At 35.9% G+C, this 72089-nt stretch overlaps 2 protein-coding genes, 1 long non-coding RNA gene and 2 other non-coding genes across 5 annotated transcripts; all 5 read right to left on the reverse strand.

The window, feature by feature from the left end:
* Positions 1–14160: 14160 nt before the first annotated feature.
* Positions 14161–17236, reverse strand: LOC127804261 (type I inositol polyphosphate 5-phosphatase 5). Its single transcript, XM_052341088.1, has 7 exons — positions 17125–17236; positions 16930–17034; positions 15913–16408; positions 15614–15807; positions 15373–15481; positions 14839–14987; positions 14161–14582 (listed from the first exon to the last, which is right to left on the reverse strand). The coding sequence occupies exons 1-7, from the start codon at positions 17157–17159 to the stop codon at positions 14402–14404; spliced, it is 1269 nt and encodes a 422-aa protein (XP_052197048.1). The 5' UTR covers positions 17160–17236; the 3' UTR covers positions 14161–14401.
* A 13969-nt stretch (positions 17237–31205) lies between these two features.
* LOC127804238 (uncharacterized) lies at positions 31206–35225 on the reverse strand. The gene is made up of 2 exons (XR_008023673.1): positions 34719–35225; positions 31206–31474 (listed from the first exon to the last, which is right to left on the reverse strand). It is a non-coding gene; the product is annotated as an uncharacterized LOC127804238 (long non-coding RNA).
* Positions 35226–36863: 1638 nt separating this feature from the next.
* Positions 36864–39218, reverse strand: LOC127803144 (protein DOWNSTREAM OF FLC-like). Its single transcript, XM_052339185.1, has 2 exons — positions 38817–39218; positions 36864–37307 (listed from the first exon to the last, which is right to left on the reverse strand). Exons 1-2 carry the CDS (start codon positions 38992–38994, stop codon positions 36982–36984), a joined length of 504 nt encoding a protein of 167 aa, XP_052195145.1. The 5' UTR covers positions 38995–39218; the 3' UTR covers positions 36864–36981.
* An 11023-nt stretch (positions 39219–50241) lies between these two features.
* LOC127805344 (U2 spliceosomal RNA) lies at positions 50242–50437 on the reverse strand. The gene has a single exon (XR_008024082.1). It is a non-coding gene; the product is annotated as a U2 spliceosomal RNA (small nuclear RNA).
* Positions 50438–65080: 14643 nt separating this feature from the next.
* Positions 65081–65276, reverse strand: LOC127805348 (U2 spliceosomal RNA). The gene has a single exon (XR_008024085.1). It is a non-coding gene; the product is annotated as a U2 spliceosomal RNA (small nuclear RNA).
* Positions 65277–72089: the final 6813 nt, after the last annotated feature.

Here is a 72089-nt window from a genome sequence, read left to right on the forward strand (position 1 = left end):
TAAATGTATAGTATATGTAAGTATGTATGTATGTATGTATGTATGTATGTAAGTACAAAATTCGTATATGATATAAATATATATAGATATTTATGTAATAAAAAAAATTCAAAAAATTCGGATTTTGCAGAGCAGGGCGTGGCCAGAGCATGGCCGCGCCTGCGATCGGATTTCAGAGGGGGAAAGGGGGCATTAATGGCCGAGTGACCGGTGGTATGGCTTTCCCGGCCACGTAGGGTTTTGATTTGATGTTTTCGGCGGGGTTTTTGGCTATAAATAGCCAAGTTCGAACAAGCCAATGCATCCAAAAACTTGAAGCTTAGATCAAGTGTTTGGGGAAGGGTTTGAGGGATTTGTGAGTGGGTTCTTGGTCTTTGAGTTGTGGGCATCATTTCTGGTCATTTTGGTGGCCAACGGAGCAGAGGAAAAGGCGAATCAAGCTTCGCCGGAAAACACACAGCCCGTCGGAGCCGAGGCTTCGACCGACAAATTGAGGTATGTCCGGTCATTTTTTCAAAAATTTGATGCTATATTTGGGTTCGGGAGGTCGAAATGAAGAGAAAGGGAAGCTTCGTTTGAAGCTTTGAAGCCCGGAGGGGCCGCCGGCGGCCAAAGGGCCACCGGAGAAGAAACTAGCTCGGGCGCGTGGGCTGCACGTGTAATACCCTAAGTTTTATAAATCAATTTAATTAAGTTATGATTAAATGATTTATTAGGTGCATGTAATTAATTAAGTTAATTTTACCTAAAGTGTGCTTATGAAAAATATAAATATATATATACAAATATGATTTAAGATTAAAAAAAAAGAAAAAAAAAAGAATTAAATGAAATCATAATATGATATAAAATTTCAATTTTTCTTTCCTACGTATGTCATGTATATATGTAAATATGTATATATGTATTAAAAAAAAAAAAATCCGAAAATCGGATTTTGTAGAGCAGTGCGCGGCCAGAGCATGGCCGCGCCTGCAAATTGTTTCTTGAGGGCAAAGAAGGGGATTTAAATGCTAATATGACCAAGGAATGGCATCTGGGACGCGTGGCCGTCGATAGGGAAGCAAAGCACGTCGAAAATGGGCTATAAATAGCCAAGATCGCGCTGCCCAACCCATCCCAAAATTTCGAGGCTTAAATCAGTCGATTGGGAGTGATTTTGTGAGTTTGGAGAGTGAGGTTCTGATCTTCAAGTCGTGGGCGTCGTTTCTGGAGAAGTTGGAGGCCAACGGAGCAAAGGAAAAGGCGAATCAAAGCTTCGTCGGAAAGCACGCGACTCGCCGGAGTCGAGGGATATTCGGCCGATTCGAGGTAAGTTCGGTCCTAATTTTTTGTAATTTTTGTATCAATGTGTTCGTAATGTCGAGATCTAGAGATTAGGAGTAGAAAAACCGAGTTTAGAGGTTAAATGGCCGGCCGGCGGCGAAGCTCTCGCCGGAGAAGAAGAACCAGTCGGGCGCGTGAGCTGCACGCGCCCGCGAGTGGGAAGAAGGCGCGTGCGGCTCACGCGCCCGTCAAGAAATTAAAAAAAAAAAAAAAAGAGTAAAATTTTGAAATTTTTTTAAAAATTTGAAATGTTGTTTCTGGTTTATTGGTAAAACAATTTTCTGAAATTATGGTATATTGGTAAAGCAATTTTCTGAAAATGCCAAAATTATTAATTATTTAAGTGAATTTTTCTATTATAGAAATAAAGAAAAATAGAATTTTGATTCTGAAAATTTCAAGAAAAATTTCAGAATGTTATAAGTGATATTTAAGAAATATTAGTGAAAAGAAATTGAATAAAATGAAATATTAGATAATTATTATGTAATTTTAGTAGATTTTCTATTATAGAAATAAAGAAAAATAGAATTTTGATTCTGAAAATTTCAAGAAAAATTTCAGAATGTTATAAGTGATATTTAAGAAATATTAGTAAAAATAAATTGAATAAAATGAAATATTAGGTAATTATTATGTAATTTTAGTAGATTTTTCTATTATGAAAATAAAGAAAAATAGAATTTTAATTCTGAAAATTCCAAGAAAATTCCAGAATGCTAAGAATATATTTAAGGAAAAATAAATCTATGTTGTAGGTGTCCTTGTGAGAAAGGAGATTAAGGGATAGCCACTTGGCATGTAGTTCGAGACAAATTAGCAGTAAGTATGCTGCCTGAATCTAATACAGTAAATGCTTTATCATATTGGCATGCTATGATATGAAACCACCATGTAGACTGCATCCATAGCATGACTATGAAATGCATACATGCACAATGATACTGTTGATCACATGCATATGAGGCCGTAGGGAGTACGAACTGACACCGCTGGCCTATCAAGGGTGCACCCATACACCCCGGCTTCGAAGAGGTGGCCGCTAAAATGATAGGCAGCATGAGGGGTGTAGTTGACACCTACGATGAAAGACATTGCATACACTCATAGCATTACATTTGGTATTCTTACTTAGATGATTCATCATCTAACATGGGTTCGCCTCTGGAACATTCAACGTTCCAGCCAGGACTTGCAGAGATGATTCAGAGAGTGGTGATGTGTAGTGACCCGAGACATCAAGATGCGAGTGAATGTACCATATTATAATGTGATTAGTTTAAGATTTATGTATATTGTTCCATCATCAAACGCTTTATGTATTAACTTGAATTAAATGCCATGTACGATTATTAAATTATGCATGAGCAGGTTCGATTCAGCTTCCGCTTTACATTTATTTCTAGTCTAGATATCTCATCTGGCACTAGATACGGTCTTAGGGAATTTTAAAATAATGTTCAAAAAAAAATTTTAACCAAATTTCCTAAGGCTTAACATGCCTAAGAAGGCGGGCTGTTACAGCACACGCCCGCGAGTAGGAAGACGGTGCGTGCAGCCCACGCGCCCGTCAGCAAATAGAAAAAAGAAAAAAAAAAGAAAAGAAATAAAATAAAAAGAAAAAATAAATAAATAAAAGAAATAAAATTTTGAAAAAATTTTATTAAATCTGAAATGTTGTTTATGATTTATTTAGTGTAGAATTTTCTTGAAATACTAAATTTATTAATTAATTAAGTAGATTTTTCTATTATGGAAATAAAGAAAAAATAGGATTTTAATTCAAAAAATTTCAAGAAAACTTTAGAGTGTTAGAAGTATTATTTAAGAAATATTAGTAAAAATAAATTGAATAAAATGAAAGATTAGGTAATTATTATGTAATAATTATATATTTAGCTATTAGGAAATAAGGGAAAAATAGGAATTTAAGTTGGAAAATTCCATGAAAATTGCAGAATACTAGAAATATGGTTTGAGGAATATTAGTAAAGAGAAATTAGATTTTTGAAAGTTTAGATAATTTTTATGCAATTTTTGAGAAAATAGGATTTAGAAATAAAAGAAAAAAAATTGGAAGAAATTATGAATGATATTCTAAAAATAAGTTTAATATTTTAGGAATTCTCAAGGATGAGAAGATTAAGAAATAGCCGCCGACATGCCTTTCGAGACAATTTAGCTGTAAGTTTATCGCTTAAACTTAGTACAGTCATAAATTTTATTAATGCTTTATCATATTGGCATGCAATGATATGAAATCATCACGTAGAGTGCATCAATGTCATGATTATGAAATACATAATTACACCTTGATATTGTTGATCACACGCATATGAGGCCATAGGGAGTACGAACTAGCATCGCTGCCTTATCAAGGGTGCACCCATACACCACGGCTTCGAAAGAGGTGACCTCTAAAATGATAGGCAGCATGAGGGGTGCAGTTGACACCTACGATGAAAGAAATTGCATACACTCATGACATTGCATTTGGTACCCTTATTTAGATGGTTCATCATCTAACCTAGGTTCGCCCTTAGAACATTCAATGCTCTAGTCGGGACTTGCAGAGATGATACCGAGGTTGGAGATGTGTAGTGACACGAGACGTTAGGAAACAAGAAAATGTGCCATGATATTAAATAGTTTAAGCATTATGTACATTTGTTGTATTTTAGTAACTTATGTAATAATTTTGTAATAAATGCTATGTCCAGTTATACATGTATGTTTTGTCATGAGCAGGTTCGATTCAGCTTCCGCTTTGCATTTAATTTCTAGTGTACACATCTTGTCTAACACTAGATAAGGTCTTAGGGAGTTTCAGAAATAATATTAAAAAAAAAATGGACCAAATTTCCTAAGGCATAACACGCCCGAGAAGGCGGGCTGTTACAGTTGGTATCAGAGCCTAAACCAAGTAGAATACCAGGAAGGAAAACTTAGTACCAATATGAGGATAGTTAGGGATACTAACGGGAGTTGTGGTGATAGGATGGTTGGAAATTTTTCAGAGAAAATCTTAGTCGACCATTGGGCACACCGTCTGGAAAATTGGGTCCCGTTGCCGAACGAGGGTATCATGGAGCACTTAGTTCAGATGGAATAAATCTTTGATGATGTACCACCCAGTTATCGATTTTGGCCCGACCTGGTTCAACTTCAGATCGACATGATGGTTGGTGTTTTGGAGGGAGATCTGCAAGATTTCGCAGATTGGGTGCGGCAAGGAGAGCAATTTCCTGAGTTCCGACTTTATTACGCACGGATTCGCGAGCTTCTAGTAGAATTATATGATCCAGTGCTAGCAGATGAGCCCGACAAAGAGATGGAGGACCCGCTCGAAGAAGAAGAGGCCGCAGATATAGAAAACCTATCGAGCTTGAAGAGGTGGCAGATCCAATTGAAGCAGAGGAAGAAGAAGACATACCCATATTCTAGGCTGAAGATGACCTTTTCGAGCTCGAAGATACCGATTCTGAAGACGATGAAGAGACAGAAGTGATGATGAACGACCCCGAGGCACCTCCATACGAATTTGAGGATGAGAAAAACGGTTGGATTTGGAGGTCATCAGGATCGAAGTAGATTTTACGGAAAATATCCTAACTACCTATGTGACTCGTATAGTGTCTAAGATCTATGTGACCTAAGTAGTATCTATGGCATTTTGCAACTGAATGTGTAATATCTATAGAATTAATGAAGAATCTACCTTATCGGATGGCAAGATCCTGTTATCTAATCCAGAATGTTACTTTCTTTACAGATGGTGAATACACAAAGGAGATTAGCAGTAGGGCCTAGGACGCCCAACCAGCAAGGAAACACAAGTGAACATTTGGAAGGCAACTCCAGCCAGGAGGCCGGGAGTAGTCGGCTGGATCGGATGGAGCGAAATTTGGGAAGTATGGTGGGATTCATGCAAGAAACTCACTCCCGAGACAGACATGCGGTCAGCATGCTCGATCTTTATCGTCGGCAGAACCCTCCCATTTTTCAAGGGAAACTTGGTGCGGACCCCAGTGAAGGGGAATTTTGGATTGAGCAGACAGAGAAGCTACTGGACCACCTGCACTGCAGAGAAGAAGAGAAGGTCAATTGTGCCACCTTCATGCTGTAAGATGAAGCAGATAGGTGGTGGAAGGGAGTCAAGAGGGCAATGACCCCTTGGGCCAGGGCACCCTACATCACTTGGGAGCGATTTAAGGAGCTCTTTAATGAGAAGTACTTTCCCCTGAATTTGAGGATGAAAAAGGAAAGAGCATTCATGGAGTTAAAACAGACCAGAGACATGACTGTCGCACAGTATGAAGATTCTTTTAGCCGCTTGATCCGGTATATGCATATTTATGAAGGAGACGAAAGGATCAAGGCTCAAAAGTTTTTTGGGGGGCTGAATCTGAAACTTCAGAGGGCGTTGAGTAGTATAAATACTCAGTCCTATTCAGAAGTGGTGCTGCAAGCTTTTACCACTGAGGCCAACCTAAGCCGAATCGAAGCTATTCAAGAGGAAAGTCGGCAAGGAAGCAGTCATAAAGCGAGTAAGAAGCTGGAACTTCAGAAGCCAAAATTCAAGCCTGGCATTCCGTGCACTAAATGCCAGAAACAACACCCTGGAAGGCCGTGCCGGCTTGGAACAAAGGGTTGTTACAACTGTGGAGAAATGGGGCACTTCAATCAGAACTGCCCAAAGAAGGGAATCACTTGTTACAACTGCCAACAGACCGGTCATTTTGCAAAGGACTATCCCAAGTCGCGATTGGCAAGCCAACCTCAAGGGACGACCGGAAATGCTAGAGTTCAGCAGGGAAGGGTGTTTCATCTGACACGACAAGATATGGCAGAAGACCCAGCCGTAATTGAAGGTACCATGCTATTATCTGGTAATCCCATGCATGCATTAATAGATTCAGGTGCAAGTCACTCATTCATTTCGCATGCATTTGCTAAAGTATTAGGAGACAAACCAGAAAATTTGAATTGTCGCATGATTGTCGCAACCCCAATGGGGAAGTCTCTAGAAACTTCACCAGGATACAAAAGAAGAAAGATTTAGATAGGAGAGGTTGAGTTCCTAGTGGATTTAATCCTTCTAGAATTTCAAGATTTTGACGTGATCCTAGGAATGGACTTCCTAACCAAGTACAATGCGACATTGGACTGTAAAGCTAAAATAGTCTGTCTCAGGAGCGGAGACTTGAACGTCAAGTTTCAAGGGCAGAAAAGAGCAAGTGATCGGAAGTGGATCTCGACTCTAAAGGCTGAGAAATTATTATGACAAGAAACACAAGGATACTTGTCTTGTATCCAAGAAAAAGGCACGGAACCATTAAAGATCGAGGAGATACGAATCGTCAGAGAGTTCAGGGATGTGTTTCCTAATGAATTGCCTGGATTGCCACCTAAGCGAGAGATCGAGTTTGCAATAGAAATCGTGCCAGGGGCAGGACCGGTTTCGATACCCCCGTATAAAATGGCCCCTGCAGAGTTAAGGGAACTAAAGACCCAATTACAAGAGTTGCTGGACAAAGGATTCATAAGGTCAAGTATGTCGCCATAGGGAGCACCAGTACTCTTTATTAAGAAAAAGGATGGGAGCCTGAGAATGTGTATCGACTATCGACAATTAAACAAGATAACGGTCAAAAATAAGTATCCACTCCCTAGAATCGAGGAGTTGTTTGACCAGTTACAAGGGCAAAAAGTTTTTTCAAAAATCGATTTGAGATCAGGGTATTACCAACTGAGGATCAAGTCAGAAGATGTACCCAAGACAGCTTTTCGTTCCCGATATGGGCACTACGAATTTCTAGTAATGCCATTTGGACTGACCAACGCCCCAGCAGCTTTTATGGATACTATGAATCGAGTCTTCAGGCCATTCTTGGATAAGTTTGTGATCGTGTTTATAGATGACATATTGATATACTCTCACTCAGAGGAAGAGCACGAGATGTACTTAAGAGTGGTCTTACAAACATTGCAGGAACATAAGTTGTATGCCAAATTTTTGAAATGCGAATTTTGGTTGTACTAGGTGGCATTTTTGGGGCATGTTATATCGGCCGAAAGAATATCAGTTGACCAGGCCAAGATAGTATCTGTGACAAATTGGAAGCACCCCCAGTCAGTTACTGAGGTTAAAAGTTTTCTAGGACTGCCAGGGTACTATAGAAAATTCGTGGAAGGGTTTTCAAAAATTGCGTCACCCCTCACCAAGTTAACTTAGAATGGGGTAAAGTTTGACTGGAATGAACGGTGCGAAGAAAGTTTTCAGAAACTTAAGGCTAAGCTGACAACTGCTCCAGTACTGGCTATGCCAAACGGATCAGGAGGTTTTATGGTATACACTGATGCCTCAAGAAATGGGTTGGGGTGTGTGCTAATGCAGCATGGCAGAGTCATTGCTTACGGATCTCGACAACTAAAGAACCATGAAAGAAACTACCCAACTCATGATTTAGAATTGGCGGCAGTAGTATTTGCGTTAAAAATTTGGAGACATTATTTGTATGGTGAGAAGTTCGAGATTTTTACCGATCACAAGAGCTTACAATACGTCTTCTCATAGAAAGAATTAAACATGCGGCAACAGAGATGGATGGAGTTGTTGAAAGATTATGACTGTACTATTCAATATCATCCCGGTAAAGCTAACGTTGTGGCAGATGCTCTAAGTAGGAAAGAAACCGCTTGTGTAGCCGGAATGATGGTGGCAAAATGGAAGCTAGTTGAAGCATTTAGCCTAATGACGGTAGGAGTAATTTTTCAAGGAAACTCAACTTACGCAGCTAGTCTCACGCTACAACCAGAATTAATGGATCAGATATGGCAAGCTTACTCTGAAGACTCTCAAATAAAAATGTGGGTTGATGAGCATGGGCGAGTAAAGAAATCAGAATTTGAGGTAAGAGAAAATATCCTTCGTTTTCAAGGTAGAATATATGTACCTCGTGTGAGGGAATTGCGACAAGTAATTTTGGGAGAAGCCCATCGATCCAAATACTCGATACACCGTGGCGCCACCAAGATGTACCAAGACTTGAAGGCTGTGTATTGGTGGCCAGGAATGAAAAAAAGCGTGGCGGGAGACGTTAGTCAGTGTGACACATGTCAGAGAATTAAGATTGAGCACCAAAAACCCGGTGGGAGTCTGAAGCCATTGGAAGTCCCAGAGTGGAAATGAGAGCACATTACGATGGATTTCGTGACAGGGTTACCAAGAAGTCCTAAGGGAAATGATGCTATCTGGGTGATAGTTGATAGACTAACCAAGTCTGCTCATTTCTTGGCCATGAAGGTAAGCCATCCAATCAGTAAATTAGCTCAATAGTATGTAAACAAGATTGTCAGGTTACATGGAGTGCCAGTAAGCATTGTATCAGACCGTGACCCAAGGTTTACTTCTAGGTTTTGGGGAAGTCTGCAAGAGAGTTTGGGTACTCAGCTTAGGCTAAGTACAGCCTATCATCCCCAGACAGATGGTCAATCAGAAAGGACCGTTCAAACCCTAGAAGATATGCTACGAGCTTGTGCAATTGATTTTTCAGGAAGCTGGGAAGAGCATTTACCCTTAGTAGAGTTCGCTTACAATAACAGCTACCACAATAGCATTGGAATGGCTCCCTATGAAGCCCTGTATGGACGAAAATGTAGGTCCCCGATATGTTGGATAGAGGTAGGTGAACGTCAAATTTTGGGGCCCGAGATAGTTCAGAAAACGACAGAGAAGATAAGAATCATTCAAGAAAGGATTAAGGAAGCTTAGAATTGCCAGAAATCCTACGCAGATACAAGAAGAAGGAAATTGGAGTTCCAAGTAGGCGACAAAGTATACCTGAAGATATCTCCACTAAGAATGGTGACTAGAAGCAACAAGAAAAAGGGTAAGTTAAGCCCCCGGTATATAGGACCATACGATATAGTGGAAAGAATTGGACCAGTCACTTATCGACTCGCTCTACCCTTGGCTCTGTCAAACCTCCACGACGTGTTTCATGTATTGCAAATTTGTAAGCATGAGCCAGACCCCTTTCAAGTAATGCCAGCTGAAGCTATTGAGATTCAAGAAAATCTCTTATACGTGGAGAAATCAGTCAGCATTCTAGATCGTAGGAATCAAGTCCTAAGGAATAAGTCAATTCCCCTGGTGCAAGTTTTGTGGAGAAACCCAGTGAGCGAAGAGATAACTTGGGAACGAGAAGAAGACATGAAGCTCAATTTTCCATACCTATTCGAAGACCCCATAGTTAGTATGAGCGAATGATCAAATTTCGAGGACGAAATTTTGTAAGGAGGGAAGAATGTAATACCCTAAGTCACATTGAATAAGTTAAATTATGTAATAAATTTAGTCTATATGATATGTAGACAATTTATTAAATTAAGTTTATGTAATTAATTTGGTTTAAATTAAATTATGTTTATATGACTAATTTATTTAGCTCAAGTATGTTTATGCTAGAAATTATATAAGTATGTAAAAATAAATAAATATGTAATAAATATGCAATAAGGTATAAATGTATAGTATATGTAAGTATGTATGTATGTAAGTACAAAATCCGTATATGATATACATATATATAGATATTTATGTAATAAAAAAAAATATGAAAAATCCAGATTTTGCAGAGCAGTGCGCGGCCAGAGCATGGCCGTGCCTGCGATCGGATTTCAGAGGGGGAAGGGGGGCATTAATGGTCGAGTGACCGGTGGTATGGCTTCCCCAGCCACGTGGGGTTTTGATTTGACGTTTTCGGCGGGGTTTTTGGCTATAAATAGCCAAGTTCGAACAAGCCAATGCATCCAAATACTTTAAGCTTAGATCAAGCGTTTGGGGGAAGGGTTTGAGGGATTTATGAGTGGGTTCTTGGTCTTTGAGTCGTGGGCATCATTTCTGGTCATTTTGGTGGCCAACGGAGCAAAGGAAGAGGCGAATCAAGCTTCGCCGGAAAACACACAGCCCGCCAGAGCCGAGGCTTCGACCGACAAATCAAGGTATGTTCGGTCATTTTTTCAAAAAATTGATGCTATATTTGGGTTCGGGAGGTCGAAATGAAGAGAAATGGAAGCTTCGTTTGAAGCTTTGAAGCCCGGAGGGGCCGCTGGCGGCCAAAGGGCCGCCGGAGAAGAAACCAGCTAGGGCGCATGGGCTGCACGTGCCCGCGAGTAGGAAGACGGCGCGTGCAGCCCACGTGCCCGAGAAGGCGGGCTGTTACATTCAACCTAGGTTCGTCATCTAACCTAGGTTCGCCCCTAGAACATTCAACGTTCCAGTCGGGACTTGCAGAGATGATACCGAGGTTGGAGATGTGTAGTGACACGAGACGTCAGGAAACAAGGAAATGTGCCATGATATTAAATAGTTTAAGCATTATGTACATTTGTTGTATTTTAGTAACTTATGTAATAATTTTGTAATAAATGTTATGTCCAGTTATACATGTATGTTTTGTCATGAGCAGGGTTCGATTTAGCTCCCGCTTTGCATTTAATTTCTAGTGTACACATCTCGTCTAACACTAGATAAGATCTTAGGGAATTTCAGAAATGATATTAAAAAAAAAAAAATGGACCAAATTTCCTAAGGCATAACATGCCCGAGAAGGCGGGCTGTTACACCTAGCCCTAAGAGTATCACATCATCACTATCCTCGAAATCAACGATACCTCGGTATTAATGCTATTGCTCAAAGGAACCTGGGGTGGTGTCCACTCTCAACCCTGCCACTTGAGCCAACAACCAGGGTGGTGTCCACTCTCAGCCCCGCCACTTGAGTACCGTAGGGTGAAGTCCGTCTCAACCCCGTCCCAAGTGAGTCACCTAGCATTAATCTTTGGTATGCATCCCGAGTGCTGTCACTCAGGGCTACGTCACTGGTTAACAAGCCACGTCCCACATGGACAACACATATTATGCCAATACCGAAAATCATAACATGCATAACTTAAAATCAATATTTCGATGTATGCAATTTACCGTACGAAATTCAATGCATATGTAAATAACCGTTTGGACAAACCATCACAATAAACCAAGCCATAGGGATGAACATTCACAGTAAACCATTCTCATGCTACTATAAGTCTTTTCAGGTAGAACCACTCACCTTGGGCTAAATTCAAGATTCCTCGAAATGCGTGCCCGATCGACCTCAATTCTCGTGCCAGTGCTTTCCAGTTCAACCTCGAGCTTTAATGATACCCTAGACATCATATGCATTCAAAGGAAAATCAATATCTATTTTCCCAATTTTCTCATTATTTTTCTCTAATTTCTTCCTATTTCTCTCTCGATAATTTCAAGTAAATACCTCTTCAAGCATTTTTTCTAAATTTTTCTCCACAAAAATTCATAAAACAATATTTATAAGCCTATGGAATTTTCTGGAAAATTTCTAGAATTTTCTCCTATTTTCTCAAATTTTCATAATTACTTTTCCTTGAGAAAATTTATTTCTCATTGATTTCCTTCGAATCTACTTCAATAAAAATCACCAAAACTCATAAAATAAATTCCTTATCCTTCTGAAAATTTCTCAGAATTTTATAAAAATCCCTCATATTTATTTTCCATTTACCTTTCCCTTTAAAAATCCAAAATAATTATCTTCTCAAGAAATTTTGAGGATAAAAATTCATCAAAATAAACTATTCATTTTCCTTGAATTTTTGGATATTTTTACAGAATTTTATTTCCTTTAATTCTATTTGTTCTCGAATTTTCTATATTTTTAGCATTTAAAAAATATAAAAAAAATACTTCCGGTCATCTTCTCAGGCGACGGCGACCGGCGATCTGCTCTGATGGCTGATCTGACGACAGCACCTTGAAGCCCTCCTCAATCCGATCACAATGGCACCCTCACATGACCGGAAAACTCATTGAAAATAGCCCAATTGGACGATTTAAAGTCCGGCTTCGGCGAAGCTTTGTGTTTTCTGGCGAGCCAAATTGATCTTCAATTCGAACTCCGATTGATACGAAACTTTTCAGATTAGTTACCCATAACCTCGCGACCAAAAGCCCCTTATTAGATCCCTCGATCGATCACTCTACAGCCCGATTTAATACTCACGCAATATGAATATATATATATACGGCCAAATGTATATATATGCGAAAACACTCCTTACACTACTCCAAAACCCCTCAAAATTCCCAGAATTGCTCCTCATAACCTGGGGAACAAAAGCCTCTTATCCCCAACCTCTAATTCGCTCCCAAAAAGTGAGAAATCTGAAGTAAAATCTTTGATGCAAATCCTCACCAAAACTCGGCTATTTATAGCCAAATTCGTCCGTTTTTCCGACCAATCAGAGGCCGTTGCTTCGCCCTTACGTGACCTTGGCCATGCCCTATCGAAGAACAACTCCAAATCTTCGGATTTTCCGGCCACAAATCGCAGCCAAATCTGCCATTTCTGAGCAGATTTTAAAAAATTGTATTTTAGCCCCTTAAAAACTTTCTTTTGCATTTTGGCCCTTATCCTCAAGCTCCTGATCTTTCTAGCACCATCACTAAGACTCTCAAGATTAGTGCTTCTCATTTTTCTCTTGAAACTTTTGAAAAATTACCGTTTTGACCTCCTTCGAGAAATTTTAGGAAATTACACTTAGGCCCGATTGATCGTTTTGACCTCAAATCCACTCGATTCAACCTGAAATCACTTAAGGGTTGTTCTATACATCAAATATTAGTACTAGATACACTCCGTTGATTTTTTTGGATATCGTCTATAACAATTCGATTTTACGACCTAATCAGCAGCTATATTTTTGCTATACCGAAAATTGTTCCCGATCTCATTTCTTTCGATGCCATAATTATTTTCTCGGGACGCTTGTTACTGATGTACCATTTTCTTTAGACCTCTAAGTCCCGGGGTACTCCCTCTGACTAATTCGGTCGTCCAAAGCTGCGTTAGTATACCCTATAGTCTCATTTTTCTGCAAATTCTATTTATGCCTTTCATTAAATACCGTTTATATCCTCAAACCATTCCTGGGTATTACACATTTCATCGATTTTTAAAATTTAAATTTCTCTCTCTCTCTCTGTCTGTATATATAATTTAATACAAATTCCTTTCACCAATTTTTTAAATTATTTTATTTAATTTTATATTTTATTATCTAATATGAAAATATGTTTTGGCAATTTTTAATTTTCTAAGTGGAATTATTGTAATTTTATCAATAATTATTTATACTTTTGAAAATATGTTTTATTATCTAATATGAAAATATGTTTTGGCAATTTTTAATTTTCTAAGTGGAATTATTGTAATTTTATCAATAATTATTTATACTTTTGAGTTTTTTAAGAATCTATTTTTGAACATGAATTTAAAAATAAAACATTATTTTTAATTTTATTTTTTAACAATTCACATTAATCATAAAACACTATTTTAATTGTAAATTTGTTAATGATGTTAATATACAATTTTGAAAGAATTTGATAATAAGGATATTTTAGTAAAAAAATCTTTATCATAGTACTTATCATATGCATTTAACAAACATATGGAAAGAAAAAGTACAATTCTCAATGAATTATAAAAAGATTAACAAATAGTCTAATAGTAATCTTGAAATACTCCTAATCTTATTTTAGTCATTCCATATTTTGATTTGAGAAATATTATAATCTCATCTTAATTCAATGTTATTTTGATCATTTCAACCAACGTTACCTTTGAGAATAAAATATTTAATATATCCTTATATTAATTTTTAATACACATGATTGCATAGGTTACTTCCAAGACCCTTTTGTTAAATTTTGAACTTGGGCATCGCAGCTCATACTTTTTGCTCAAACATCATCTTTTTTTTGTTAAAAAGAGGCATACTCCCGAGACTATCTACTGGTAAAATCAGAGAAGAGTTTATAAACCACCCGAATAATTGTTAATGGACCCACGCATTGTTGTTTGGTTGAAACTTGGCGTCAAATAATTTCTTCCCTTGCTTGCTTCATGCGGGGAAGGGGCCGGCCGGGGCTTCTTGAAATGGATCAACACTCGTAAAAGCTGTCTGTTTGAGTTTGCGAAATGCAACGCTAGCAATCGAGTCGGGTGGTGCAGGAGTAACCTTTCCGAAACCTGGTGATGCTTTTGCTCCTGACCTCCACCTCCGCCGCAAACATTGCGCACACTGGCCGGTGGTCGGAAAGTCTTGATTCGCTACGCACATATGACAATTGTTCGATGCCTTTCCCATGCCACAATATCCTGTCGCACCTGGTGATGAGGTCAAGACAACTATTATCAGTTACATAGCTAGGATGTGTGTATATATATATGCTTAATATATATCTATATATCATATAATCATTAGTTATTTTAATTGTGTATTCTTGCTTACCGCGTGAATATATAAGTTATTATTAAATGAAACCCATGTATAATATATAATATATATAGTAAAATAAGCTTTATATGAATATTAATTTGTTTTCTAAAAAAAGAATTTTGGGTTATAGAGAGAGGGAGAGACCATGCCGGGGTTCGTCGCTTTTTCTTGGATTTGACAGTCTCTCCAGCATATGAATCTGAATTGTGGGAGTACTTGTAAGTTGGGGCAAAGAAGATTCTTCCCTCGTCGAACCCACAAAATACTCTTCCGGCTTCTCTTTCCACGTTTAACTGCACTTTGAAATTACTTAATATATTAATCAAACTCACAAATCATGTTTTTGTTAACTTATAATGCAGATAATATCTCTCACTTGCTGAATAAAATTTTGTATACTCTCCATTAACTTCCAGTTACATTATAGAATTCGAAAATTAAATTCTTAATCATATATATATATATAGAAATATCATATTTATTGACGAAATTCGTGTGCAATTGTCTGTTGTCATGATAGTTACAAAGTTGCTGGCTAGGCAGGGTTGACCACTTGATCTACTTGGTCAATGGCAAACAAATATGTAATTAATTATAAAACATCATCCTATTTTGTATTCACTCTTTTATAATCTTCAAACCATCGAATTAAAGAAAAATGGGCCAAAAGCAACAAACCTGGTCTTTCTCGAGAAGAGAGTCCCAGTCGTTGTCCTCCAACAGCAACCTCGTTTCCTCGTAGCTCAACGAAACCCGATAGTTTAAGTCCCCAAACCAAAATACTCGACTTCATTTAACATACAATACATTCATATTCCAAACCAAATTAGTGAAATAGTTCATACATATAGTTGTTGAAATCAAACGCGGGAGAGGTTACGTATAAGAATCAGTTCTTTGAATTTTAATATTTTCTTACTCATGATCGGTGATTCTCTCCGGAGCTTTCCGGTAAGGATTTTTGCACGTCTTGGGGAACTGCGTGCTCTTCATAATCTCAGCCACATCGGCGTTCCTCTTCAGCTCATCCCCCTCCTTCTCCCCGGAAGCCAAGTGGCTGCACACGAAGCAAAAGCTTGTTTGGTGCAATGACAAGCTTATCGATATACAACCCTGCAGTATATATATATATTTAAATTTGTTCAAATCAATGTAAGAAGATGTTAAACATTTAATTTTTACAGTTAGGCGATCAAACAAGTGCGTACGACTGAACACCTTGTTCCCGAGACAACCCATGATTCCTCTTCCAACGCAGGAGATTCGGAGATGGCCTATGTGCTGGACCAAATCTCTCCGAGCCCAGACCGAGAGGAAGATGCCAACCATTTGCTTGCACGCCACGAGGCAGAATCTCATGGCATTGGGAAAACTCGACAGTTCATCCATCGACAGGAACTCGTCGGCAGTTTCGCTGTGCCGCCTCGGCCTCCTCTTGCCGGCCGGCTGGGAGTCCAAATGGCAGTTGCAGGCCTTGAGGAGGGCGTTGTCTCCCCTGAGATTCCGGCTGAGGACTTTGAGGGACGGCTTGTGGAAGAAGTGGGATCTCGAGTCCTTTGAACCCCTGAGAGACTCTGAAGAAGAGAAAGACGAGTTTCGCCGGCTCTGCGCTCTGTTCAGTGCTTCGTTTATGAGCTCCAGCCATTTCACCGCCGGCTCGTTGTCTTCTATCACAAGAACATTCCCTGCGCTCAACGGAACTATTTCCTGAAACCTTGAAATTATACAAACAAAAAAAGACATCAAGCTAATGTCGTAGCAGGAATTACATTAATTGAAGTTTCATATATCTGCTCATATATATAGATGTTCAAGTGATGAAGTGGCGCCGGAAAATGTTTTGCAAGCCATGTTTGTGTTAAATCTAAGATATCACTGCTTATCACTCATTCAATGTTTGAGACACTCTCTTCCATTTTTGGTATGTTCAATTTAATTAAGTTGAAAACAAAAAGTCAACAAATGACATGCATGAGAGTTAAGTTGTCGGGAAAAGCTTTCGGTGTTTGAGTCAGTCTTGCGGATGGCTTCTTTCTACTCTTAGGAGCTTGATTAGTCAAAGTCGTTAGTCATGGAATTATTTTGAGTTTAACAACGAATAGGTTAACCATATTGCTATTAAAATCTAGCAAGGGTATCATTAATTCCATAAGTAGAACTTCCTAGCTCGGTGAAACCTAACCCTTGCAAGAAATCTCTAGACTTAACCCTTTCAAAAGATTGAGTTGAACATACCCTAGAACATAAATATCAGAAGAGCCCTCGACTTGCAAGAAATCATGGAGGTTGAGTCCGTCGGGAGGAGTTCTTCCTCCCACATTCCAGGTCCCGACAAAAACCCTGAAAGAATACCGGCCGGTCGTTCGTTTGACGAACCTCATTAAGTAATGTAAATAAAAGCTAAGAGAACTTGTGAAAACTTGTGCTAACCGGAAATCTTGAATGATTTTTGTCGTCCGTGCCATCGACTGCTCGAATTTGGACAGGTTTAGGCCTTCAAGCCCGGCACCACTGTGTCTTTCTGAGAAGTAGATATATAGATAATAAATACCATGGCTTCGTTTTTCCATTCCAAAACACTGAGTAAATATACTGTTTTCAATGACAAAGCCCAGAGGTCAGTGTCAACATGGTGAAAAATTTCAACATTTTGCATCAATTCAATGCTTATATCAGAGAACATAATAACCGAAACACACTTTTAGTCTTTAGTTTGGTGAGCTACCAAAGATCATGCCAGCCAAACAGATAATAAGAAAGATGACAGTCTTTTGTCTTCTGGCTACGTGGCATGCACCCGTAATTGCGCAGATTCAATCACAGAGTTGACCTTTAAGTAATTCATATCTTCAACGCCCAGGACACCAAGATACATTTACATACAGATGAATGGGTACAGGGCTGACTTGTATGTATCTATATATATATATTATTATGATAGTGATATATATTTTGGCACATGTACACAATGCAACAAAAATACGAATTCATGCATCAAAGGAGTCCTTTTTATTCAGTTTTCTCCCTTCTTTTCAGATCTCAAAGACGAAGCCTACCTGACAAAGCTTTTCTTCTTGACGGGAAATCTGTCCCCCGAACAGCTGAAAGGAAATCACAAGAACCCTAATTGTTCATGATATGTTATATATATATATATATGTATATATTGACGAGAGAGAGAGAAAGAGAGAGAACCGTGGGCAGATCCATCCGATTGAAGACCATGGGCAGATCCATCCGACTGAAATGCGTCATCTTCTAAGCCTTCTCTACCAATTCGCTTGGACCCGAAAATCTTTGGAATGAGAGACTTTTCACCCCATGAATTATAAACAGGAAAAATTGAAAGTGAGTAAACATTTCATCAAAATTACTGGAAAATACATTTGTTTATCTATAATGAATGAAAATAAATATGAATAAACAAGCTTCCAGAAAACAATTTAATTAAATTGTTAAGGATTGTACCTTCTTTTTCTTTTCGCTCTTGACGGAACCATCGGAGGTGCTGCTAGATGTGGACGTGCTGGTGGTGGCTGCAGCGGCGGCGGCGGCGATAATCGCCGTTTTGATCGTACCGGCATGATCATCCGATTTCGAACACCGTATCAAGGACGACATTCATTCACCGGTGCATTAATGGTTACGTTGTCTGGCCAAGAAATATTGTGATTTTAACTGGGTTCAATATACTTGGAATCGTCTATATGTCAAACCATCTGAATTAAGCTTAAGACATCAGAACCTCCAAAAATGAACAGGAAGAAAGAAAGATGATCAAGATTTGATCATCTGTTCAAGAATGTATTTCCTCTCCTCGTTTATTTTTTCTTTTTGGGTTCTTGAACTGAATGTTAAATTTGTTAATTTTCTATTTTCTTTCCTGATTCGTTTTTCTCTTCTTCTCTTTTTACTTTTATGGATTTTTTTTTTAAAAAAAATCTAATATAGTATTGTTGGGATGAGAAGAGAATTTATCGCCAACTCTTTCGAGAAATATACCATGTATAAAGGGATAAATCATTTGTGTCAGTAGCTAAAAATTAGTTAATAATCTAGGAAAAGAATGGCTAAATTATACTATCTATATTTTGAAATTTGATAAAAAAGAGTGAGGTATTAACTAATTTGAGGTTAGATAAAAAGAAAGAGATACCTGGTATTTGAGAAATGCATAAATTTCTCAAGACTTAACAACTTTACTTTTTCCATTATCGTTACTTTATATATTTTAAAAATTTTAATATGATGAAAATATTCTTATATTTTTTCCTCTTCTCTATCTTTTACTTGTATGGAAAACTAGCCAAAATTTGGCTATTTGTCGATTTGTCTCTTCTCTAAGTCACCACCTATTGCAGAACTAGAGAGATTGAGATCGACAAACTGTTGAATTTTGGATAGTTCGGAAGGATAAAAGGGAGATAGAGACAAAATGAAAGAATAATTTTCTCATATAACAATTTTAATAATGACGGAAAAAATATGTACGTGTAGTTGTAAAAATATGAAAGTTACTATCATTTCTCAAATACAAAGGGTGTCTATTTTTTTACTAAACTTTAATTTTTTTTTTTTGGTAAGTTACTAAACTTTAAAAATTACGAATGTAATTTACCAAAAAAATTAAAAGATATCAGAGCATGTGCCCGACTAACATATAAATAAATAAAATTCTATATTCCATAATTAGCTATCTCATTTTTATTAACTGGGCATACAAGTTTTTAGCCCATAAAATATATAGCTATATGTCATCTTTATCTCTATTCAAAAAGAGGCATGCTAATCTTTTCACTGGTCTACAAATGATGTTTATGCTCTCACTTACGAAAGTAGGGAATATATAGGAATAGAGTTAAATCATATTTTTGTCTATAAAAACAAAATTAATCTCAATTTTTTAAAATAACAAAGACTCAACCTGTTGGGGCTAAGCGTGACAAATTTTATGGCACCCACCAAAGCATTAAAGTTTGTAAATGATTTGAGTTCAAACTGTGCAAATATTCCCTAGGCAACCTAGTGACCTAGTACAAATCAAGGGGTATTGCATAAGGCGAAGGTGAGACCAAGTTTTTAATAGGGTAGATGATCACCCAAGGCAGGCAATGAAGGGCTGAGTCTAAATCGAGAAGATCTTATTCAAGGCGGCCAATTATATGGGTAAAAGATTGAGGCTAGCTAGAACTGGACAAACAATACCCAAGGCGGCCAATGTGATGGTTGAGTTGAAAACGATCGTAGGTGTGATCCAAGGCAGTTAAATATGGTGATGTGATGAGATGAAGACTAAAGATACAAATTCAGGACTCGTAGTGGTTAATCTTGAGTTTTTGGTTATAAATCTAAGAAAATTTCGATGATGAAATTTCTTTAAGAGGGATTGGATGTATTTTTTAAAGAAATCGTGAGAATTTAAGGCTAAGAAAATTTGGAGGACAAAATTTATTTAAGAGGTATTAGTTATAATATTCAAAAAATTTAAAAATTTTGGATATTAATTTTGAATTAATTAAAATTAATTTCCAAATAGGGTTTAGTAGTAATTTGGTGAATTACCAGGCCTAGAGAGGAAACCTAGGAGAGCCAAACACTAATTTTCAAAGAATTGGACTCAAGTGGAATTAATTGAAAAATAATACATACATATGCATATATATAGGCCAATTTCTCATAGTTAAGTAGCTATTTTTAACACAAAATTGGATCAAGACAAATCAAATTAGGCTCAACCCAACATTGGGCATTGTGAATGATGTTATAAAAACTCGTGGGACCCAACTTTGTCAAAATCTTATAAAAGGATTAATAGTTAATAGAATTTGAAGTTGATTGAGAAACATAAAAAGTTAAGATAACTTACTTCGAACTCAAATAAAACTCAAATGAGTTCAGATAGATTGAAACAAAAATGAGAGATGAGTGTCGAAATAGGCATAACCTAGAGCACATGACAATGGAATTTTACTATCGACTTTCGAATTGAAAGTAATTGAACTCAAAATATTCATAAAAAGAGTTGTTCGAGAATGATGAACAACTCAAATAGATTACTTTGAGCTAAGATTTCATACAAATGATTGTGAATTGAATCAAACCATTCTACCATGCCTATGGATGGTGTGGAACAAAACAAATTAATACTTTTGGTAGAATTTTCTAACCACATGTGAGCAAGATATTGAAGTAAAAAATATAAAAAAAATAAAAAAAATCAGATTGAAGAGAATTGATTTAGGGACAATGAAAGTGTAACATGATCGATTGATAAAAGTGATGAAGGGTAAGCAGATGTTAGTTGATGACTAGGGTGAGGGAAGTGATTGGTGACATGATGGATACATTGGATGGCTTATTGAGTGTCACCTATAAATTGGATGATTTTTTTTTTTTTCAATTTGAGGCACAAGCAAGAAAATGTGAGAAAATAAAGGAAAAAATGAGATAAAATGAAGGTTATTTAGGTTATTTTAGAACCGGCTCAAGAAACTAGGTCATGAAGAAGATAAAGAGGCAGCAACTTTTTTACGACATCCTAGCTGTTTTTTGCAACTAAGAGTGGTAGGAGTGATTGATGACAACTCAATGGTGATTGATAATGGGTTTTGGTAATAATGGGGTATTGTTGGCTGTAACGAGTTAAATGGAGAAGAAGAGCGTAGGAGGAATTTCTTCAAAGTTTTCAACTTTTCCAGGTGACATTTCTACGTACCCAAAAAGTTTTTAGTTATTGTACATAGACCCATTATTTTTACTTTATTATGCACATGACCTCCAATTTTGTTTAAATTGCACTAGAACCTTGTAATTTATATTTATTACATATGAGACCTATTTATTTGGCATAAATTGCAGTACATCCTCGAAAATTATGCAAATGTGAAGTTTATATTTATTACATTAAATCCCAAATTTTTTTCAACGTAAATGCATATATGGCTATATAATTGCCTATTATGACTTGATAGATAAATATGGACATATATTTTTATCAAATGGCAATTGACATTTCACTTTAACCAAACAACTTGGGTTCATTTGATAAACAATAAACGACATTATCATCCCATTTGTCATAATTGGACGCAAGTAATGAATGCATATCATATATATATATATATTAAATTATATATATAAAAACTATTTTGAGGTGTCACTATGTAGCTCATTACCTAAGAAGACATATTCAAATGTGCTAACAGGTGATCTAAGTGATTCAAAGGAAAAAGAGAAGATGGATAATGTTACACGCTATTCCCGCATTACTCCTTATGGGCTAAGCTCAGTCTAATGGGCCGGCTCAATCGCCTGGAACCCAGAATAGCGCAGGCGACCTCGTTAAAGAAAACCCATAAACCACCAAAATCTGAAGCTCATAAAGCAAGCATTCCGCGACCTCCCGGTGAAGCCGCCATCCAGCTCTCAACGATCGTCTGACGAGCTCTCAACAAAACCCTCAGTTCGCTGGACCGCCCAGGTCGCTGGCTTAAAACCGCCAACTCGCATAAGTGGTAAAATTGCTGAGAAGTCAGAGGTAAGGACTATTCATTTTATTTGCAACAACCTATGCTCCTCGTAATGAGGATCCCACTCCCGATTTTGTGTAGACGATAAAAACTGTTTGTCCCTTATTATGTAATCATTAATTGTATTTCTATATGTTATCTAAATTGTAAAGGCCCCTCAGTATAAATAAGAATCAGAGATATCATTAGGGGCAGAGACAAAGAAAGAGAGAATAATTAGACACCGCCATTTTGAGAAAATAATCAGAGTGCGGTCGTAGAGTAGGCATCGTTCTGGCTGAACCACGTAAAAATCCTAGTATTGACTCACGTCTGAAACCTTTGTATTCTTCTTCTTGGCACTTTAAACTTACTCACCGTGGCCCAAAATGAATCAGGGTCGGCTGAAATTGAACGTCGACAGATAATAAAAGTTTTTTTTTTTTTTTGTTTTATTGATTTCAAATTTTTGAATATTCTTTCATTATAAATTAATTTATTTGAACATTGGAGTACGAGAGATGTAAGGACTTGGATTATTAATTTTGATCTTTAATTTTCAATGTTACATCTCCACAAAGATTGATAATGCGTTTCATTCAAAACTTTGATTAATCGTCTTAACTCTAGTTAATGGACTAAAAAGGAAAATTTATGGAATAATGTGAGTGTAAATGTTAAAAAAAAAAATTATTGAATCTCTAGGATGATAACATGTCTAGAAGAGTAAGGCATTACGTGATGGGTTGGTGTAATTGTAACACCCCGTATCGTCGGGCGTGCCACTATAAGAGAATTCTTGGGATTTTTTTTTCCTGATTGTCACACGCAGTGCAGCAAGTACAACTTTCCACATGTCTGACACATACAACAATCTAACAAACAATCTCACATGCTTACACAGGCCGACACCCGCGGTGGTTCAAGAACAATTTTCACATGCAGATGGAATCCCAGAAGCCCCAGTCTTGCCCATTTAGCTAACAAGATACATAGGCTTAAACTAAACGAGTCATAACATACGCAACGAAAAATAATATCATAACACCAAATATCGTGGCCTACCACAGGGTTCATACATAGCAAGATACATATCACAATGCTACAAAAGGATAATAACGCTATCATGCGCCCGGTCATACATATACTAAAAATAAATACTAACGACCCAAAAAATGGTACATCAGCTATCACTCCAAACTCCATTGACTCTCAACTGGCCATGTCCTTGCCCATGCAACAGTCCCTGGCTAAAAAGTAGAATGTTGCAAGGGCATAACCCAGATTAGATGAAAATAACATGTAAGTGATGGCACGATACAGTCTACTAAATGCATGAATAACACATATGACATACAAGACAAATAACACATGCAACATGTCTAACCTGAGAAATCTCCCTGGTATACTCAACCTCTCCTGGAAAATTCATTCCACACACCATTGGGGTTGACCTTGCCGCAACATACTTAATCCCCGAGTGCCTTACCGTGTCACCCAATCACTGGGATTAACCTTGCCCCATTCTCAAGAAGACCCCACCCCAATAACAATAGCACAAAATCAAAACCTCGATGATATGAGAAAAACGTGTACCATGCACCTTGTAATACCCCATGTTCGTATGAAGTTGCCAAGTAATTTCGATGAGTTTAAGATACCGAAAAATTGGCTTGATAACAATTATAAGTACCGAATCAACTGTAGGGAATGCCTTGGAGTGAAATTGTCTAAAGAAAATAATATAGTCTCGATATGCGTTCCGAGTTAGGATTTATGGTATCAAAAGAAATCGGATTGGGAATAGTTTTCGGTACAGCTAAAATACAGCTGTCATTTAGGCTGTAAAACCGAATCGTGGTAGGAGACTCTCGAAAAATCAACGGAACCCTAGGGGGGCTCCGGTTTTGCGTAATGAATAATCCTTCAGTGGTTTCGGGATGAAATGACAGCCCGGTGAGGACACCGGGATGGAATTGCCAATATCAAGTAATCTTGAATTATTAATTTTGTGTTTTTGGTATTTTAATGCCAAATAATTCAGTGTTTGAGGATATTATCATAATTAGAGAATTATTTTAATAAATGTAGGGTTAAAATTGGGCATTTAAATATATATTCATTTTTTATAATGTAATTTATATGCAATATATATATATATAATATATGTGTACACGCATGGTAGAGGCCATGCCTCTGTAAAACGCAACCCATGCCTTAGATAACTTTAAGTCCATGCCCTGCAACCTTTACATGGACCCTGTTGCAATCAGCCACGCCGCTTGCAAGATTAAAATCATGTCTCTGCATGATTTGGAAGATTTTACACGCAAGGAAGATTTTGCACGCAATAGAGAATGGCCGAGGCAGGCATGAAGGTTGTGGGGTGAGCCTATAAATAGACTAAGAACGGAGAGATTGAGGGAAGCAAATGAAGTAAGAAGTGGCAGTGAGCCATGAGAGATTCGGCCGAGAGAGAGAGTTCGAGCTTGGGTTGAGGGAAGAGAGAAGAAGATCGAGAGCAGGGAGAGATGGAGCAGTAAGGTGCGACCATGGCAGCCGCGAAGCTGCTGTTGCAGCAGCCAGGCGCGGCCATGGCCGCGGGTAGCGGGAGCGGCAGAGGCGGCCGCGATGGCAGGCGGCGCGGAGGCGATCAGAGGCAGCAAGGGCGATCGGAGGTGGCCGGGATGGCTGGTTTCAGCCATGGCAACGCGCAAGTGCTGGTTCGCGCATGTAGAAACAGGGGGAGGAAAGAAAAATGAAGAAGAAGAAGGAGGAGGAATGAAGGGGAAGAAGAAAAGAAGAAAGGAAGAAAGAAAAGAAAAGAAGAAAAAAAAAGAAAAAGAAAGAAAGAAGAAGAGGTTGCACGCAGAGAAGAACGGAAGGAAGAAGAAGATGAATAGTGGAAGAAGAAAGAAAAAAAAAAGGAAATTTAGAAAAAAATAGAGAAAAATGTCAAAAAATTCTCAAAAAAATCCCAGAAAATAGAAAATTATATTTCGGTAATATCCCGGAGAATTTGGGTAAGAAAATAGTTCGGACACGCATTTCGAGGATACGACACGCATATCGAGGAAGTCAGAGATGCTAAGTCAAGGTAAGTAAAATTTTTTAGAAAATTTTAAAAATTCCAGAATATTATTTTATGAATTTTCATAGTGAAATATTTGAGAAAATATTTTTATAAATATTTAATTTGGAATTATTGAGAAAAATAGGAAGAAATATAGAGAAAATTATAGAAAATTTCAGAAATTATGGAAAAATAGGTTTTAATGTTTATTTAAATAATTATGGTGATTATGATGCTTTGAGGAATAAGTTGAAGTGACTTGTCAAATTTTGAGGTTGGCACGCAAATCGAGGCAAGGCACGAATATCGAAGTAGCCCGATAATCTTGAGAAAGTAAGTGATACTCTCCAATTAAAGTTAGTTTTATGGAAAATGCTTGGTTAGTAAGTGGTTTATGTTCCTTGAAAATGTTTTCATCATATTGACATGCCTTAATATGAATCCATCACGTAGACTACATACATGACATGATTATGAAATGCAAAAATACGCGTTGATATCATTGATCACTCACATTTGAGGCCGTAGGGAGTACAAACTGGCACCGCTGCTTTACCAATGGTGCACCCATACACCTCGACTTCGGAAGAGAGTGCCGCAAAAATGGTAGGTAGCATGAAGGGTGCGATTGACACCTATGATGAAAGACATTGCATTCATGCACGAAATATGTTTTCTGTACCCTTACTTAGATGATTCATCATCTAATTTGGGCTTTGCCCCTAGAATATTCAAACGTTCTAGGTGGAGATTGTAGAAGATACGAGGATAAATGAGGCATGAAATGGCACTTAGCAGAGTGCATGAGAAATGAAATGTATGTAACGTAGCCTCTGTATTTAAGTTCTGCTACTTTAGATTTTGAACGTTTTGAGGAATGTTGAAGATGTAAGAATTTATTTATGATTAATGTTAAGATATCAGGTTTCGATCATTACTTCCGCATTTGATGTGTAAGTAATTCTCTTTCGAGATTAATGTATGGGAATTCTGGGACGGATTTGAGGAATGATGTGATTTAGGTTTAGTGCTTGAAAGAAAAAAAATTTATTGTCTCGGAATTGTCCCAAGATATAACTCGCCTGGGAAAGTGGGGCGTTACACACCTACTTTTTCATAAATAAAACAATTGATGTATTATTCCAAATGAATGATATGCATATGATGTCACAAGTACATAAATAAAATACCTATACAATGTATCTCAAGTTCTGGAGGGCATAACCACTCACTTGAACTCACTACACATACATCAAGACACTTTCAAAACAACAGTAGGACTGGATTCGAACCTCTCACCTTAGTTCAGAAAAAGTTAATTTTTGCCTCGAAAAGTGTGTCACACATTGAAAATCGTGTAATCCTTCCTTTTAACAGTCAGTCGTCTCTTGATTACCATTATGACTATAAAAATTAATATTTCTATTTTTTGCATAATTTCCTCAATCTTTCTTTTTTTTTTTTTATTTTTTTCAAACCTTTTTTCCTTCGAAAATCCATAATAAATACCAAACACCTTGTTTCTCCAAATATTTTTACATAAAGATCCCTAAAATTATTTTATAAAAATATTAAAATTAATTTCATAAAAATACCGTGTCTCACGCGCCCTCACGTGCCAAGCGAGTGGGCTGCGACTGAAGCCGCGCATGCTGGTCATGCGCTTCGTCTTCTCCAGTCTCCTTTTTCAGCGACGACGATTTGAAACAGCTTCCAACGGTTTAACAAGCTATATGGTCTTGAAGCTCTTGAGGAGACGATCCTAGGGGTACCCTCTATCGTCGGAAAAAACCATCGGAAAGGCCTCAAACGGCCATTTACAGGGTCAGCTCCGGCAAAACCCGATTTTCCAGCCAAGCCACTGAAACCCCTTAAAACCTACACCAAAACCTCTCAAATTCTCCAGAAAAACTCCCTAGCACTCAAAGAACAAAAGCCCTTTAATCCCAAGGCTCGATTGTTGCTAAAACACGACCAATATACTTCGATTTGTTTTGAAACCGTTGTCCATTCGAACCCTATTTATACCTGATTTCCACCGATTCTTCGACCAATAGGAAGCTTTCCTACCTCATAAGCCTCAAATATGATCATTAGAAGCCTCAAAATCAAACCAAATCGCGATGAAATTGCTTCAAAATTTTTGGCTAGATTCTATTTTTCTTTAAAAATGAATTCCCACCGATATACCATAGATCTCGGCCAATGGCTAGGTTCATTCGAACCATCATGGCCTGGAGATCATTCTGATGCCCTTTGCGAGTTCCGACAACGGTTTCCGCAAAGTTGGCCGATAATTTGCAGGTTTCACACCCAACTTTCGATAATTGCATTTCCACCCCCAAACTTTGATATTTCATGATTTTGCCCCTTTCACTCAAACCCTAGACTTTTCACCTATTCTATTAAACCCCACAAGTTTAGAATATATCAATACACCCTTGAAAGTCTAGAAAAACCCTCGTTTTGACCACATTCCGTCAATTTCTAGATTCTGGCCGACTTTGGCCCAAATGCCCCCAATTGCGTAATTTTGACCCAAAACCTCTGTAAATCCCTTGGTTTTTGACATTCCATGACTCTTTAAACATTTTTTTCCCTCCAAGTTTCATCTTGGTTTGGTAGCTTGCCTTTTCGTGCAAGTTTTGAATATTACACATTGACCTGAAACTTTGATAAATTCTATTTTGACCCAATAACTTCCAGAAATACATTTGATATTAAATACTGGGTATTACAGTAATGCCTTGTATTACACGCTATTACTAAATTATTTATTAAGACACGTTTAAAAAGTGAATTTGGGAATAATATGGACTATCAAGAGTAAAAAGAGATGATTTGAGGGGTCAATGGCTAGGTAAGATAGGAAAGTACCAAATTAGCTGTAAGGATGACTCTGAACCTTCAAAAGTCACATTCAAGAATGGCACAATGCTAATAAACTCGAGACAAGTTTAGTAACACAATTTGATCCCAAAAATACGATGGTGCCTAGATGACTAAATTATTGGTTTTAAAGAACTAAAATGTTATAAGGGACTTTAGGAAAGGTAATTGAACTTGGACTAGGGTTTGTGTTTGTTCAAGGATCAATCCTAAACTGAGTTAGGGTGAAACAAGAAAACCAACTCATCAATGTACTCAACTAAGGCAATTCTTAAAATGATAATGGGTGGACGTTGAAATGAAACCTAAGGCTACTTTAAAAAATGTTGACAGGTTAAGAAAGTTAACAATCAAAAGTTTAAAGTTAAGATGGAAAATCAATAAACCCAAAAGAAATTAATGAATGTTGGGAATTTATGAGGGCATTTTTTGAAAAAAAAAAAAAGGGGAAAATAAAGGAATTAACAAACTTAAGGAGGCTTAAGTTTAATTTCAAGAAAGTATTATATATTTATATATGAAAACTTAGATTTTTCTTTGCTCTTTTGGAGCAATTGGTCAAGAGAAAGAAAGACAAAAAAAAGAAAAAAAAATAGAAAGAAAAATGATGTTGTCGATGATCGATATGAGTGTTTAGTGGAGAAAGGAATGGAAAAGAAGAAGAAAGAGCCACTAATGATGAATAGTGGCTAGGTGATAGCAATAAGCAATGACGAAACCAACTTAGGTAAGTTTGTTTTTTCTTTATTTTTTTTTATAATCAAACTTTTTATTTATTTCTTCTAACTCTTTAAGACTAGCTATTACACTTTTGCATGTGTTAAAGATTGAAAAAGGAATATAAGAACTAGAATTTAAACCCTCAAGATGTTCGATTAGCATATGCGAGAGGTTGAAGAAGCTTGGGTGAGTTCAATTCCTTATTTTTCAAGTTACCAATTGATGTGTATATATGATTGCATGTGAACTGTTTGGGTAGGTATTGTAAAGTTTGGGGTCCTGGCATAATTTTTGAAAAATATTGGATCTAAAGTTTGGGGTCTTGGTATAATATTTTAGTATTGGTCCAAGTATACCCAATATATAAAGTTTTGGGCTTAAACGAGAGTACTTATGGGAAATTATGAAGTCATTATGTAATTCTTGGAAAGTTAGGGCCAATATGCAATTTACAAAAGTTCAAAGGTAAATATGTGATATTTCATATTTTGGGAACCTAGTGTTATTTTGGGTAAATGTTTGGGCTTAATGGAACTTCTAAAAAGAATTAGGGTAAAAACATAATTTTCAAAAGTTTCAAAGGTCAGGGTGTAAATAATCAAAAATAGGGATTATGGATTCATGTGATATTAAAAAGATAAAGAAAACCTTAACCAATCACGTGATACTCGCTAATATGAGAATTCGTATTTTGTTAACAAGAATGTCAAATTCGCATGGAACCATACACAAAAAATGACTAGAAGAAAAAGGCAAAGAGAAGCTAGGGTTGGGCCTAAGCAAGGTGGTGCATGTGATGTACTTTGCATTTTCACTTATATACATTATCTGCATTTTGGTTACATTGTGATCGCATGATTGGGTCTATATATGGACAATTAGGTTTTTGTGGTTTATTGACACACCATTATACATCAGAAAGGATGAAAAAGTTGTGATTTTATAAATGCCTAAACTAAGTTTAGGTTGGTTAACCTATAATAGAGGTTCCTGGTGAAGAGTACTGTGTGCATGAGTCGGCTAGAAACCCGAGTAAGTGTTTACACCTTATATTACACATTTGCACATATTTGACATTTATGTACTTGTAGCTAAACCTTATTTGAGTGACTATTGCTCATGCTTTCTCTACACTATCTTACAGTTGACATATATAGGTTCCATCAGTGGTAAAGAGATAATAACCAAAGGACTCCACGAGGTTAAGACACCTGTGTTATCAATTTAGGCAAAGTTTGTTTATATAATTTTTATTTGACAAACACCTTGGTTTGTAAATATTAGGGGTTGTAATTTCCTAACCTAAGGCTAGATTTCTGATGGATGGTTTAGTTTATGTTGATGTTTGTTTACATTGAGCCAGAGGCTTAGTTACTTTATGTTTAATTATGCTTTTCATAGTAAATTGGATTTTACTGAAATGTCAAACAGTTGATACATGTTATTTTCAATAGGATATCATCTTTGCAAATCCCCATAAGTGTACAATGTAAAAAACTCAAATTTACTTAATTTGTCTGTGAAGAGAATACTCACCATGAAGAGCTTTACGTTTCCACAATTCTCTAGTCTCCGGTGGGTGAGATAATGAGCTTATTTGGTAATAACCTAACCATCCTAAGCTTGTACGTTATAGTTGGGTGTTATCTAAGTAGAAATGTCTGTGCCTTCAATAATGTATTGGGCTGGGATGGGGTGTCATAGTTGGGCTCAACCATGGCTTTCCAATGAGGTAAACACCGAGATGGAAAGAGAGAGAGAAAAGAAAAAAGGTAGTTGTTCATTTCGGCCCAAAAATAGGGTGGTCGGACGTGAGCTCGTAATGACAAGGAATGGACTCTGGGGGGTGACTGGTACCTACAAGCATTCTGACGCTCAAGTAAGTAAGAGAGTAAATTAGCAGAGTGTTGGTAAGCTAGAAGAGAACATACCTTGACTATGAAGATAACTAGTTTATATAGAATGAGGAAAGATCCTCTTACAGGCATGCGTTGTGCGTTTGTAGGGTGACGAGATTGGATATCTGGTGCCTACGAGGCTCCCTGATGGTGGCATGGCCGACGAGACCCTCATTAATGGGGATAAGATCCGCCATTAATGGTGATAGGATCCACCATTAATGAGAATGAAATTTGTCATTAATGAGGATAAGATCTTGAGTGAGAGCATGAATACCTAATATATATGCGGCTGCAATGATGCTATTGTAGGCTGGCGTAAGACCAAGATAAGGTCAAGGTTGGGCTAGGATTGGGCCGAGGGCAGAGATTGTGTAAGGCCCACTTCCGAATACTCGAAAGAAGGTCATTACAGAGATGATATAGAACAAAACTGAACTCAACTCATTTCATTTATAGCAGCGAAAGTTTAAATAAGATTTAATTACATTCTCAACATCTCATAACTCTAGGCTCAAATACCATACAAAATAATAAGAGGCTCAAATGCCCATAACATAACAAATTCTCATTGTTACAAACCTCACCAAATCACTAACTAGGATCTTTAAAGTTAGGACGTGTCTCCGTACACCACTATCCTTTGGCTGCAGTCCTATTGGACTCGCTCCCAATAACCGTCTTTCCTTTACCTAGAATGGCAAAGAAGATCAAGTGAGCCACAAAGCTCAGCAAGTTCGAGGAACAAGGAACAATATATAAGATCCAAGAATACGATGACACCAAAAAGAGTAATCAAGAACTCTACAATTATATACAAGATTCATAATTCGTGAATTTATCAATTCAACTTAATATATCATGTCACCATGTATCACTATGCAATTGTATATAAAATTCCAATATCATTATCAATTCCCACAGGCTCGCAAGCCATCATTCAATACATGCAAGAGTACATCATTTCATTACCAATATCAATTTTCCTAGCTCTCAAGCCATAAATCAATGCATGCGAAAGTGTATAAGTTTCATAAAACCTCACAAATAAATATGGAGCCAACCTGCTGGGCTATGGCCACCTCGTTCTGCGCCAGGTGCTCTAAGGTACCATTTCCCTCCGCGCAAAATAATAGGTGCGTAAAGCTAAGTAATACGAAACATCATAACATGAACATACTAAGTATGTACAAACGTGACATGCATTCATTCCCATGTAAATATCATGAAATTTCAACTCACAACTATTGTTATACTTATATATATTTTTCTGTCTATCTCACACTACTTGATAGTTTTCCACTCACATCAATTATGCACATGAGACACAATGATTTATCCAAGAATTTATTTAATCAATTTCCAAGAAGCTCATAAATTCTTTACAATTTATTTAAATGAGCCCAAGTTATATATATATATATATATTTGATATATGATTTACGTTATTTATGGAATAACAATAACAAAAGGGATAATATATATATATAATATAATTAAGTGGGTAAGGATGGCGTGTACTCAGAAAGGCATGGATGTTTAAAGACTTACGTGTATAAATATATCTATATATAAGTGGGTTGCTTGGAACAGAGCATCCGTGGCTTTGGCTTGAATGTGAATATATATAATATATATATATATATAAATGAATGTAAATAAGTTTGCATCCAGTGACATGTGCTTATATATACATATATATAAATGTAATTGGGTTGCTTGGAGTAGAGCAGCGTGGCCGTGTACACACACACATATATATATACATATATATAAATATAAATGGGTTTCTTGGAGCAAGGCATTAGCTTGGATGTGTATATATATATATATATAATTATAAGTGGGTTTGTGGAGCTGGTGCGTGAATGGGTATACATATATATATTTTTTATTTCCTTGGATTTTAATGCCCTCACTTTCTCTCTCTACTGGCGCGCATATATACATATATATATATATATATAGACAAGTGGTTTGGACAGAGAGAGGGAAGGCTTCCAGTAAACACCTGATACACAGTTGTACTTTCAGCTACACTTTCAACATATAAGATTATATATATGTATGGGTAGAGGCAGAGGGAGAGCTCCCATTCAACTGGCTGCTCTGATGCGTATAACTATATAAGTATATATATGTGGGTGTGGGTAGGCTAGAACAAGGGAGCATTCAGATTTGCTTATGTATATATGTATATATGAATATGTCTGTGGCCGAATAGAAGCAGGGCATTGGAATGGCAAGTGTAACAAAGTGTATACATGTGTATATATATATATAAATGGGTCAAGTGGTTGATTGAAACAGGGGGCATTTTAGTGGAGGTGTGCATGTACGTATACAAATGGTGATCCGCATGAAGCATATATCTATAGGCTATATATCCAAGTAAGAGGCTACTCATCTGGTATGAATATACATATATGTATATGGGTGTATATATATATGTAGACAATTTTTTTGATACAGAGATGAACAAGGCTGCTGTATCGACTGAAACAAAGGTAGTCATTCGTAGAAAGTAAACAGTAAGTGATGCTATATAGCAAGAGGAGGAAGGAGGAGAAGTTAGTAGAGATATAGAATTTTACATTCATCTAGGCAGACAATAACCCAAGAAGAGATCAAATACACAGAATTTACATAATATAACTGAGAAGGTAGGAAGAACTTGCAACAAGGCATCAACAGAGAGATTAGAGAGAAACCTGCCTGAAGAAGATGTTAGCGAGAGAACTCCACCAATGTAATGAAGAGCAGCGCACAATGAATTGAACAGAAACACAAGGAAGAGGTGAAGTATAAGATGATGCTAAGGGGATGAGGAAAGAAATGGAAAAGTGAAGAAAAGAGAGAGATGATATGCATTAAAATTAGAAGATTTGTACACAGAGAAGGCTGCAAATTTCTGTGTACAGATTGCATGCCAATATTGAGGAAATTTTACCAAAATGACATTTTTATCATATAATAGGCAAAAATTGTTAGGGATTTTATTGACAATTGCTAATTTAATTTATTTTCTTCTTTTCTTCTTTTTTTTCTTTTATATATATATATATATTTACATAACACAATTTAAATCCCCTCTACCATTGGGCCCAAGCCCAAGCCCAAACCCAACAATTTATTTAACCTACTTGGTAAACCCATGAACTCATTTAACTATTCAAATGGAGTCCAAAACATTTATTTCCCAAATTTTAAAAATAGGCCCATACCCTTAAATTCATGATTACATGAATCAAGAAAATTTCATATTAATCCATAATCATCTTATACCATCAAAACAATACATCATAAATTGTTAAAATACTTCGACCCACATTTAGAATGCCCTTGAGCTAAAATTAAATATTAAAAAAAATACCTAGACCCAATTTAGGGTCATTACAGTTTGGGCTAGTACAGTCCAATAGCCATGGTTTCAACCATGACTTTCCTATACTAATTAAGGTTGAACAGAAGAAGAATAAGAGTTTAGAATATTTTGCTCATTTTAGTAAGTTTTACAATGGCAAAATAACGTTGGGGTGAAAAGTGAAGCAATTTAATGGAGTCAAAAAGACCCTTATTATTTTCAAAAACACATGGGGTTGTGTTTTTAGCCAAACCTCAAGTGTTCCGAGTAGAATTTACCCCATATTGAAAAAGAAACAAATGATAAAAGTGTGAAAAATCAAAAATATACATACCATTCTTCAAATAAGAATACATCTTGATAGATCCCAAGACAAATTTCCTTAGTAAGCAAGTAGCTAGAAGGCAAAAGAAACTGCTTACAGAACAGCTAAGATGCATGCATGACCCCAATATACAAAGATAGATCCCAACAAGAACATTGCAAATAAAATAGATAAAACCCCAACACAAAAAGTAAAAACTCAACCACCACCAATATATGGGAGTACAAGCCAAAATAAGAACACTAACCTCACTCCATTTACATCACCAATAGATTGGAAAAGGCCTTGAATGCGGTTGCCAACTGCTTGTGGCTTCTTGCGTTACTAGTTTTTGCCAGGGTCCCATGACAGGAATGGCAATGAATACATCTTGATAGATCAAATAAGAACTGTAACACTTCAAAACTTTTCAATTGGTTGAAAGAGATGGTTTAGAACAATTAACTGGAAATGATGAGGGGACAGGGAGAGAGGGGTTGGGAGGGGAGGGGTAATCGAAAGAAAAAAGGGATTAGAGAAATTAAGTAGATAGTCGCCGAAATGACATGCTGGGTGATAGCTAAGGAGATCCTAAAGTATTAAAGATAAGAGTGACAATAAAGAGGGGAAACAAGAAAAGGAACAGAGTAGTAGAGTGGGGGAAACTAAGAAGGGAAGAAAAATGGAAAAAAAGAAATAGATTTGGCATATTGTCGATAAGGTGAAACGAAGCTCGGGTTTCAAGGGCCTCTTGGAAGAGTAAGGGTAGGGACAAAAATCTCTCTACAAAAAAAAGGTAAAGATTTTCATCCAAATATAAATGCAAACAAATTACATCAGATATTATAGAGTTGGTAGAAAATTATTTAATTATATAACTAATCAAGCCACACTATTAGTTAAGTTCACATTCTTATCTAGTGCCTTTTTTGTGAGATTATCTGTTTTGCAATTTTCATCTCTATTAATGTGTGAATGGTTTCTGATTGTGCACTTTAATTTCAAAAGCTAGACATCACGCCTAGTGGCTTCAAAAGTAACAACGAGTGCTTCCTGAGGGCATTTTGATTCAAAAGGTATGCACATTATCCTCCACCCTACTTCTTTCATTATAGTATGGAGATTTTTCAACCATGTGCCAACTTTTGTAGCCATGGCCTCTTGGTCGAAGTGCACTAACTTTTAATAGTCATTTTCATTCCATTTTTGGGACTTTGAAACCATCCTTAAATAGACTTCTATGGACTATGGTTCATACTTCTCATATTATTTCTGGCTTGGCTATTTGGGGTTGTGGTTGGAGTAAAAAGTGCTTTCATACCAGGCCATTTTTACCTAGTTTTTGCCTTTCTGAGTTTATTTAAAGATATGAGTTTGTTAGGTGATCACATGTGATGCTCAAAGGTCCATTTCCATCATACTTCCTAGTGTGTTGCAAGATTTTTCTTCTCATCATGCTTCAGTCATCTCTTCATTACATCGAAATGGATGGTTTCGATTAGTAAAAATAAAAATACTTGTTAGTTGAACCGAAAGGCTTACTTCCAACACTTGGCTGAATTTGCTAGTGTTGGCATACTTGAACCAATAAAATGGTGAGTCTAGGCCTAAGGGAGACTCATAAATTGCTCGTTTGGCCTAAACTTGTTGGTTCAACTAATAGGTCTTCTTCAAGCTAGGTTCGGCTAACACCATATGCTAGTTTAAAAAAATCTAGCATCCAATGCAAAAGATAATGACAATTGGGAAAAAAAAATATTTTCCATATGAAATGAGGGAGGCCTTTGTTGAATTTTGGGCATGGGAGGGGATTGGTGGCATATGTTGGTAGCTTATAGGGAATACGTGTAATTTCTTCAAACTTAATACATAACCTAGAGGGCAATGATATATGAACAGAATTTTTGGGCAAGTTTTATAAAGATTGTACTCCTATAGATCGGCAAAGAAGCAAATAACCCATCATAATTAGGAGAATTTACAAAAATACCATTCCAACAACATTTTGGGTATCAAGATTTCGTACAGAAATCTTTATCCTTTGAATTAAATCTTCTTATTCCCCCAGTAAAAAAATGTAATCTACAGAAGTGTAAGATAAATACAATCTGTTAAATTTAATTTGACCAAAAAATTTGAATTTATTGTGGATATATTTGATTGGCTTTTGTCCACATTGTCGATGCAGCATCTTACAGAGCTATACTGTGATGGTTTATTCAGAAAGCTAGAAATAGATTAATTGAAGATTAATTGATTTTATACTTTCTGAACAGTAATAACCAAACACTTGAGTGAGCTTATGTCTAATTCACAAATTCAAATGGGTTTATAATTCTAAGTTAATAAGGGTGTGTACAAAAACAACCATCGCAAAACAGGTCAATGGATATCAAAAACAAGAGTACCATCATCCAAGAACCCCAAACATAAATATTTATATATCTATAGGGAAGGGACAAGATGCACCAGCATTAATAATGCAAATCCAAACTTACATTTTGGCAAAGAAAATTGATCACTTATGCTCTCTACTCCTCAGTCTCATCATATTTCTTGAGCAGCTGGGAGCAGCCAGACATGGGCTTACCCCTGAGGAATCCCATGGCATTTGCGAAGCGAGTGTCGGAGGCGATGCCATTGGAGCGGGTCAGGATAACGCGAGCATGGTCGTGTCCTGGGTCGGGTTCAGCGCAGTAGGACAGCGGGCTGCTGATAAGCTTCGCGTTGCAGAAATCGTTCTCCCGGTCACCGGTGACCATGATATGGTAAGTCCCGGTTGAGTCCGTCACCCCCTCTATGCTGTATGTAAGCTGCAAAGTGTCCCTTTCCTTGCACTCAATTCTTACCCTAGCACCTGCCAAAGATCACCTTATAGCTCCCGTTCAGAATTTTCAACACGAAAATAAAGCTACTAACATTACTGGGAAATCAAATTTTTTCTGTCAATTTGATTGTTAAATGGCTTGTTTTTTGTTCTGCCATCCTTCTCAGATGGATCATAATTGACCCCAAAACAGAAGAAATCAAAAGGAGAAGATTGCAAGTTTGTGAATCAAAGATTAAAGCCTGGCATAAAGATTCTAGAAGAGAATTGACTTGGAATTTGAACTGTTAACCACAACGCTCACTCACATGTTCAACCTAGAAATGGTCGTATCTGAACAAAGAGCATCTACAAGATGAGGAAGAACAAGGCGAGACCATTAGTATAAATTTATAACCAAACCTCTCCACAGTTGAATGATGCCATGCATTAACCCACGTGGACTATTTTTGGAAGTTGATTATTTTTGCGGTGATCCAATATAGTTTCTGATTATATTTTTACCATAGTTACTAGGAATGTGGTATGTTCCGGGTCGTGATACAGAGTACGTTAGTATACTAATTTTTAGTATGGAGAGAGTAAGCTAAATTAGTTCGTTATTTTGGGTTGTGATATATTATATAGTTGTATTCGAGTCCAACATAGTTAGATTAATAATTTTGTATGGTAGAAGTTGGTTTGTTTTGTTTTGGTTTGAATATTTTTCTATGTTCTTGTATAACCATGGAATCAAATATTTTGAGCACACGAACTTAGGTTTGAATATAATTCAAAATGCAATAGAATATACCAGAAATTGTGGTTGGCAAGATTTGTTTTCTCTTTATCGTCTTCCAAAATTATTTTAACCTCAAGTTTCTTCCTAATTTTTAATTGTTTTACCTGAACTCATACACTGGTTGGGATCTCCATTATTGGCGATCTAAATCGGGGGATCGGAACGTGAAAGAATCAAAATTCAGAATGTGTGATTTGGATTGCGATTCTTGGGATAAGGGAGGAACTCGGTAACTATGATTTTCACTATAAATCAATGCACAAACGGGAGCTTATACATGGACGTAGAAATGCAACTGGAAAGGAAGATAACAATTTGTACAATGAAATAAGTTCCTTCTTAAGCCTCAAGTCAAAGTCTAATCTGCAGTCTTGTTATAAATGCTTTGATAAACAGAGCCTAAAGCAGGGCAGCATCACATAAAAACCATTCTGATGTGTCTGAAACTTATGCACGGGAAAGAGGTGAAATAAGCCAGAAAATATTTTCTGGCTAAGGGATCAAAAATCATGTAAAATGCACAAAGCCCTGTCATATGTCTGTCGTTTTCGTTCCTTCCATCCAAACATATATAAAGAGGGAAAAAGATGAGATCCATGACCATGAGCCAGTTTCAGCAAATGGCCGGTTGAAGACCACAATGTCTGTCAGATGCATCGTAAGTAATTCCAGAATTTCGTAAAAACACACACACAAATAAGGCTACGATCGAACGAGTAAACATATAGAGGAAAACAGAAGAGGGAAAGAAAGAGTACCGGCGATGCCAGGGGAGGCTTCGGCGGTCTCGAATCCTGCCCGGCAGCTGTCGCAGTAAACCCGTCCGCGCACCACAAATGGGTTTCCCATGTCGTGCGCCATCCCAAGCCACGGCAGCGCGCACAGACACAGCCCCAACAATACCAATACCACTGCTGCTTCCAGCATTCTACCCATTCTTCTTCGCTTAGCTATTTTCCCTCTGCTTCTGCCTCTTCTTCTTCTCGAAGTGGGGGAAGAGAAAGTCGTGTTGGAGTGGGGTTCACTCACGCGGCCAAAAGAAATGGAATAAAATCATCCCCCACCCACCCGGAACCAGAGGAACATCATCATGATAATTGATCATGATGGTGAAGCAGCTTGCATAGATTCAACGCGTATCTACAGTAAAAGTGGATCAATTTCTATTCGCAAGCGAAAGATCTGCTATGCGCCCGCCAAGTAAAGAGAAAAGAAAAAGGTTTCTCTGTGGCGTGCATTCGAATCAATGTGGTGGGCCCATTCATTCATTGGCAATGAGTTGTAATTTCTGCCCTTGCCTTTTCTTTTTTTGTTGGCCTTTTTCCTCTCCATTCTAGACCCAACAATCATTCTTATGCATGTTACACACCCTAATTACACACCCCAATATACCTTTAACACAACTATTATAGTTTTGAAAATAGAAAATATCACTCCTACCGTTAGAAACTAGTAAAATTGACCATTATACCCTAACTCCCCCCCCCCCCCCCCCTCTCTTCTCAAATTTTAGGGAAAACAAAAAGATAAAAAAAAAAAAAAAAAACACCAATGGTGGCTAGTGTTGGACGTTAGTTGCCAACCACCACTGGTGCCATTGATTGTTGAGTATCCAAGCAACCATTTGTTGGGGTTGAATCTTTGAATCTACCCAACAAGTGATTATTGGAATCCTTTCATAACATTGTCGGAAATAGAGGGTGAATGGGGAAAGGGAGGGGGAGTGAGTGATAAGAAGAAGAAGATGAAGAAGAAAATGAGTGGAAAACTTACCTCACTCACCAAAAAAGGCTTCGGCACGCTGCATCTCTACAAATTGAACTTATGGTTTAATTTGCACTTAACTATAACAAATAGAACCCTAACCCCATGTAGAGAAATATGGAGAGATTAATATACATATATATATAAATATAGATGTATACACACAAGGAGAAAGAGAATGAGAGAAAAGAGAAAAGACAACGATAGTTGTTACAATTCAAGGATGAAGGATTTGGTGATACAAAACCCTATATCTATATCCAAAACATACAAGAATTGAAAAATCCCTAGATACAAAATCGATTGGGCCAGAGTTCAATTCGGAAAGAATTGAAAGGTTTGAATCAACCTTCAATTTTCTTAACAAATCATACCCATGATCTAAAAATCAACTGGGGCCAAGGCCCCAACTAGCCAACATGTGGCTCCGCCACTGGCTTGAGGCAACAACCATGGCTTATTATTAGACAGTGCTGATCTTGAGATTTTGGAGGCCCTAAGCAAGTTCATAAACTAAAAATTTATTGGAGCTTTAGACTTTCAAAACTTTTAGATCGAATCTAATATTAATTAACAATTTATATGATTGACTTTCAAGTTTTAAAAATTTAATTGAAAACTTTCAAAGGTCTAATGAGTAAAGTATTAATTTTTCTTACAAAATTTCAATAGAGAAATGATATTTATTGTTTAAAAAATATTAAAATGCAGAAAAATTCACTAAGGGCATTAATTTTTCTTACAAAATTTGTAGAATTGGTATTTATATTTTAAAAACATTAAAATGTAAAAAAATTCAAATGTGCTAGTGAAGTAACCTAAGAAACTTTTGATTTATAACCCACAACTCTACTAACTAAGCTCAAATAGAGTTGGTAAAAATTATATATTTTAACATATTTATTATATATTTAAAGTATATATATTCAAAACCCGAATTTAATTTTTGGGGGTCTTCTATGATTGGGGGACGCTAGGCGACTGCGTCTACTCTGTTGACCCTGTTATCAAATAATGGAATAACTTGAGGAGGTGAGTAGTGATGATGGAGAATGATGGCATCATTGAACAAAGAGGAAACATGAGAGATAGAGAGTTACCAAGAGGCAACAGATGGAGGATAGTGGTTTAAACAAGGTGATTTTTGTTGGCTTATTGTGGTTGAATGACCACTTGGTGGGAAACTAGAGAAGAAGATAAAATAGAGACGGAGAGAGAAAAAGATGAGATAGGGAAGTTTTTATGTATAAGGGTAATTTGGTCATTTTAGAATAATTAACTGGAGTTAACTAATGTGGTAGGGGGAAACTGTAATGTAATATTAAACTTTAGGGGTATTTATTACATTTTTTCAAATATTAGGGGTATTGTCTGCATTTATCCTAAACCTAAAGGATATTGATTGCATTTTTCCCTTGCTTTTTTATTAATGAAAATTCATTGATATTATCCTTCGTGTGTATATTAAGGGGTATGGTAATGCTATTTATGAAAAATTATATGGTTCCCAAGGACACTGATGCCATGTTCTTACAAAAGTTATGTTTCATAAATTAAAATCGAGTACAGTATATTTTATATAATTGAGTATTAATTCTTCACTACTCGAGTAAGTTTTTGAGAAAATTGAGTATTTCTATAGTTATGAAATCTAAGTATATTTTAAATCGAGCAATGCTTAGTATGCTTTTCAAATTAATCGATTATGTGTTTTAGCAAAAACTATTTTTAATTAACTATCAATGTTCTCCTACTTGAGTATTGTATGTAGACTTTATGTTATTTCAAATCTAGTCGAGTAAGGAGCTTTTTTTAATCGAGTATCTTTTGGTATCAAAATTTTGAGTATCTCTTTAATTGAGTATGGATTTCTCATCAATTGACTAATATATTTTTATAATTGAGTATCTATATGTGTTAGTTGAGTGAAGAAAGATTAGTCTCTAACTAAGTCTTTGGTCTTAAAGTTAATCTAGTATCAAATGTTTGTCCTTGGGTAAATGCTTTTGTTAGTAGAGTAAACTTAATCCAATAGTGGAGTAAGCAATGCAAAGTCTGTGACTTCTGAATCAATTGAGTAATGACTTGGTCACACTTGTCGATTAACTAGTGTTTGATTTTGAAAAATATAGTAGTTACTCAAAAAAGAAAAAAAGATAGTTTTGATTGTTGGAACTTTATCTTTTTATTTTATGAAGTCTAACTATATTCTCTTATATAAGAATGATAAATATGGTTATGCATAGTATGAAAAATGTTTTATCTTCTTAGTATGCATATATATATTTCTAATAAATTTGACTGTTATCAATCAAATCAAAGAAGTTGTGAGCATGTGCAGATATCAAAGCAAGTTTTAAGTCTCAAGGTTCTATAACATCCCACGTGCTACACGAGATCAATGCTGGCCAATAGAGTAGTTAAGTGAGCTTAAACTGAAGTTCGAGTAACATAAAGTCAAATCTAAAAACACAACAAGCCAAATTATTTTTGGGCCAAAGTGCAATTTTTGGGCCAAAGTGCAATGCTTGAGTGAGTGTTTTTTATATTTATACTTCTTTCACTTCAAGCTATTATTTGGTAATGTTTTCATGTGGATATTTTTAAACCATATATTAGATTAAGAGAGTTAAGTGTTTTATTTATTCATATTCTTATAACTATCTTTTGTTCAAGAGAATGATGAAATCATTGTATTATCTTATAATTTTTTCTTGAGAAATCATTTCACAAATTCTTTGTGAAACTCTTGTAAAGGTTACACTTGATCCTTTATAAGATAGTGGTTGTGGTTAAGCGTAGTTGTGAGGAAACCTCATGTAAACGTTGCAGTTGTTCCTATAAAAGCTAAGATTCCTACTTACCCAGTTAAAAGTAGAGGTTATAGTTGAACCCTAAATATTAAAATCTCTTGTGTTTTCAAAATTCTTAGTGAGGAACTAAGATGGTGAATTAGATTTGTTGGCTAAACCACTCTAAAATTACTGTGTTCATATTGTTTGCTTCTCATATTTATATTTTAACAGCATTATTCTTCATTTTCCATGCAATTTTTTTTTTTATACATAAATACAGTTCAAACCATTTTCTTTTTCTATCATTCAAATGTTTTCTTGATAGAAATCATCTTAAAAACATATTAGTTTCAATCTTTATTAATAGCATAAATAACTTCTTTTCTACTTGCATACATACATCTTTCATGTGAATTGAAGTTTAAAATTTAGAACAGTAGCAGATCGAATTCTTCATCTTTACATAAATACTCTGTAAATGAAACAATTTTACATTTGATTTTCATAAAACATTCCTTTTATTCTTTAGAATGTATTCTCGTTTATTTCTCAATGCATATACTTAAAACTCATGAAACCCAAACTGATCCTGTCCTGATGTTTAAAGGTTTCTTAAAATACTTCTTTAAATACATTCATCTTTATTTGTGTACGTAATACCCATGTTTAGATAAGGCTGCCACGTAATTTTAATAAGTTTGGAATGTCAAAAAATTGGTTATAAGTACTGGATCGATTGCAGGGAATGCCTCGGAGTGAAGTTATCTAAGGAAAATCATATGGTCTCGACGAGCGTATCGAGATAGGATTTATGGTATCGAAATAAATTAGATCGGGAACAGTTTTCGGTACAGCTAAAATACAGCTGCCATTTAGGCTGAAAAACCAAATCGTTGTAGGAGACTCCCGAAAAATCAACGGAACCCTAGGGAGGCTTCGATTTTACGTAATAAGCAACCCTTCAGTGGTTTCGGGATGAAGCAACAGCTCGGTAAGGATATTGGGGCGAAATTGTTTTTTTAACTAATATTCGAGTTATTAATTTTGGATTTTCAGTATCTAAATGCAATGTAATTCAGTATTTAAGAATGTAATTGCAATTAGGCAATTGTCCTAATAAATTTAGAATGAAATAGTTTAATTTCTCTATTAATATAAGTGTAATATATATATTAGACATGGCCACGGTTCATGAACCGCCGGTTCCGGTTCATGAACCGCCGGTTCCGGTTCAAGAAATCTTTGAACCTGAACCGAACCGCCCAAGGGCGGTTTGGGACGGTTCGGTTCCGGTTCCAGTTCGTGCCGGTTCGGTCAACGGTTTGGACCGGTTCGGTCAACGGTTTGAGCCGGTTCGGTCAACGGTTCCGGTTCCGGTTCAAACCGAATTTTTTTAATTTTTTTTAAATATTGTTGTATTCAATTTTGGTCCTTGTTCCGTTGTTCGGTTCGGTTTGGTTTCGATTTTTAATTGTTAAATGTAATTGTAAATATAAATATTCTCAACCATATTTTTAATAAAAAAACACTACTAAAAATTGAAGAAATATAAGTAATAATTTCATTAAAAATAATTAAAACAACTAAACAAGTATGTAATATAAGTAATTAATTTTTACAAATGTGAAAAATAAAAAATAAAAAATAGAATTAGACTTAATTTCATTAAAAAATAATTACAACAAAAATGTAATACAAGTAATTAATTTTTACAAATGTGAAAAAAAATAAAATATGGACTTGGATCCTACGCATCTTCATTGGAGTCGGAAGTCGCCGTTGTTGAACCATCATTAACCCATTCGTCAGATGATGATGAATGGATAAGTTCTTCTTGACGTTGCATGTTAGCTCTTTCCCAATCATCGAGGCAAACTTGAGCTTCCAATGATTCTGGAGCCAATCTTGATCTTCTTTCGTCCAAAATGTTGCCTCCACTACTGAATGTTTGTTCAACGGCTACAGTTGAAGCTGGAACTGCAAGAAGTTGACTTGCAATAATTGCAAGAGTTGGAAATGTCTCCTTGTGCCTTTTCCACCACTCCAAAATTTCAAAATTTAAACCTGTATCATCACCAAACTCAAAAACTGTGGTTAGATAAGTTTCGAGCTCCGAATGTGAGCTCGATCTAGGTTTTTTCCTCCTTTGATCTAAAAATTTATGACCCCATTTCATTGGTTGGGAGGAAGAGGAATGCGGAGCCATGGATGGAAATGATTCTTCACTACTAGGAGCAATAACATATGCTTCATATAATTGATTGCATAAAGTTCTAACCTTAGAAATTATAATATTCACATCAATTTCTTCATTATTTTCTAATCCTAACAACGAATAATAGTTAGACAAACACTCAATTAAACCATCAAATTTACACCTAGGATCAAATACCATAGTAACAAGAAAAATTTCAGGAATAAATTGATAATAACGTAACCATTTTTCTCTCATTTCTAAAACAGCATGACAAATTTCTTCAACATTAATTCCTTCCATTAATACACCGGCCACATTCATTGCTTCTATTAAAAATTGATGTGAAGTTGGTTTATAAACACTACTAAGTGTATGAGTAGCATCATTAAAAATTCGTAAAATATTCAAAATTGAACTACAAACATTCCACATAGTTGGAAAAATAGGATATTGTGGAATATAATTTGCTGCAAAAGAACACAATAAATCTTTATATTCAAAAGATTGATTAAGTAATTTAAAAGTTGAGTTCCAACGAGTAGGGACATCTTTTGAAAAACGTTTTGGGGTTTGACCATTGGAGGTGCAAAAATGTGCCCATGCTTTTGCAGTTCGAGGGTGTACCCAAATATAAGAAATAACATTTCTAATTGGATCTAAATAAGAATTAAGTGACTTAATACCATCTTGAACACATAAATTTAAAACATGACATGCACATCTAACATGAAAAAATCTTCCACCAAAATTTGGTTGGCAAATTCTTTTCAATTCATTAATAGAAGCAGTATTAGCCGATGCATTATCAAAAGAAATTGAAAAAATTCTATTAACTAATCTATATTCTTGTAAAATTTGTTGAATTAATCTACAAATATTTTCAGCATTATGACTTTCATCAAAACATCGATACGCAAGAATTCTTTTTTGTAAAACATAATTTTCATCAACCCAATGACAAGTAATACCCATATATGAATGAGTTTGCCAATGATCACTCCAAATATCACTACAAATAGAAACATTAATATTATTGTTTTGAAAATATGTTATCAATTCAATTTTTGAGTTTTTAAACAATTTTAACAAATTCCTTTTCAAAGTATTTCTAGGAATTGATTTAAAACTAGGATTAACAAAGTTTTGACAAAATCGAGTAAAACCTAATTTTTCACCAAAACTAAAAGATAAATGATCAATTGCTACCATTTCAGCTAAACCAGACCTACAATTAGCTTCATTATAATGAAATAATTGAGGAGAGTTTGAAGAGGTAGCAAACCCGGATATTTGTGTTTGATCGCGGCTCAATCCAACCTTGAGCGGGTGCTTTGTTTGCAAATGTCGGGCGAAAGTACCATATCCACCTCCTTGCTTGAATTTGTATACTTGATTACAATAATTACAAGATACATCAAATTTACCATCTCCTTTTGGTGTTTTCTTGAAATGAATATTAAAAATATCAGAAGTAGAAATTTTTCCACCTCCCTTTTGTTGAGTTTCACTCTCTTGTGTTTGAAAATTTTGAGCTTCAAACTCAACATTTTCAACATTTCTACCTTCACTTGCCATTTTTTTGAAAAAAGTATGATAATAAAAAAATATAATAATGATAAAATAATATAGTAACAAGTAATAAATAATTAACAATATAATTGAATAAATTGATAAATAACAAAATGAGAAGATTGAAGAAATTGAAATTAAAATATTAAATGAGAGACAAAATTGAGAGAATAATAGCTTGAGACTTGAGAGAGAGAGAGAGAGAGAGAAAGTGTGAAAAATGAGTGGGGGAGGGAGGGGTATATATAGATAGGAATTATAAAATTTAAAAAAAAAAAAAAAGTTGGGGGGGGGTCCAACGGTCCAATCCAAATTGGACCGTTGGGGGGGGGGTGTCCAACGGTCCAATTTGGACCGTTGGGGGAGGGGAGGGGGGTCCAACGGTCCAATTTGGACCGTTGGGGGGGGTGCACCGTGCGCGGCCGCACGCGCACGGGGGGGGGGGGGAGGGGGGCCGGTTCCGCGGAACCGGAACCGGCGGTTCCGGTTCTCCGGAACCTTGAACCGGAATCGGACCGAATTTCGCCGGTTCGGTCCGGTTCCGGTTCCGGTTCCGGTTCGGCCGGTTCCGGGTCCGGTTCCGGCCGGTCCGGTTCCGGTTCGAACCGCCGGTCCGGTTCAATTTTGGCCATGTCTAATATATATATATATATAATTATATATATAAGTGGGCGTGGCAGTGCTCGTGTGTGATGACCAGCCTCTGTGAGATCTTCATGGCCGAGATATTGGCCGCAAAATAGGGGGATTGTGGCAGCGATTTTGCTGAGTGGTAGCAAGATTTGAGGCGAGATTTGTGGGGATTTTCTGATGGGCGTGGCGAGCAAGCATGCAACAGTGTTGTATATATATATATATATATATATATGTATATGGGTGGATTTGTGGCCAAGGCAGGGGATCTATAAATTGGAGGGTTTGGCCGATTGAGAAAGCACCAAGAGGGAGCTCGAGTGAGAAGGCGAGAGAGAGAAAGAGAGAGAGCGTTTGAAGCAAGGCCAAGTTTCGGCCATGGCAGCCGCGGCCAGAGGAAGTGGGCAGTGAGCGGGCGGAGCTGAGGCAGCCGCAAGGAGGCCGATGGCGGCCTGGCAGTGGCCGGCAAGACCAATGGCGGCGAGCGAAGGCCGAGAGGCGGCCGTTGAAGGCAACAAGGAAGGCTGAAGTCGGCCACGGTAGCAGCTATGGAAGCACCGCGAGGCAGGGGAGATGGCTGCGGGCGTGGTGCAGCGTCGCACAGGCTGCAGTTGTGCACGGTGGAGACGCGAGCAGCTCATGGTGGCGAGCGCGGCTCGGCCGGCTGGAGATGCCAGCAGCGGCGAAGGCGGCAGCAAGGCCGGCTGGTGCGGTGGGCGGCGGTCGTCGCGGAAGTTGCAGGCAGCCGCGGGTGAAGAAGAAGAAGAAGAAGAAGAAGAAAAAGAAGAAGAGAAGAAAGAAAGAAAAAAAAAAAGAAGTTGAAGCAGGGGAGTTGCAGGTCGCGCAGGAGGGAGCGGGAGGAGGAAGAAGAAGAGAGGGAGAAGAAAGAAAAAGAAAAAGAAAAAGAAAAAAGAAAAAAGAAAAGAAAAGAAAAGAAAAGAAGAAAAATAGGAAAAAATTAGAAAAAAATTCCAGAAAAATTCTGAAAAATAGGATTTGAATATTTATTAATATTTAGAAGATTTTGGGCGAGAAATCAGTTCAAGCACGCGTTTCAAGAATATGGCACGCATACCGAGAAAGCTAGAGAGGCTAAGTCGAGGTAAGTAAAATTCCCTAGAAAATTTTAGAAATTTAAGAATATTATTTTATGAATTGTCGTAGTGAAATATTTGAGAAAATACTTTTAGAAATATTTAGTTTGGATTTATTGAGAAAAATTAGGAAGAAATAGAAAGAAAATTAAAGAAAATGTCAGAAATTACGGAAAAAATAGGTTTTAATGTATATTTAAATAAATATGATGATTAGGATACTTTGAGGCTTGAATTGAAGTGACTAGTGCAAATTTTGAGGTTGGCACGCAAATCGAGATGATGCATGAGGCAAGGCACGGATATCGAAGTAGCCCAATAAGCTTGAAAAGGTAAGTGGTACTCCCCAATTAAAGTTAGTTTTATGGAAAATGCTTGGTTTATGTTTTTCGAAAATGTTTACATCATATTGACATGCCCTGATATGTATCCAACACGTAGACTACATCCATGACATGACTATGAAATGCATAAATATACGTTGATATCATTGATCACTCGCATTTGAGGCCGTAGGGAGTACGAACTAGCACCGCTACTTTACCAAGGGTGCACCCATATACCTCGGCTTCGAAAGAAGGGGGCCATTAAAATAGTAGGTAGCATAAGAGGTGCAGTTGACACCTACGAGGTAAGACATTGCATACACACATGACATAATATTATGTACCATTACTTAGATGATTCATCATCTAACTTGGGTTTTGCCCCTACAATATTCAAACGTTCCAGGTGGAGATTGTAGCAGATTCAAGGATAAATGAGGCATGAAACGGCACTTAGCAGAGTGCATGAAGAATGAAATGTATGTAGCTCATGTATTCTGAATGTTTTGAGAAATGTTAAAGATGTAAGATTTTATTTATGATTTATGTTAAGATATCAGGTTTCGATCTTTGCTTCCGCATTTGATATGTATAGTGATTCTCTTTCGAGATTAATGTATGGGAATTCTGGGGCGAATTTGAGGAATGATGCAGTATTTGAAAGAAAAATTTATTGTCTCGGAATTGTCCCAAGTTTATAACGCGTCCGAAAAAGCGGGGCGTTACAGTGTATATTTATTTATCGTATGTTTAAAATATCTCAAAACTATCTTTATAAAAAATCTTATATGGTGCATATATATAATTGTATTAATTAATTTGCTGTAGTCTTTTATGTTATAAAGAGTATTTCTCTTAATTGGCTTTTATACATAATATTTTTTAGATTGTAAAAATATTCAAAACACTCAATTTTTCCTCCTCTCGGCTAATCTTTCGAAATAGAATAAACACTTAATTAAGCACACATATATATATATATATATATATAGAATACAAAAGGTGAAGATGCCCATCATCCCATGCACATGATAAAATCATCTCACAAGTTAATAATCTTAAATCGCGTCACATGATCATTTAAAACAATTTCTATCATGTACAATAATTTATATAATTATTTTAAAAATATAATTACTACTTTACCACCGTTTAATGACACCTTTCATAGTAACTGTATGTGATGTTATATTTGCAATTACAGTAATTCATTTGGCGTTGAAATAGAAACTTCGGAAATCTCTCCCTTTTCGTCACTGTCGTCATTCGGGCCATAGGTAGTCTCGTTGAGGTTAGGAATTTGGCCTCCAAATGGCCCCTCCGGCGCCGGCTCGTCCGCTCCCAGCAACCATGTGTTCAGATCAAAGTCGCGCACATACCTCTCGGCCTTCTCACCTGCGATCGCCGCCTCCTAAATGTTAATTTGAGCACGTGGTAATCTAAAAAAATATATATCTACATATGCCCCTAAATGTTAAAAACATGAATATTGTTAAATATAAGTATTTGTGATTATATTGTAACATTTGTGGATTCCTCCCTACAAATATCATTAAGATCCCATTAGCAGAAATGAAAATTAATTAAGATTTACCCATGTTATATTTACAATTACACAAAAAGAAGTAAATCGCATGTTCAATCTTTAGCCTTTGTGTATGGTAAAAATTGAACTAGTAATACATTGAATTAAAATTAACATATTACCCATCTAACACTCAATTTATGCTTTGGGGCTACGTGGAGTCTTTCTTAACAAGCACGCATCTCAATCAATTAAAGAGAGAAAATTGAAACTGAATTGGGCAGGGAGCGCCAGGCCGAGGCAGCAGTGCAAGGCCAGGGCGACGCGCGAGGACCCCAGTGGCAAGCCACTGTCGTAGGCCCTCCCCTTCGAAAAATTAATTTAATATCATGTGGGCCAATGGCCCACGTATCAGATATTAAACTGATAAGAACAGATACTACACTTGATCTTAGCCAAAAGGCCGAGAAAGGTATGACCTTTCGCAACTGCTGGACTCCTTATTTATGCTTGGTCTTAGCTCCCCTTTTACATTGTTCATCCGATGCGGGATGCTGCCAACGCGTCCACAGCCCACAGAACGAGAAAACTATATATTAGATCACATGTCTGATTAATTTTGGCAAAAATTGGAGAGGTGTGAATTATTTAGTGGCAGTTTATTATATTTTCCTAATGGATAATGATATTGGTTTTGAGAAGGTGGGCAAAAAACAGTATCGACAGTATATAATGTAGTCCAAAAAAAAATGTATCATGAGCATTGATAAATCTATATTAAAAAGTGTTAGATTCATATGTTGAATTGTATAAAATTATCTTTTATACAATTATCGACACATTTGTTTTCGTCGCCTTCTCAAAGGCTGACGGAAAGTCTCCTGCAACCATTCGTCTTCTTTAACGCAGCTTTGTGACTGTGATAGGTCACTTACTTTGATGGTGACAGCTATGACCGATTGCGAAATGGAATTGTTGCTGCGGTTACAAGGTGAGAACGACGAGAATAATGATTGTGGTGAGGTTTGATGATCATTAGAGATACATGTTGACTCGTATCGCATGTTGGACTGATCACATATGCATACATGTTATTAGAAAGTATGCTTTGTCATATAATCTTGGGCGTATTTAATTTTTAGTTTGAAAATTATGTAGATTAGTGTGAACATTTATCACCAAAGTGATTTGTTCATATTGATTTACGTGATTTGCATTTTGCTATTGAAAGCTTTTGGTTCATTGCATACGGAGTAGAGACACTAGGTTTGGAAATTCTTCCACCCAAAGAGTACGATTTTCAATAATATTTTGTTCTTTCTATTGTCTCCCACTTGTTTCATGTACATATTGCATACTCTACCCAAAAAAGAGTGTGCAAGTACGTACCTCATAGTTGGGATATAATTTATTTTGTAATCAAATTGTTTTATATCCATGTTTCCCATTAAGTCTTATAAGTTGCGCTTCATAATTATTTTGAATACAGTTTTTTTTTGTTAGATTGACTAAGTATGTCACCACACACGAATAAATGGGTGAATTGAGTGTTTTAAAAATTGAGATGAGATATATAAATTTTTACTTGAAATGAGGTTTTAGTACAATAGAACAAATGTAAAATGATGTTTGGAAAGTTTTGAAAAATCTAAAGAATAAAATCAAGATAAGAGATTGTAGTGGTTCAATTCAATGAGCCTACTTTACTCTCTTAACTCTTCACTAAAGATTTTCAAATTCACTAAAACATTTTACTTTAACTCAAGTTGGCCCTCTAGAGACAATACTAGGAATTACAAACGTCTTGACAAAACTTGATAGACCCTTTAGTTTACAATCTAGCCAATACAATAGTAAGTTATAATAAGATGATCTGAGAAGTATTAACTTTCAGATACAATGATTTCTCAAATAAAGACAAACGGTTAAAAGAAAATAATACAAATGATATCTATAGTCTTTTGAGAGAGAAATGAAAGCACAAGCACTAGTTAAAAGATGAATAATTCTTGTAAGCTCTAATAAATTCATTTCCATCCATGAGTCTTTATAGTGCATCATTAGGCTAGTATTTATTGGTTTCTCACGAGCATTGAAGAGAACTACCTGTTAATATCCATTAGAGCTTGCAAAAACTAGTCAATAGAACATGTTAGTGAAGGAAATGGTCGACAGTTTCACCAAACAGGTTAACAGTTTTCTTCGAGAAAATTGAAACACACAATGGCTTTGGGCAAACCATCAATTTTTCTTTTTTCTTTTTTTTATAAAATAGGTTGACTTCCCTGACAAACGGTCAACAGTTTGAAGTAACAAATTGATAGTTTTGAGAAAAAGTCGACACTATATAGTCAATGTTGACATTTTTTTAACTTTCATGAAAAGAATTGAGAGTGAAAAATTGTCTGGTCAATAGTTTACAAGAATGGTCAACAGTTTTTGCATATCCAAGCGAAAACAATCGACTCTTTTCTAAAACAGTCGACTTTTTTTGGCCTTTCCTATATCAAAAGCTTAAAACAGTCAACTTTTTTTTAAAAATGGCTTTTTTAAAAAAAAAAACTGTCAATACTTTTAAAAAATTGTTGATTCCTTTAAATAACCCAAACAACTATGGTAGAAGACGGTCAACATATGAACTTGAAAAGGTCGATAATTTTGGCTTGATTCTTAAAAAAAGGTTAAGACAAATGTTAAAACAAATTTTCAACAAACCTCATATAGTCATTCATTTGATTAATATATATTGAATAGTAAAAAGATATTTTTCAAGAGATTTTCACTAAAGAGTTTATATGATTTGACAAAAAGATTAAAACACCATCCTTAGGCAATAAATGGATCTTTCATTTTTCATTTTTCATTTTTCAATAGTATATACTTTATTTTCATTCTGAAAATGAAGATGACCTGAAAATTTTTTCCTTATAAAAAATGAAGATGTTCATTATCAAACTATTTTCAGTCAAAGATACTTGCAAAAATAATTATCCACAAACTTTTGGTACACAAACCATTTTGGTTTCACCATTGTTAGTATTGAAAGTTCCCTTTCATGTACTTTTTTGGAAATTTCATATGAAATTGATTTACTCTCATGCATATTAAACTTTTAAGGCCTATCATATACTTATTTTGACAAATGAAAATATCCTCATTATTTTGCCTAATTTGCAAAATATTTTAACTCACTTTTATATTCATTTCAAATTCGCTTTGCATAAGTTTGACAAAATCATTAGAACGATTTTTATTTGAGTCTTCAAAAATAATGTCATCAACAAGTAAAATATCCTTACTATGATTTTTAATAAAAGAATTGTATAAGCATTTCCTCTTTTGAAACATTTTTCTAATGAGAGTGAACTTTTTCATACCAAGCTCTAGAAGCTTGTTTTAAATCATAAAAAGCTTTGGAAATCTTGAAAACATCATATATGGATTTTTCAAAACTAGGAGGTTACTCTACATATATCACCTCATTTATATAACCATTCAAAAATGCACTTTTTGCAATTGTTTGAAGTAATTTGAAATCCTTGTAGCATGCAAAAGAAATGAGCATCCTAATAGCTTCTAACCTAGCTACAGGGGCATTTGTTTCATCGCAATCTTTACATTCTTCTTAACTGTACCCCCTAACATCTAATCTAGCCTTATTTCTAACAACTATTCCATCTTGTTCCTAAAGACTCATTTGGTTCCTATGTCTCCCCCCCTTGACTTATGTTTCCTATGTTTGCTAATGATTTATTATTGTTCTCTCATGGGGATGCATTAGTGTTGTGTGCCTTAATGCTAGATTTGGATGACATCTAGCAAGCGTGTAACTAGTCATATTTATTGTATCTTTGTATATATTTATAAAAGACAAGTTTCTTCATTCACGAGCTCTCCAGTTTAACACATGAATGAGTCCCTAGATTTTATGTTTGATAATTTTATTCTCAAGGAGTTGAGACTGTGTGTTAGGATTATCTGGTAACAGGATGTCTTAAACTATTCCTGATCCTTAGATTCTTTGGATGGGGACTCTAATTGGTCGAGTATAGACTAGCACAAGGGTTACAATCTCGTTTAGTATGAGATACTAATGGGAAGGTGGTGTGTCACACGCCACGTAACATGAGATGTTACTAGTATACCCGTGGGTGGTTGTTAAGGAACAACCAATTGGGTGTGACATCGATGATAGACCACATGGCTTGGTGGATAATGGTCTTATCATCAGGTTGCAGGATTTGCTAAAGAGTCGAACCATCCAATTGAGAGGTGGAGAGGTTCATCTATGTGGTTTCGTATTGCTAGTATACGGAGACAGGTGTTAGGGATATGATCTGTTACCTTTATTGCACTACAAGAAAAATCAGTTTTAGTGACGGGTTTTGTGACGGGGATGCTCCCGTCACTAATTTGTGATGGGTTTAGTGACGGTCTGAAATTACCGTCACAAAATTGTGACGGGGTATCTATTTCCGTCTCAAATCAGTGACGGGATAGTGTATTCCGTCACAAAATAGTGACGGAAAATAATCTCCCGTCGCAAATCAGTGACGGGAGCGAGGTTTCCCGTCGCAGAATTGCGACGGGACTGATGTTCCGTCACAGTTCTGCGACAGGACTGACGCCCTGTCGCAGAATTGCGACGGGACACGTCAGTCCCGTCGCAGTTCTGCTACGGGGACTGACGCCCCGTCACAGAATTGTGACTGGACATGTCAGTCCCGTCGCAGTTCTGCGACGGGACTGACGCCCCGTCACAGTTCTGTGACGGGGACTGACGCCCCGTCGCAGAACTGCGACGGGACTTGTTAGTCCCGTCACAGTTTTGCGACGGGACTGACGCCCCGTCACAGTTCTGTGACGGGGACTGACGTCCCGTCGCAGTCGTTCCTTTAAAATAACTCACGCCCCCCCTTTCCCTCCCACTCTTTCTCCACACCTTTGAACGGCCCCCCCTCCCTTTCTCTCACTGTCTTAATTTTTCTTCTTCTTCACAGTTTCCTTGGTTCTTCTTCTTCTTCTTCACAGTCTCTTTGTCTCCTTGGTTCTTCACAGTCTTCTTGGTTCTTCTTCTTCTTCAGTTATCTTCGGTGCTCTCAAGCTAAGTATTTTATGTTTTTTATTTTGTTTTAGTTTTAATTATATTCTGGTAGTTTAATTATAATTTATTTGTGTTAGTTTAGTTGTAGTTATTTTATTTTTGTGTTAGTTTATTTGTAATTATTATTTTTGTGTTAGTTTAGCAGTTTATTTTTATATTAATTAGTTTAGTTTTAGTTTAATTGTTTATATTATTTGTAATGCTTAATTAAATAATTAAACTACAACTAATTAATTATTTAGTTATTTTGATATGTAATAATTGGACTAGGAAACTCGTGCATGTGTAAATAATGTTTATTTTTTTATTTTTAAGTTTAGATATATTTTAATGAAAAATATTGTAATTTTAAATAAAATACGTAAAAAATTATATACTAAAAATAAACTTACTATTTAAGAAAGCATATATTTTAAGAAACTTAATATTTTCTAAAAATATTAAGTTTATATACTAAAAATATTTTCTTAATATTTTAAGTTTATATACTAAAAATATATACTAAAAATAAACTTAATAAAATATTTTAATTTTATATACTAAAAATAAACTTAATATTTTCTTATTGTCATAAGAAAATATTTATGTGTATACATTAAAAAATTAAAAAAATTCTATTAAAAATATAAAAGAATTCTATTTAAAATATAAAAAATAAAAAATAATAAATAAAATTTTAATTAAAAATTTTAAAACTAACATATGAAATAAATTAGATAATTCTATTTAAAAAATTAATGTTAAATTTGTTTTATTTTTAATGTGAATGTGGGTAATATTAATTTTATTTAATGTTATTTTTAATATTTTATTTAAATTCTTAAAAAAATTCTTGTTATTTTAAATTTTTTTATTCTTATAAAAGAAAATATTAATTTTAATTTTAATTTTAATAAATATAAATTTTAATTTTATAAATTTAAAAATTAAAAATATATTTTTTGAAATTAAAAATATATTAATTTCATAAAAATATATTATTGATTTAAAATATTAATATTAATTTAATATTTTTTTTCAAAATTATTATTTTTTATTTAAAAAATATCTACGACGGCTGTACGTCGCAAATTGATCATATTAATTTTATTATTTTTAAATAAAATTATTTATTTAATATTATTTTTTTTATATTTAAGAATATTTGTGACGAGTACTCCCGTCGCAGATCTGTGACGGGAGTACTACCCGTCACAGATTGTTCCTTTTAATTATTTTTTTTATTTTAAGAATGTTTGTGACGGGTAGCGCCCGTCACAGATCTGTGACGGGGCAGTACTTTCCGTCACAGATCTGTGATGGCTTGTCATATCCGTCACAGATTTGTGACGGACAGTTCCCCGTCACAGATTTGTGACGGGAATCACCGTCACAAATATGTGACGGGCAGTACTTCCCCGTCACAGATCTGTGACGGGCACTATTTCCCCGTCACAGATTTATGATGGGCAGCACTTCCCCCGTCACAGATCTGTGACGGGTAGAACTGCCTCGTCACAGATCTGTGACGGGTACTACTGCCCCGTCACAGATCTGTGACGGGTGTCCCGTCACAAATCTGTGACGGAATTGCTATCCCGTCACAGATCTGCGACGGGTAGCACTCACCCCGTCACTAAAATTCTGTCACGCCCCCTTTAGTGACGGATTTTACCCCGTCACTAAACCCGTCACAGAAAAATTTAGTGACGGATTTTATGTTTTTAGTGACGGATTTTTCCGTCATTAAAACTGATTTTTCTTGTAGTGTTGGCAATTGATGGGATGAACATCATATGTGATCTACTATTAATGTGACAAGACAGTCATTCGCTAAGGTAGATTGAGTATCAGGGAAGGAGTTTTCTGAGGTGTCATCTAGTCACATTGACGAGGTCAGACACATCACTATTCAAGAACTGTCGGACTATCATCGGGATATGGAGAGATTCTGGTGATAGGTCAAGGGGTTGACCAATATCGAAAGGAGTTTAGATGTTATTTGATTACTAGCAGGTAATAAACTTAGAAAGTCACACACCATATAGTGTCATGTTTGGTATCAGGATCTTATGCTCAAAACGTCTCAGGGATTGGATAGTCAAAAGTTGACTAGGAGGCCAAAAGAGTTAACTCTCGCTAAGGCAAGAGTTGACTCTCGGTCACCCAGTTACCGCTCTAATTGGGTGACACATGTTGGCCGATTGGATGAGGGCGTGGGTGAGGCAGTGGACTATCAGGGGCAAATTAATTTAGAGGTAGAAGCAGAATTAACTATTTATCGGCATCTTCCTCTACTTTTGCTCACGCTATAAATTCTGTACTCGCTAGAGAATAAATACGCATAATAGTTGTGCGCAAAAAATTTGAGACGCAGGTATAGGTGATACGAGGAGCTTTGTGTCTAGCTCAGGAAGAGGAAACCAAAATGGTATTAGTCAATGTACTAGGTGTGAATTGACTAGGACTACCACAACGTGAAGTGGAACGGTTTCAGTACATAAATAGTTTATGTACCAACCTTACATCAGGCTGTAGGTATGTGTGTATGTGTATTCATATAATGAATATGCGTGTTGCTTAAATACCCAAGTTGTGTATGGTTTGTGTATGATTAATTCTGCTACGTGTATTTGATGCATGTAAAATTTTTAATTTTACCCATATCGCCATACGAGATTTGCTTCAGGATGTTAACTCTATTCAAATCTTAAAGGATTGCTTGGACATATTTTTTTTATTGTCCAGTCCGTGTGTTAATCCCTTAATAGTGATTGTTTCATTTCATGTAGGGATGAGTGTTTGAGGGAGGAGTTTTTTCTTGCTTCGGGGTATAGAAGGGGTTTACTTCCCATAAGATATTTGGGTGTTCCATTATTATCTACAAAGTTGACGTATGGCAATTGTCAGCCAATACTAGATAAGGTTTGGAGTATAGTGTCCTCGTGGTGTAGTCGTTCTCTATCATTTGGAGGCAAGCTTCAACTAGCATATTTGGTTCTAACTATAATTTATTTGTATTAGGCTTCGATTTTCCTATTATCTAAAATGGTGATTCAAGGAACTTGATAGAATTATCCGTAATTTCCTCTTGAGTGGTATTGAAGGGGATTCTCATAAGAAAAAGATGGCATGGTGAGATGTGTGTTGTCCTAAGGAGCAATGGGGTCTCGGGATAAAGCTTTTGCATGTGTAGAACCAAGATCTAGTGGCAATTTATTTGTATTGGCATTTGTTTGTTTTCTACAAGTCTTATTTACAAAAAAAAAAAAAAAAAGTAGACATTACATGACTCGCAAGTATAAGGGGACCCTTGCCAATAATCATAGAATTCAAGTAATTGTGTATAAGACATATATGTTTTAATAGTAAATTTACAAAAAATTAGTGACCGATCTTTGTAAAACTATCAACTTACTTTCTTAAATAACAATATATTTAAACAAACTATTTGAAACCCTTCTATAGTATACACAATAACTTATTTTTTAGTCAAATTATTTTTATATCTATGTTTCTCATTAAGTTTGATAAGCAGCGTTTCATTTATTTTGTGTAGAATTTCTTTTGCTGCGAACAACAATAATGCTACCATAGAAGTTTTGACTGGTTCAAACTTTAAGAGATGGAAACAAGATATTGAATTTGCCTGGGGATTACTGATATTGACTTTGGCACTACAAGTGAAAGAGTCTATTAAGGCTACTAATGGATGTACTACTGAACAAAAAGAGAATATTCTAAATAGGAGATATCTAATAGGCTTAGATTGATAGTGATTGGGCTAGTTGTATTGATAGCAGTAAAACCATAACATGCTATATTTTTTTATATTGTGTTATAGTTGTGACGCGTAATTCAATTTTGTCTGTGATTGGAATTTTTATTTGGACTGTGATTAGGGTTTTGAATTTAACTGTGATTAAGATGTCAAAATTGATTTTTATTGGAATTTATCTCATCTAGAGGAATATCCTCGTGAATCATTTTTTTGATCAAGATAGAATTTTCTATATACATCCATAAATGGTTTAGGTCTATAAATAGGTGCCTAATGCCTTGAAATTAGTTACAACTATATCAATATTATTGTAACAATATCAGTATAGTGATATTTTATTTTTCCTTTTCATAATTTTTTCTGATTTGGGTTTTTCATGTAAAATTCTGTGTTCGTTTGTGTGATTGATGGCTTGATTATAGTTTGTTTTGGATCTAAAATCTTAACATACTGGTATTAGAGTTGTTGGATCAAACCATTAGTCTTTGGTACTTGCTCGATCGACTGACCATCACCTTTCCATTAGCTGCCTTTGGTTCTTGTTCGACCAATTGACTCTGTCATTTCTTCTAGTCTTCCTTTTCGGACAGTTGCCTCTTTCTCTCGTCATCGTTGCTTCCGATCGCCATGCTCGTCGTTGAAAACCTTGCCATCACTGGACGTCGTTTCTTATATCCACAACCACAGATTGATCCTACCTCTATTAGCCATTAAAGATGCTTCAAACTTCTCACCTAGATCTGGTTCGACCCGACTAGCTAAGTTCAATTTGCTTTAGATCTGTTCACCCAGATTTGACTCATCAGACCAGAGTAGACTCGTTAGATCTGTCCATCCCAAATTCATCCAAATTTGTTGCTCAGGTCCGTTATTCTGGTCTATTTTCTATTAGGGTCTATTTATCGATCGTTTGATTTTATTCAGGGTTATTTGATTGTTACTTTGAAGTATGATATTTCTTTGTTGGACCGGAATATTAGATTTTTGCTATGGTAGGTTAAGATGTAGGCAATTTTGGCATAGATGGATTTAGATGAATGTGAAGTCATTAAGATGGATTTATAATGTAGATTCATTAAAGGTTAGTAAAGATACGTTGAGTCTGATATTGTTGCTTATACTTTGAGTGTGGCTGAAGATATTTCCCATGGTATAGATTTGGTTGGTGTTCGTTAGAGAGATTAATTCTCTGTGATTTATTGGAAAAAAGAATTTTCGATAATTCTATATCTGATTTGTGTCATGGTGGAAGTTGTTATAATTGTGACCCAAAATTTAAATTTATTTATTTTTATTGTGGTTTGTATTCAATCAATTTGGTAACATATTGGAACTGGAGTTGTCTTATAGATGTCAAAGAAGTAACAAGTCAAAGCCTTATCTAGTACAGATGTTGAATACCTAGCTCAGCCACAGCTTATCATGCAGTTTGGATGAGAAGAATATTGCAAGATTTGAAGCATAGGCAGGTCCACTTTATTGTGACAACAGATCTACCATTGAATAATCCAGTTCACCAAGGAAAAAGCAACCACATTAATGAGACTCGGTTCCACTTTATCAGAGAGTTGGTTATTAAAGGAGAAATTGAATTACATCACTGCAAAAGTGAAGACCAATCAACTAACGTTTTGACAAAAAATTTAATTGAAGTTATGGTTCAAAAGTCACGAAGTAAATGGGGGATTGTGGGAGTTCACTAATTCAAGCCCATGAAAGTTGTTCCCCAAGTATCTATTACCATGTTTCCATGTTCTAGTTCGTTGCTAGTGTTTAGAGATTTGGTAGATATTTATTGATAATGGATTAAGTCTGATTTCATGTCCTTCTTGTTAGATGTAAATTTTTATACAATGACCACTTGTTAGTATTTGCTTTTATCTCAATAAGAAGTATTTTATTTTAATAAGTTTGTTTTGAATATTTTTTATTAAGTGAAATTGTGGTCGCTCTTCTCAACAAAATTTGAGGGTCCATCTCTCCATGAGTAGACGAGCCGACCCAAATCCAAGATGTAAAATGGGTATTTAGCGTCTCGGAAGTTGAGGGTGATGGAGCGTGCGAAATCCATGAAGCCCATCTGTTGAGTTTTTCGACAAAGCGAGGGGAAAGATATTATAAAATATAAAATATAAAGAAAAATATTATTGATAAATCATTGTGTACACTTTAGGTCACACAATGATGTACCAATATTTAAAATATCTCTCATCCAAGACGGTGAGACTCATAACTAAAATATCTCTCACCTAAGGTGGTGGGACGAGGTGATGAAGTACGAGGGGTATTTATGTCATTTGTGTACATTATATAGCTCAAAGTATACATAAATAATGTACAAATAACACGACGCAAATACAAATAAAATAGAATAGAAACCTAGTTAAGCATATTATATATATATATATATAAATATATAAAGATGTAAAATGGATAGATGGTCAGCTTCTGGTCCCATCATCCCATGCACATGAATAATAGCGAGTTAGTTAGTCTGCTACACAAGATGTAGTTAATGCGCTCATGTGACCATTAAGCGATACTATCGAACACTTCCCATTCCTATTATATATTTATTCTAATGCTAAAATTTTGCAAATTAGGGATTCCTCTCACACGCATTACCCCACTTAAAGAATGAAAAATGCTATTTATAGCTCATTTGTGACATTTTTTTTAGGAGTATATATTTATATATTTATATTAATTTAATATAAAATAACACATCAATATACAAGAGATTGAAAATCCACTTGATGAGCACAATGCAATGTCCCTGATGAGCTCACCATCAATGAGGGCCATGAATAGAGAAATTTTTTTGTTTTAATTGCCTTATGAGCTAAATGAGAGAGGTGAGAGTGATTATTTTAATTTTTACAAAAAAGTAAGAATAAAGTGATTAAACAGAAATTTAAATCAAGATTGTAAAATATCATATAGTCGCAATCATCTCACAAGTTAATAATCTTAAATCGCATCACATGATCATTTAAAACAATTTCTATCATGTACAATAATTTATATAATTATTTTAAAAATATAATTACTACTTTACCACCGTTTAATGACACCTTTCATAGTAACTATATGTGCTGTTATATTTGCAATTACAGTAATTCATTTGGCTTTGAAATATAAACTTCGGAAATCTCTCCCTTTTTGTTACTGTCGTCCTCCGGGCCATAGGCAGGCTCGTTGAGGTCAGGAATTTGGCCTCTAGATGGCCCCTCCGGCGCCGGCTCGTCTGCTCCGAGCAACCATGCGTTCAGATCAAAGTCGCGCACATACCTCTCGGCTTTCTCACCAGCGATCGCCGCCTCCTGTTCTTCCATAGGGGGGTTCAACAGCCCCCTTGCGTTCTCATCCTCCAAAAATTCTTCTCTAAATATTGGAGGCGGGAAGGAATGCCTTGTCAAATGTCCTAGGCGGGTTGCATTTGCACATTTTACATGTGTATGGACCGCCGCCAGTGGGCTGAGCAAGAGGAGGAGGTGCTTGGTGGTGGTGGGTTATCTCGGGCAGGCTGGAGCCAGAAGTAGCGGAGAGGTTAGTCGACGGAAGAGCTGGACCAGTTCCCGAGACTTTACTGGCTTTTACTACCAGTAGCACCGCTTTGAACTGCGACCGGCAATACATAGCTGCTGAACCCTCCACTAGAAATCCATGAGGCCGCCATTACCGGTGAGGAAGTGACTGGCGACTGGTGACTGGTGAGTTCTCAACTTTCATCTAGTACTGGAAGGTATGGCTTTTGATCGGTTCTATATGCTTTCTTGTTATATATATATATATATATATACATATGCATGGAATTAGACTTCCAATATTCTCGTAATAATCAATGATTTAGAAATATGGGTGCATTGATTATATAATACAAGCACGTTATCTGCAATATTCTTGTAATATAATGATGTGTATCTGATATTATTAATTATGTCCATAGGTACATACAGCGAATATTACTGAATTAATGTTATAATATTATTATCAATATTGTAATATTATTCATGATTGCAGATATTACGATATTAATGATAGTATTGATGGTTGTGAATCTTTGGTTCTTCTTTAAAAATTATAAAATACTAAATAGTGTTAATACAATGTCATGTCTTTTAATTATAAAATACTAAATAGTGTTAATACAATGTTATGTCCCTAAGCGGATTAGAAAAGTAATAATGTGATAAAAATATAATAAAGGGGTAATATTATAATAGGCTTATATTAGTTTGTCAGGAGATATTTGGTTAGTTGTTAGGATCATATGGGTGCTGTTAGAAATTAGTTAAAGAGTTATATATGCCCATAAAAAGGCCCATTGTAAGAGGAGATGGATATGCATGAATTGACAAATGAATATTATGTTTTCTCTCTGAATTTCTATCCATCCTCCCTCTCATTTCTTTTTACTTTCTCTCTAATTCTTTTCAATCTCCCCCTTCATTTTTTCTCTGTTCTTCCCCAAATTCCTTCTAAGACCCTAGCTAAATAGTAGGGCCGTGACAAATGGTATCAGAGCAATTCATCATTGGCTATGGTTTTGATTCGAGTTCCGACGGTGATTATCGATGAGTTCCTACGGTGATTCGATTCTAGGCAATTTTTGGCTGAACCTTGGAATTTGATTCCGCGGCCTGAGAAGGAAACTGTGGCCACAGGTTCAGCTTGAAGAGGAACAACACTTGCAATTCGTCACTCCTAGAATCAGAGTCGAAGGGTTTCTTGAAGAAAACAAAACTATCACTGCTATGTTGGTTTGTGCTCCTATTGGAAAATCCAAATTGTTGTCTACTGCATTGAGGGATGAATCGCTGGCGGAAATTGAAGTTGCAGCAACTCCTAATGCTAATGCTCACAAAGAGCCTTGGTATGAGTATCCAAGGAAAATCTGCAATCCTCCATGGCTGTATTTCGAGGATGTTGTTGATATCTTTCAATGTGCAACTGTGGTGCACCATGGAGGTGTAGGAACAATTGCTACTGGTATGGAACTTGAACTCTATCAGATTACTCCTATTGGAGTTCTGGGCTAAATTACGATGACGGGGCTTGATCTTGGATACTTAAGAACGAGGGAGAAGAAAAGACCTAGAAGGATAAGGAAAGAAATAAAAAAAAGTCAGATAGAGAATGCCGGCATTAGATAAAGAAACAAGACTAGGTGGTAATAAGTTTCTTGGGAACAAGAAACATTTCAAGGGGGGAAAATTGTGATGTCCCTAGGTAGATTAGAAGGGTAATAATGTGATAGAGATATAATAAAGAGGTAATATTAAAATAAGCTTATATTAGTTTGTTAGGAGATATTTGGTTAATTGTTAGGAGAACATGGGTGCTGTTAGAAATTAGTTAAGGAGATACCTATGCCTATAAAAAGGCCCATTGTAGGAGGAGATAGATATGCATAAATTGATAAATGAATATTTTGTTTTCTCTCTGAATTTCTATACATCCTCCCTCTCATTTCTTTTTACTTTCTCCTTAATTCTGTTCAATCTCACCCTTTATTTCTTCTTTGTTTCCCCAAATTCCTTCCAAAACCCTAGCTAAATCCTAGGGCCATGACATACAATAATATCCTTATCATTATTATAAGGAATTTGTAGAGAAAAGAAATTAGAATTTATACCAAATACTAGCACTGTGCAACCAACTTCGACATGTAATTGAGATTTTGCAGCTTTAACTTCAGCCATTTAGCATATATTTTTCTGAAATTTGTTTTGATTTCGCATGATCCCATAATTAATTTGAGCACGTAGTAATCTAAAAAAATATATATCTACATATGCCCCTAAATGTTAAAAACATGAATATTGTTAAATATAAGTATTTGTAATTATATTGTAACATTTGTGGATTCCTCCCTACAAATATCATTAAGATCCCATCAGGAGAAATGAAAATCAATTAGGATTTATCCGTGGTAATTTAACGTTTAGTGTCAAATACCTAAAGTCTTTCTTGGGATGATTATTCTTGCGCAATCTTCGGTACTTGTGCCTTCAATTACATTAAAAGAGGTAAATCGTATATTGAAACTTTTATCCTTGTGTAGGATGAAAATTAAACTAATAATTCACTAGATTAACACTAATATATTATTTATCCGACCACTCAATTTACACTATAGAGCTATTTGGAGAAGAAAATTAAACTCAATTTATGCTTCGGACTTACATGGAGTCTTTCTTAATGAGCACGCGGTCTCAATCAATTACAGAGAAAAAATTGAAACTGAATTGGGCAGGGAGCCCCAGGCCGAGGCAGGAGTGCAAGGCCAGGGCGACGCGCGAGGATCCCAGTGGCAAGCCACTGTCGTAGGCCCTCCCCTTCGAAAAATTAATTTAATATCATGTGGGCCAATGGCCCACGTATCAGATATTAAACTGATAAGAACAGATACTACACTTGATCTTAGCCAAAAGGCCGAGAAAGGTATGACCTTCCCCAACTGCTGGACTCCTTATTTATGCTTGGTCTTAGCTCCCCTTTTGCATTGTTCATCCGATGCGGGATGCTGCCAACGCGTCCACAGCCCACAGAACGAGAAAACTATATATTAGATCACATGTCTGATTAATTTTGGCACAAATTGGAGAGGTGTGAATTATTTAGTGGCAGTTTATTATATTTTCCTAATGGATAATGATATTGGTTTTGAGAAGGTGGGCAAAAAACAGTGTCGACAGTATATGATGTATTCCAAAAAAAATGTATCATGAGCATTGATAAATCTATATTAAAAAGTGTTGAATTATATAGAATTGTCTTTGCCTCCAATTATCTGCCTCTGCCTCTAGAGCACACATTTGTTTCTTTAATTTTATTTAATATCAATAAGCGTTTCTAATATTGTAACTTTGTTTTGTATTTTACAACAAAGCTTCTTTATTTATAGGAACTTTTAATTTATTTATGTATATATAAAATTATATGAAGATACATTGACATACTTTTTGTAAAATTAATTAGTACATAATTTGGATCAACGATTGAGATCAAACCAACCTGCTGCAGTGTCAGAAACATCATACTTCTTGTCGCAAGTTATCCTTAAATAGTATATGAATCCATATACATCTTCATCAACAAACAAACATCTGGTTGCTGCAGTTCTCAACCAGATGCTCGCCTTCATCACAAAATTTGGGGGGGCATGTCTTCTTATTAGCTAAACATAACAAACAATATGTTTCATTAAGACAGGACAATACGTTAAATTAATAAAACATTTTAAATTTGTGTAATTACCATTTATCTTACTTTGCGTTGCCAACTTTGTATGCACATCAACGCCTCTAAACTTGTCAAATAAAGTCTATTGCTTTGTGGAGAAACCAACCTATCATCAGTACTAAAACTGAATATTGATGCAAATGTGGGCATAGGAAAGGCCAAAGTATCTGGAGCTATCTTTGTAAGGTGGGAAACTTAATTCCATTTATCATCCACCGCCCCAAAACATCAAAAGCAGGAGTTCTAGACAAAACACTTTCTTCTAAATAACAATCCAACTCCAATTTTGTGTGAACCCTACAAACACCACATCTAACAAACAAATCAAATTTCGCCAAAGGATCATTCTCATCAACATCTATATAAGCATTGAATGACTAGATGAAGAAGATCCTACCCCACTGCTTTCGACTACTTCCAACCTAGATAGGCAGTCATGAAGGAAATCATAACGATTTTGAGAAACTTTCAGGCTTACATGCATCACTAAATAATTGGAAAAAGATTTTCAATTTATACCTTGGATCTCAATAATGATCTTAATTGGGTTGCCATTGTTGGAAATATTTTATGTGGGCTACCATTAATTGCTAATGAGTTTATTTTGCTAAAAATAGGTTGTTAATGGTCGATTATTTTCTAAGAGATGTGCATTGTATTCCCGCTATTAATAGTGGTTTAATTAATTGTTAGTGAGATGAGTGCATAAGTTTTTTGGACTTAGGTGTGGTTTTGAGACAAGAGTGTAAACCATTATCTAATTAATCAGTAATGAGAGGGCTGTTAGATAAATATTTTATTTACAATTAGATACTCTCTTCACTGTAACCGACCGGCCATGGGCTTTTCATCTTTGCCATGACTAGCCATAACCGACTGCCTTCTTCGATTGCCTATATTCACCTTCTCAAAGGCTGACGGAAAGTCGCCTGCAACCATTCGTCTTCTCTGATGCAGCTTCGTGACAGTGATGGGTCACTTACTTCAATGCTAACAGCTGCGGCTGTGACTGTGAAATCAAATTGCCACTGCGGTTGTGAGGTGAGGACGACGAAAACAGTGATTGTGGTGAGGTTTGGCAATTGGCTGTTTGGTGATGAAGTTGTAGGAGAGGAGAGAAGCAGCAATGGCGGCATCGGTTAAGAGAAAAGAAGAAGAAACCCCAGACTGGTTTTTTTACAAAAAATATGTATGACCCAGTTTTGAGGGATTTCTCGGATGATAAACCTACTAAATCTGACCCATTCTAGTTTGTTGCACTGGATTTAAACCCGTCCAACTAAATCCAACCCGTTTTAAAAAAATAAAAATAAAAATGAAATAAAAAGAAATAAAATAAATTAGTTTTTGGCCTAGTACACTTTATATTTTGTACATGAAATGCTGTGTGGACTCGTATCTCATGTTGGACAGATCACATTTGCATACATGTTATTATAAAGTATGCTTTGTCATATAATCTTGGGCGTACTTAATTTTCAATTTGAAAATTATGTAGATTAGTGTGAACATTTATCACCAAAGTGATTTGTTCATATTGATTTACATGATTTGCATTTTGCTACTGAAAGCTTTTGGTTCATTGCATGTAGTGACCTGCCTAAAGGGGGTTGTTATGTGTTAATTAATTCGAGTGGATGAAGCATACGGAGTAGAGACACTAGGTTTGGAAATTCTTCCACCCAAAGAGGATCGATGATTTTCAATAATATTTTGTTCTTTTTATTGTCTCCCACTTGTTTCATGTACATATTGCATACTCTACCCGAAGGAGAATGTGTAAGTATCAAAGTATGTGCCTCATAGTTAGGATATAACTTATTTTGTAATCAAATTGTTTTATATCCATGTTGCCATTAAGTCTTATAAGTTGTGTTCCATTTATTTCGAATATAGTTTCTTTTGTTAGATTGACTCAAGTATGTCACCACACACGTAAGAAATGGGTGTTTTAAAAATTGAGATGAGATATACAAACTTGAAATAAGGTTTTAGTGCAATAGAACAAATGTAAAATGATGTTTGGAAAGTTTTGAAAAATCTAAGGTAAGAATAAAATCAACATATATAAGAGATTATAGTGGTTCTGCTCAACCAGCCTACTCCATTACCTTAACTCTTCACTAAAGATTTTCAAATTCACTAAAATCTCTTACTTGAACTCAAGTAGACTCTCTAAACTTGTATTTATAGCCTTCTCATGAGCATTGAAGAGAACTACCTGTCAATAGTCATTAGAGCTTGAAAAATTTAGTCATTAGAACATGTTAGTGAAGGAAACAGTCAATAGTTTCACCAAATAAGTCAACAGTTTCCTTTGAGAAAATTGAAGCGCACAATGGCTTTGGGCAAACGGTCATTTTTCTTTTTTAATAAAAAAGGTTGACTTCTTTGAAAAACGGTCAACAGTTTGAAGTAACAAGTTGACAATTTTGAGATGAAGTCAACAGTATACAATCAATCTTAACATTTTTTGAACTTTCGTGAAAAGAACAGAGAGTAAAAAATTATCCGGTCAATAGTTTACAAAAACGATCAACAGTTTTTGCATATCCAGGCCAAAACAATCGACTCTTTTCTAAAACGGTCGACTCTTTTTGGCCTTTCCTATATCGAAGGCTTAAAATGGTTGACTTTTTCTTAAAAATGGCTGTTTTTTTTTTTAAAAAAACTGTCAATACTTTTAAAAAATTGTTGACTTCTTTAAATAACCCAAACAACTAAGGTACGAGATGGTTGACATAGGAACTTGAAAAGGTTGACAATTTTGCCTTGATTCTTAAAAAGAGGTTAAGAAAATTTTCAACAAACCTTGTACACTCATTCATTCATTAATATATATTGAATAGTAAAAAGATATTTTTCAAGAGATTTTCACTAAGAAGTTTATATGATTTGACAAAAAGATTAAAACACCATCCTTGGCAATAAATGGATTTTTCTTTTTTCATTTTTCAATAGTATATACTTTATTTTCATTCTGAAGATGAAGATGACCTAAAAATATTTTTCGTTATAAAAAGTGAAGATGTTCATTATCAAAATATTTTCAATCAAAGATACTTGCAAAAATAATTATCCACAAGCTTTTGGTATCCAAACCATTTTGGGTTCACCATTGCTAGTATTGAAAGTTCCCTTTCATATACTTTTTTTGAAATTTCATATGAAATTGATTTACACTCATGCATATTAAACCTTTAATTAAGAAGGTCTTTCATATACTTTTTTTGACTAATGAAAATATCCTCATTATTTTGCCTAATTTGCAAAATATTTTAACTCACTTTTATACTCATTTCAAATTCACTTTGCATAAGTTTGATAAAATCATCAGAATGATTTTTATTTGAGTCTTCAAAAATAATGTCATCAACAAGTAAAATATCCTTTCGTGATTTTTAATAAAAGAATTGTATCGGCATTTTTTTTGAAACATTTTTCTAATGAGAGTGAACTTTCTCATACCAAGCTCTAAAAGCTTGTTTTAAATCATAAAAAGCTTTGGAAATCTTGAAAACATTGTATAGGGATTTTTCAAAACTAAGAGGTTGCTCTACATATATCTTCTCATTTATATAATCATTCAAAAATGCACTTTTTACATTTGTTTGAAGTAATTTGAAATCCTTGTACATGCAAAATAAAAGAGCATCTTAATAGCTTCTAACCTAGTTACAGGGGCATATGTTTCATCACAATCTATATATTCTTCTTGATTGTACCCCCTAACATCTAATCTAGTCTTATTTCCAACAACTATTCCATCTTGTTCCTAAAAACCCATTTGGTTCCTATGTCTTCACCCTTGAGACTATGGTTCATATGTTTGCTAATGATTTGTTATTGTTCTCTCATGGGGATGCGTTAGTGTTGTGTTCCCTAATACTCGATTTGGATGACATATAGCGGACGTGTAACTAGTCACATTTAATGTATCTTTGTATATATTTATAAAAGACAAGTTTCTTTATTCATGAGCTCTCTAGTTTAACACATAAATGAGTCTCTAGATTTTTTATTTGAGAATCTTATTCTCAATGAGTTAAGACTGTGTGTCAGGATTATTTGGTAACAGGACGTCTTAAACTATTCTTGGTCCTTAGATTCTTTAGATGAGGACTCTAATTGGTCGAGTATAGACTAGCACAGGAGTTACAACCTCGTTTAGTATGAGATACTAATGGGAAGGTGGTGTGTCACATGTAATGTGATGACATGAGATGTCACTAGTAGACATGTAGGTGGTTGTTAGGGAACAACCAGTTGAGTGTGACACCAATGATAGACCACATGGCTTGGTGGATAATGGTCTTATCATCAGGTTGCAGGATTTGTTAATGAGTCGAACCATTCAATTGAGAGGATGAGAGGTTCATCTATGTGGTTTCAAATTGCTGGTACGAGACAGGTGTTGGGGATATGATCTGTTACCTTCATTGGCAATTGATAAGGTGAATGTCATATGTGATCTACTATTAGTGTGACAAGACAATCCCTACCTAGGCGGCAGATTAAGTATCAGGAAAAGAGTTTTCTAAGGTGTTATCTAGTCACATTGACTAGGTCAGACACATAGTTACTAAGTTTGTGACTTTATCACTCCATGACTCTCACTCAATCGAGACGTTAGGTGATAGAAGGATTATAGCACACAATAATCGTTAGTCGTAATAGGTTCACTTAAAGTAAGACTTCATTACCACCTATATTGTCCTGAATGGCAACTAGGTGCTATTCAAAAACTCTTGAATTGTCATCAGGATATGGAGAGATTCTGGTGATGGGTCAAGAGGTTGACCAATATCGAAAGGAGTTTCAATGCTATCTGATTGCTACCGGATAATAAACCTAGAAAGTCACATATCATATAGTATCGCATCTGGTATCGGCATCTTATGCCCAAAATGTCTCAGGGATTGGCTAGTCAAAAGTTAACTAGCAGGCCAGAACAATCGACTCTTGCTCAAGAGAGTTAACTTTTTGGGGCAGCAAGAGTTGACTCTCGCTAAGGCAAGAGTTGACTCTCAGTCATCTAGCTACTGCTCTGATTGGGTACCACATGTTGGTTGATTAGATGAGGGCATGGGTGTAACGCCCGGCTTTCCCGGGCGCGTTATAACTTGGGACAATTCTAGGACAATAATTTTTTTTCTTTCAAACTAATGCTAAACCACATCATTCCCCGAATCTGTCCCAGAATTCCTATTCATTTATCTCGAAAGATAATCATTATACACATCAAATGCGGAAGCAACGATCGAAACCTGATATCTTAACATTGATCATAAATCAATCATCGTACCTCAACATAACTTAATACAAAGTATAAGTTCTCAACATTAACCCTAAATAGGATTATACATCATCATTCCTTAAAACGTTCAGAATTCAAAGTAGCAGAACTTAAATACACTGGCTACATAACGTACATTTCATTCCTCATGCACTCTGTTAAGTGCCATTTCATGCCTCATTTATCCTCGTATCTGCTACAATCTCCATCTAGAACGTTTGAATATTCCAAGGGCAAAGCCCAAATTAGATGATGAACCATCTAAGTAAGGGTACATAATGCTATATCATGTGTGTATACAATGTTTTTCATTATAGGTGTCAATTGCATCCCTCATGCTACCTACCGTTCTTACGGCCACCTCTTTCGAAGCTGGGGTGTCTGGGGGCACCCTTGGTAAAGTAGCGGTGCTAGTTCGTACTCCCTACGGCCTCAATGCGTGTGATCAATGATATCAACGTGTATTTATGCATTTCATAGTCATGTCATGTATGCAGTCTACGTGATGGGTGCATACCAGAACATGTCAATATGATGAAAACATTTTCGAGGAATATAAATTACTTACAAACTAAGCATTTTCCATAAAACTAGGTCCAGTGGGGAAGTACCACTTACCTTCTCAAGCTTATCGGACTACATCGATATTTAAGCCTGTCTCGAAATTCGTGCATCACCTCGATTTGCGTGCTTACCTCAAAATTTGCACAAGTCTCTTCA

The sequence above is a fragment of the Diospyros lotus genome, chromosome 6, assembly GCF_014633365.1.
Source record: "Diospyros lotus cultivar Yz01 chromosome 6, ASM1463336v1, whole genome shotgun sequence".
Taxonomy (NCBI): Eukaryota; Viridiplantae; Streptophyta; class Magnoliopsida; order Ericales; family Ebenaceae; genus Diospyros; species Diospyros lotus.

Bases quoted from the DNA above. Each gene is read 5' to 3' on its own strand.
- LOC127803144 (XM_052339185.1), bottom strand. From the start codon at position 38,994: ATGGGTAGAATGCTGGAAGCAGCAGTGGTATTGGTATTGTTGGGGCTG. The intron at 37,308-38,816 runs GTACTCTTTCTT...GATCTTTGGCAG, and splicing joins AGCCTCCCCTGGCATCGCCG to GTGCTAGGGTAAGAATTGAG.
- LOC127804261 (XM_052341088.1), bottom strand. From the start codon at position 17,159: ATGGCACGGACGACAAAAATCATTCAAGATTTCCG. The intron at 15,808-15,912 runs GTGTTCAGTCGT...TATATACTGCAG, and splicing joins TGGGTTGTCTCGGGAACAAG to GGTTGTATATCGATAAGCTT. The intron at 14,583-14,838 runs GTCTCTCCCTCT...CCTCATCACCAG, and splicing joins AAGCGACGAACCCCGGCATG to GTGCGACAGGATATTGTGGC.